Here is a 72089-nt window from a genome sequence, read left to right as displayed (position 1 = left end):
GCTCTGTAACATCACTTGTTCATCAAATTTTATGAGTGATATGGTGGTTTATGCCCATGACTGAATGCAACAAATTTCATAAAACCAACCACAAGAAAATGCCAAAAAGTCATTGTTGCTAGGGTTGCATAAGTGTGGTGTTGATGCCAAGGTTCCATTTTCCTTCCTTACCATCCCCGCTATGCCATTGTTTCCTATTCTCGCTACCCTAAAATACTACCAAACTCATACTCCTTATCCCCTCCACTATTTGGTCAATACAAAACCCAAACCCTACCTTGTCAAACTCCAAAACCCTACCCTATTAAATACCCAAACCCCCTACATATCCCTAAGAAAACTTCTCCCCATAACCCCTATTCCCATCACATTACTCCCCTCCTAATACTCCGTTTTGTTTCATTGTTCCCCTTGGTGGAAGATATCACAACAAAACCTAGCTTCACACCATCATCAAAGAGTAGCTTAAGTACAGTTCATAAACACCAGTCATGGCATTTGAGGGTTCATCAGAGTATGAGGTGGAAACTCACAGTGATACAGCTTCAGGAGAACAAGCTCCGAGGAGACATCACAAGAGTGGCAAACATGTTAGGGATGAGCCAAAAACCCTCACTAAATTGCAGGGCATTTCTTGGGAGGACTTCATCTCCCGTGACTTCTTCAGCACTCCACAGGTAGTATCAGAGGCAGAGCATGAGATAGGTGGTCCTTCTTATTAGTATGAGCGCCATGAGAGCGCTACTATGCCAGTATTCATCACCTATCAGAGAGGCAGTAGACATTTGTTTGCAGCGGCAAAGCGAGTGTTATCTCCACCCGGGGTGGAAGGGGCCTCGCTTCCCTCATCGACGACACAGGAACAAGACAGAGGTAAGGAGCCAATGCATGATGAGGGGCCTTCAGGTGAGCCATCGGGTGAACGAGAGACAGAATTCGTTCTCCTTCATGATGATGAGACAGATACTGAACTGACAAATGCAGAGATTAGAGAGATCATCCACGAGTAGCAATCAGAGATTAAGGCCTTATCCCTTGACTTGGAGAGGGCTAAGTGGAACATTAAATACCTGGAGTAGAGGAACAAATAGTTATAGCATCAGAGGGCGATTATGGAGCTAAAAAACATTCGTGAGCATCACCAAGCTGCACAAAGGAGAAGAGTTGAGCTCACATCATTGGAGCAAGAGATCAATGAGGATCGGGAGGCCAATCTCGAGAGAGTTAACATGCACTTGGAGAGGCTGTTGGACAAGGCCAACAAGGACCATGCCTTACTGAGACACATGGCCTTCCATTAATGGGCACGAAATATGAGTGCAAAGGCCCGATAAAGAGCTTGAAGGAAAAATTGAGCAAAGCAACAAAAGAGGCAAAAGAGGAAAAAGAGCAAGATCGGATTTGAATCTTGGCTGAAGCTTCCTTGGCACAACATAGCACTTCATAGAGGACCTCCAGCCCAAATTTCAAGAAATTTGTGGAAATTTTGGTCACATGACAAATTTTTGGGAAAAACACAGGTTTTTTCTCCCTGTGGCGCGGTGCTAAAAATTGGGAGCTCCAAATGAAGAATGGTTTTCATTTTTGGATTCAGCATGAAAAATCAAGACTACTGGTGCTTGGAAAAGAAATTTGGGCATGATTTGAGTCTCCAGGAGGTCAAGAACACCCAAAAAATGACCTCTCTGCCCCTATTTTGACACACAGGAAGCAGTGTTGGGAGAATGAAGATTTGGATGGGCAAATGAGCACCAAATTCAGAAATTCCACTTGGGTTAGAAAGTAGATAGGATAGGATTTCCAACAAGCACACTTGGGCACATTTTGGACTCCTGCAAGTGCCTAAAACCAGGCTCCAAAGTGGCGCAACGCACATAGAAAATGGCGCGGCACATACAGGAAAAAGCCAATTTTACCTCCGTTTCATGAAATTTCGATTTGTGGCTTCTCCAAGTGGGCCCGATCATCTACATTTCAGTTTTTTGGCACCTAAGGCGACATTTAAAGTATTTTCACTCCAGATTGGCTTCTATCCAAGTGGCAAAGGAAGGCAAACGGTCACCCAAGCCATTTGTCATGTTTGTAACGTTGCACCTGGAGCTAATGGTTGGCTTTCCACTTCCATTTTGTAATGATTCGAGTAACTCCCCAACCCCTGGGCGTTCTATCTCTTCATGGCACATTCTATATATTATATGAAAACTATTTGCAAAGGGTTGGTTGGCTTGTAACTTCTGGGAGACTGTGGGAAAGAAACTCTGTTTCTTCATTGTATATTTTTGACAGAGAATTAATGAAAGGTAGTGGCTCTGTTTCATGTGATTCATGTGGTTGTGAGTTTAGTAAATGTGTCTCTTATGTTTCATATGTATTTTGTAATGTTCATAGTTCAATTCATATTCATTTCCAGTGAAATTTTCTGAGTTAGATAAGGTAGAATTAAATTTTATTGCTCTGCCTGTGGGAAATTTCGTGTTCAGTGTTCTTCTTCTATTGAAAAGGATTCATGTACTTATTCCCTTTTCACTCTCCTAAGTAATCTCTCCATTCCATGTTATTTCGAACTAAATTGCTACACTTTCCGCCTGTCTTTCCTCACAGAGTAATCTGTGCCTTTGTATTAAATTCTCCATTCATTGCTGTCTGTTGGTCCCATAACATCCCAGAAGCTCAGTCATTCATAAAAATTGTTTTTTGTATCCATATTCACTTACTAGCCTAAGATCAATATTCCACTGTAAGTCATCTTATACCGTTTCTTTTATCTATTCACTGAGTGTGACTCGGAGAGAGCCCTCTCCTGTTCTGGTAGGGCTAGCTACCAGACTGAGCGTAGTTTGTGGTTACCCTGGATTTTTCCTTCCTTCAGCCTAAGGTAGATTTAGTTGCTAACATGCACCATAAGCATCAGCATCCAATTCTGTAACCTGCAATACCATTCTTTTGATAAAACAGCAAGATGCATCATTTAGCCACATAAGCATCATCACCAAAGACTTCTAACCATAATACCAAAAATGCATTATTTGAAGTATATGCTCCCCCTGAGCCTGTGTCAACCATCATATACCATGACCGAACCATTTCCTGAGTCTGTTCTGCTGCCTTTTTCTTCTGATCTCCATATATGTGACTCTGTAGCCTCTAGATCGCATATATACACGACTTATCTTCATTATATCAGCGTATGCAAGATGGAATACTGAAGGTCTACACTTTCAGTTTCCCCTGTGTCTGTTATGTCAGCTGACTGAGTTATGTCACACCTTTCTGTTTCTAATTCTGTCTTCTTTAATACCTAGAATTGTGATGATGTATAATCCTCTTGCTTTGGAGTTTGAATTTTTCTCCTACATTCCCTTTCTTTATGTCCAAACTTGTTACATGCATAACATATTACATGTTTTATGTTCCTTCTATTGCAATCAATTGCTTTGTGGCCAAACATATTGCAAGCAAAACAATATCCTTTGAAGTACCTGGAATGTGATGGTCTTGAACCATTCTACTTCCGCATCTGGCTGCAACATGTCCAAGATTATGACATACATAACATTCAACATTATTCAATGGAGGAAATAATCGTCTATCACTTCCATAGTTAGGAGTAAAGGATTTTATTTGAGGAATTTCTTTCGTTGGCTGTTGATGAGGTTGTCCTCTCATCTCCTTGTTGAGTATTTCAGAATTCTCATTAGAGTTCCTTGCCTCACCTTGTGAGCTAAATTCGCCTTCAACAGATTCATAAAAGCCAAGACCAATTTTGATAGTAGGGGATCTTTGACTACCGAGAATGTCATCCAAAATCTTAGTACTATCTTGAAATCATAACAGTTATCCTTTTCTTCTAATTTATTTTTTAAGATATTTACCTCAACCTGATGATGTTCTTCCTTTTCCAGATACTGCTTCCTTATGTTTTCTTCAGCTTTTCTTCCTTCTTCCACTTGTTGCCTTAATTCGATTACTTCATGTTCTTGTTCTTCAAGAGCTTCTTCATTCTGCTTCTTTGATTCTTTAAGATCTTCTTTTAGAGAGAGGATCTTCGATTCAAGTCTCTGAATTATTATGCTCTGATCTTTTACTATATCCTGTAATTGCTCCCTTACTTTGGTTACTGACTCCAACTATTCTTTTAATCTGGTAACTTCTTATGGTTCTACGTTCTTATTTTCATATGCCATGAGAAGTCTAATGTATTCATAACTATTGGATGTGGCATTACTTTTATCATGGATGTAATAACTTCTATCAGACATCTTTCCTTTGTTATGAGGGCATCTAGCAGCGTAGTGACCAACTCTACCACATGAAAAGCATTTGAAAGGTAGCTTACCTTTGAACCTTCCAGATCCCCGTTCAAGATTCTTGACAAAATTTACCTCATCTTCTCCTTCTGAAATGTATCCTGATTCATTTGCTAACACTTTGAATGTGGCTTCTCTCATATCTGATGGTCCTCCTTTTCTCATCTCAAAGGCAGTTAAGATTCTGTGAAGCTGCGTCATAGTGATTTTCTGCAGATCCTCCTTTTCTTCTATGGCAGAAACTTTGGAATCAAATTTAGCAGATAGGGATATTAAAACCTTTTCAACTAAGACAAATTCCTTAAATTCTTCACCTAGATTCCTCATACAATTGACAATCTCATCTACATGCAGGAAGTAATTAGCTATGCTTTCATTACTATGCATCTTAAGATTTTCATACCGTATTCTGAGAGTTTGAAACATTTCTTGTTTTACCTGTTCATCTCCTTTGTAGTTTAGAATGATTTTGTCCCATATTTCTTTGGATGATTTGAACTGCATGACCTTGACAAATTCTGATTTTGACAAACTTCCCAATAAGACAGTAACAACTTTGGCATTGAGTTCATATTGCTTTCTCTTTGCTGTATCTGTAGGAATTGCTGATGGATATGTGTATCCTCCTTCCACGATTACCCAAACATCTGCTCCAAGCGATTGTAGATATGATGTGGTTCTTCCAGTGGATAAAGTTGCTTCCATCAAAGATTGGTGGCCTGATGGATGCCTCTTTTTCTTGATTACCCATTCTGATGGATCTTTCCTTTAAGCGATCAAGCTTCTTCTAAAGGACCTACTCTGATACCAATTGTTGGAAATAATACTGAGGGGGGGGGGGGGGTGAATCAGTATTACCAAATCAATATAACTTTTTCATTTTCATACTCAGATTCATATACGCTACTTCAGTTAAGACAAACTGCGTGTATACGCAACTGTATGTAATGCAACAAGCGTATATCAAGTAAACTTATGATTCAGTTAGTTGATCCTTAATGAGTGCATCAGAACATTATTAACCATATGAACAGTAAACAGGACCAATATAATAGAACAGATCATCACACATAAGCAACACACATGAAAACCATGATATAAGGTGGAAACCTAATGTGGGTGAAAACCGCCTGTTGCAACTTGTCTCTTTCTTCCTTTAATAAGAAACATCTTTTTACAATATTTATGTACTGGTGCAATCTTATACCAGTACGCAGGCTTCTACTTACAGAGGGCTACAACCTTCTCTCGTTCTCCAGACTCTCCTGGAAGGGAGCTACAACCCCTTTAGCTCTTGTACTAGCTGAGGTACTAGTACGTAGGTGTTGACCTACCGAATGCTACAACCTTCTCTTCACTTCCAGGGACTGCGTTTCATAAATTTTCATACTAGATCCATAAATACAAAATAATCACCACTGCAATACAATCATCAACTTATACCTGCATCATCAATCTCTGAATCACCCAATACTGAGTCACTGAAACCCTGTCATCAAAATACAGTTACCTGAACATAGACCAGAGCCCAAAACTCCGCAACAACCACTAGAACCAATAGCAACATGAAACATCAAATCTCATAATGTATACACTACTTGACGGTGTCATAACCGCGTGTACACGCGCTTTCACGAGAGAGAACCGATGTACAAATCTAAAGATAATTACTTATACCTTCGCTGCCATTTCCAACTTGATTTAGATCAAGCCAAGCATCACAAACCCATAACCAGCATACTAGATCTTCACACTTCATCAGACATTCATTGCTTTCACATCCACACCTTGGCCTAATGATCTTCTCCTTATATAGGTTTAGGCTTCTCTCAATACCATGGTCCAAAACCACGTAGAAACAATACCTTGGACCCAATACCTGGGGTCAACACTTCGGACCAAATACCACTGGCCAATACCAAAATACCATGGACCAAAACTTAGTTTTCCAACATGTACATGCCTTTAGTTCTGTGAACTTGCGTGTGTACACATACGCACCTTTTGTTCTTCTCACCCACATGTATACGCACTTTCATCAAGGTTAACCTACGTATATCTCTCTCTTGACCTGCTGTACTAAGATTTGTCCTCTGATTGAGTTGCCATCACCTGTATCATACCTCTGAGTGAGTTGCCATCAAGGACAAGACTTGTATCATAATGCCAACAGTGGCAGTCGGCACTGGACACCGCCGATCAGCGAGTGCAGATGATCTGACCGATGGGTCGCAATTGGCAGTATCGGCGTAGACAATATGGAAGTTGCGACTGCGATCGACAATTAAACGTGGACCGTTGATCGCGCGCGTAGATTGACAACCCATGTTAGATTGCCGGATCGCTATCTGTGGAAACCATGGGGTTGGGCCTTTGCATATACATAAGGGCGACCCAATAGCTGAACCCGACGGCATTATATATGATGTTTTATAATATTTGAAGCCGTGGATTGACCATTTTTTATGTATTTTGTGTGTTTTCGTTATATAACGAAAATACAAAGGGAGCCTTGGGGTAGTGCGATTGCAATGAATCCTGGACCCGAAAGGCTCTGGGAAGTAAAATATATATTATTTAAAATCCGCCAAAGCCCATTTTTCAATGTATTTTTCTGTTTTCGGTGTTTAAACGAAATACAAAGGGAACCATAGGACAGCACAAGTTCAACTTGCGATGCCGACATGGACAGACCCGATGGGTTTCGAAATAGAAATGCATATATTTTCAAGTCCACCAAATCATTTTTCATGCATTTTTTAGTGTTTTTTGCATATTTCATAATACAAGGAAAATACACAGGAGCAGGATTTTTGCGACTTGTGATGGAAAGAAGGGCGGACTCGAGAGATTAATAAACTATTTTTGAGGACTTTTGAACTCTAAAATACACAGGGAAGGCGGGATTTATCAGCGATTGTAGCGTTTTCTGTGTAAATATATGAAATAGTCAAAGGAAACCTTTAAAGGGATTACAGAGGCTGAAGACCCATTCCACTACATGGTAGAGTCTAGGAGGCAGGCTGCCGGAGAACAGAGGCCAAAGATGGAATAAAAGGGGCCACAGAGTAACATAGCATGACACAGCCACAACAACAAACATTATGGGGCATATTTGGCATGAGAGAGCTCCTAGACAGCGCAACAAGCTACCCAAAATATCTAAATGCAGTTATTCTTCTGTCAGAAGAAGAAACCTCTGAGCCCATGCTTGCTTAGAGGGCATCAAAGTTGTTAACAAGACAGATCAGATAGATTGAGACCTCTCGAGCCTTAGAAGGCTTGAGAGCATTGTAAAAAGCTATAAATATTTGAAGGTAAGATGTAATATAGGTTCAACTTCTGGAGATTGTTCCTCCTATGTTCCTTCAAGCTTCTCATATTCATTCTAGAAATATAAGCTTCTTTTGCTATTATATGTTCAATGTCTATTCTCTTTGTTGTTCTGTGCTTGCACTTGAATAGTTTTTTCATGTTTTCTTTTGTGTGTAAGGCCAGATAACTGTTAGTTTATCTCTGCTCTGATGAATTAGATTTGCAAGCTTCTTTACTACCTGTAGCTAGCAATTCATATGTGGTCATATATGCATCTACCGATATAGTCGGTATTCTCTTTTGCTGCCTGTAGCTAGCCATTCATTTATGTTTATGTATGCAATCTGCTGGTACAGTTACTGTTCTCCATCTATCCATTGAATGTAGAAATTATTGAGCATTAGTGGCCTAAAACCTTGTATTGGCGAGAATGTTCATGCATGTCTTGAGTGAGAATAGTGCTGAAATGGTTATCTGACTTGATCCAAACCATCATCCATTCCAATAGTTCTGAGAACAATATTGAAGATTATATGTTACGAGGCATCTCCGAGATGGAACCTAAGAGAGTTTCTTGGAGTGATAACGTAATTGGCACTGTTGCCGGGTAGAGGAAACTGAAGCTCAGCTTCCCTGGGAAATGACAGAGATCCAACTTTGATGATAGACAAAGTCTGGGCACTTTTCTGGTTGTAATCATCTATCTGGCAACTCTACTGAAGGCCGAACCTCTTGGTGACTCCACTTCATAGTTCTGGCTCGGTTTGTGAGGCATACTCAAAGATATTCTTAGAAGCTACAAGCTGACCTAGTACCTGGCCCTGAAAAAATCAACAAAGAGAGAAAGGTATTGCATAAAGGAGCATTAGGTTCAGGTAAATCTAAACAATCTCCTATATCTCTTCGAGCAAGTCCTGTAATAGAACAAATACATGTTGAGAGTATAGCATCTAATACTAGCAGTGAAGAAAAACTCCTAAAGATTCATAAAGCTCCTTATTCTTTAGGTTCTCCTTTTGCTTTAAGCCGAAAGGAAACCTCACCTCCTATCCATCACAATCCTTTAGTCTTATCAGTCACTCCTTAGCCCTCTATCATTCAGATTGCTAGTACTCTTTTAGCCACCACAGCTATGGCAGGTCCACAAGCACCTACCAAAATGGAAAGAATCATAGTTGCTAGGTATGGACCTCTAATACTGCCCACTCCTTTGATTGCTATGCCTACTGGAGAATATCAGATGTATATGCCTAAGTTCACTAGAACTGAAGTTGTTTCAACTGAATAACATCTTGAGTCATTCTATAGCTATGACGATAACCTGGACATTAGTGAAGATGATGTTTGGATGAGAGTCCTTGTCCAAAGCCTAGATGGAGAGGCTAGAAAATGGTTCAAGGAACTAACCCCAGCATCTATAGCAGATACTAAGGCTTTAGATGATGCATTCCTAAAGCATTGGGGGGATAAAAAGGATCTCCTTTACTACCACACTAAGTTTGGGAACTTAAAGAGGGAAAATGGTGAGCTGCTATCTGATTTTAATAAGAGATTTAACTGCATGTATAACAAGATACCAGTTGAAGTGAAACCCACCACTACCTCTACTAGAATCATTTATGCCAACGCCTTTGATTATGACTTCCATTTACTGTTGAGGGAGAGGTGATGTGCTTCTTTGGCTGATATGCAAGATGGAGCCCTCGAAGTAGAATCAAACATCATGGCTATAGAAATGCTGATAGAAGGAGACAGAGGGGTGAGCCTTCATCATCTTCAGATCCCAATATCGATAAATTGGCCAAGATGATAGAGTCATTGGCCTCTGAGGTTTCCAAATTAAAGGTTGAGCAACATTCTGGGAAAGGAAGAGTTCCTGACACCTTTGCTCCTCCAAATCCAAATCCATATAGAAGGGAAAATGACCAGTTGTAGAATTTGCAAAGAAACAAAGATGTCAATGAAGACCAAAGGGTGAAGACCCCTTTTCAGAATGCAGTCATGGAAGAAGAGCAGTTTGAAGAAGAGGATGAGATCCATTGTATGGAAGACAAAGGTAGCACCACTTTTTTAACCAAAGCTGCCTATGAGAAGTCATTATTCAATGACCAGATCAGCTAAGAATGGGAAGGTGAAGCTGTTCTACAAACTGAAGATCAACAAAGATATAATCTTATGTCAAAGATGAATAATGTTAAGGAAAATCCAACTCATAAAGTTGTTGTCCCTGCAGAACAACAAGCTAATAAGTAGAAGCAACCAGCAGTTGATCCTGTCATCCTCAAAGCTCCAGCCTTAGAGTTAAGAGGCCTTGACAAGTCCCCTTCTTCTTTCAGTTTTCAATCAGAAATTCAGAAGCTACCTATGCCTTTGATTGAACTAGTGAAGAATGAGTCCTTCAAAGCATCCATCCTTGAGGATATTGAGCCTAAATCAATCCAAGCCTCCACTGACTATGTAAATCTGCAAGATGACCAACTAGTTGTTATTCTCAACCCAATGATTGAAAATTGTGAAGACAAATCACCATCATTCTTTTTTTCTCTATCTATTCATGATGAAATCCTTCAAAATTGCCTTTTGGATACTAAAGCTAGCCATAATCCAATGCCCAAGGCTGTCATGGATAAGCTCAGTCTTGACATTACCAAGCCTTATTAATTGGCCTTTACATAGCTTAAAAAATCAGTTTTCCAGATCACAAAGGAAGAAGGCCCACATATTTGGGACATGTTCTTTGATGGGGCTTGCTTTAAGGAAGCTGCAGGAATAGTTGAATTCCTTGTGTCCCCCACATAAGAATGCATTTATTCATCTTTTATATTAACTTTTCAGGTCACAAATGACATAGTAGAGTATGGAGCAGACCTTATCATTTAGCAGGTGTACAGAACCTTCCAAGCAAAACATCTAAGGCTGAAAGCATACAAATATGAGGTGAAATATAGACCATCTCTACCTGATGATGTCAAATGCAGGAAATTTTTTGAAGTAGAGGATCAAATCAATAGGCTTTCACAAGTCTCTGATGAATTAGCTGATATGCACATTGACCAAGAGACGGAAACCTTTCATAGAAAGGTAAAAAGGGTCAATTTTCAGTTTGGTGACTATTTTCTCAAAAGGAATGCATCAAAGGAAGGAGGAGATGTTTTTGACAGCCCATTCAATGGGCTGTTCTTCGAACTTTATTTTAGTTAAGGCTTTCAAGCCTTGGTATTGTAAATATGTTGTTTTCAAGTTTTCATTTCAAGCTAAATAGACTCCATGCCCAATGCAACACTAGGAGGAAGATTTGATCTTGTTTTTCACAGGAAAGGCATTGTTCTATAGTTCTTGAAACCTCACCGGAGGGTTTCATCCCCAGAAGGAGCCAATGTTAGCTTTGTTGGTGTTTGGCCCAAAAATGGATCCAAATCACTCCCAAAGTCTCCAAAGTTTGCTTAAAATCATGCAAATGGATCCAAATATGCTCCAAAGCGCTCTCTAAGTCTTCAAAAGTGCTTAAGATCATCTAAAGATCCAATCAAGCGAGGGAGGAGAGCCCTTGGAAGGACAAAAATGCACTATCGGGAGGCTAAAACACTTCAAAATCATGAAAAACCGTGTATTGGAGGCTTAAAACTCAAGAATGCACAACAACCGTTAGATCTGCCTGATCAACGACTCAGGTCTAACCGGAAAATCACAAATCAGTGGTCACAGGAAGTGGCAATCGGTGCTAGACACCGCCGATCAGCGATCGCCGATGATCGGATCAGCGGGTCGCAATTGGTGGAGACAAATCGGCAGTATCGGTGCAGACAATATGGAAGTTGCGACTGTGATCAGTGATTAAATGTGGACCGTCGATCGCGCGCGCAGATTGATGACCCACATTACATCATCGGATCGCTCTTGGCGGAAACCTTGGGGCAGGGCCTTTGCATATACATATGGGTGACCCGATAGCCAGACCCGACGACATTATATATGATGTTTTATAATATTTGAAGTCCGCGGATTGGCCATTTTTAATGGATTTCGCGTATTTTCGTTATATAACGAAAATACGAAGGGAGCCTTGGGGGAGTGTGATTGCGATGAAGCCTGGGCCCGAGAGGGTCTGGGAAGTAAAATATATATTATTTAAAATCTGCCAAAGCCCATTTTTCAATGTATTTTTTTGTTTTTGTTGTTTAAACGAAATACAAAGGGAACCATAGGACAGGATGAGTGCAACCTTGTGATGGCGACATGGATGGACCTGATGGGTTTCAAAATAGAAATGCATATATTTTCAAGTTTGCTAAAGCATTTTTCATGCATTTTTTAGTGTTTTTCGTGTATTTCATAATACAAGGAAAATACAAAGGAGCAGTATTTTTGCGACTTGCGATGGTGATAAGGGCAGACCCGAGAGATTAATAAACTATTTTTTAGGACTTTTGAAGTCCAAAATACACAGAGAAGGTGAGATTTATAAGTGATTGTAGTGTTTTCTGTGTAAATACAAGAAACAGTCAAAGGAAACCTTTAAAGGGATTATAGAGGCTGAAGACCCATTCCACTACATGGCAGAGTTTGGGAGGCGGGCTATTAGAAAACAGAGACTGGAAAGGGAATAAAAGGGGCCACAAAGCAACACAACATGACACAGCCACAACAACAAACATTGTGGGGTATCTCTGGCACGAGATAGCTCCCAAACAACGCAACAAGCTACCCAAAATATTTGAATGCAGTTATTCTTCTGTCAGAATAAGAAACCTCCGAGCCCATGCTTGCTTAGAGGGCATCAAATTTGTTAACAAGACAGATCAGATAGATTGAGACCTCTCAAGCCTCAGAAGGCTTGAGAGAATTGTAAAAAGCTATAAATATATGAAAGTAAGATGTAATACAGGTTCAACTTCTGGAGATTGTTCCTCGTCTATTCCTTCAAGCTTCTCATCTTCATTCTAGCAATATAAGCTTCTTTTGCTATTATATGTTCAATTTCCATTCTCTTTGTTGTTCTACTCTTGCACTTGAACCGTGTTTTCATGTTTTCTTTTGTGTCTAAGGCCAGATAACTGTCATCTTATCTCTACTTTGATGAATTAGATTTGCAAGCTTCTTTACTGATTGTATCTAGCCATTCATATGTGGTCATATATGCATCTGCCGGTACAGTCAGTATTCTCTTTTGCTGCCTGTAGCTAGCAATTCATTTATGTTTATGTATGTAATCTGCTGGTACAGTCAGTATTCTCCATCTATTGATTGAATCTATAAATTATTGAGCATTAGTGGTCTAAAGACTTGTATTGGTGAGAGTGTTCATGCATGTCTTGAGTGAGAATAGAGCTAAAATGGTTATCTGACTTGATCCAAACCATCATCCATTCCAATAGTAATGAGAACAATATTGAAGATTATATGTTACCAGGCATCTCCGAGATGGAACCTAGGAGAGTTTCTTGGAGTGATAAGAGTTACAAAACACAGAGACTCTCTCTTCCTCTCCCTCTCTCCATCATTGTGTCCCCCCCCTCTCTCTTACCCTTCTCTCCCACTCTCTCTTTCTATATTTAAAAAATTTTAAAATACTTTGACAATTAAAATATTATGTTTAAATATATATATATATATATATATATATATATATATATATATATATATATATATATATATAATATTTTGAAGTCGTACAAAAATTTGATTTTTTAATACAATACATATTTAAAATGCAAAATTTCAAATGTGTGTTGTACATTCAACTGGAGAGAAAATGATAATTTTCCACGGAAATATTATCTAAAAATTTCAAAAATATTAATGTTCTAGCTATCTCCATCAGAGATACATAGAGTGCTTCATGTCTTCCAGTTGAAATTGTTTAGGTTTTATTTCTTTAAAGGTAGATTTAGGTTATGATTACTTCAAGATTTTAAAAATATTATATATTTTATTATGTTAGATTAATAAAAAAATTAGGCTAATTAGAATGAGTCAGCGTGTATGACTCTTTTTGTGTTAATGACTCTTTTGTTGGTCACCCCTATGGCACATATCAACCACATTTATTAATGTGGTTGTGCTAGTATATATTATAATATAAGAAATTTCATATTTTATTCAAGTTAATAATATTATATTAGTCCAAAATCAATCAATTTAATATTAACATTAAAATATATTAATAATAATTTTTTTTTTATATTATTATCATTTCATCATTTAATTTAATAATAATAATAATATTCTTTTAATATTAATATTAATTTTAATAAGGTTTTTACATGACATTATAAAAAGAAAAATTCTTATAAAATTTGGAATTTTAAAATGAGGTAAGAGTGTAATTTTAGATCATTCAAACTTCTTTTTATAGAGGCTTGCCCTTGTTAACCACCTATATGGCTCGATCAGGGGTTTACAAAACCCTCAATCGAGTTATTTAAATTTGAAATTTACCTACTCGACTAAGCCTCTTAAGTACTAAAATAAACATTTTCAACATCCCTTCTATAAAAAATTTTGTAACTCCATTTTGTACCCTAGCAGACTTAGGGCTAAATTTGTCCTTAGGTGATGAAGTTGATCACGTTGGATTCATGAAGGAATCCTTTATCCAATGGCATATGAGTTTGACATTTTCGAATTCATGTCATATCTTTCATCTAATTTCTTTTAAACATAATTCTTGAATTTTTTTTGAACTGTTTTAAAGAGGTTGAATAAAAAATCAATATCATAAAATATACATAACAAATAAATTTTTAAAAATACCACTATCTTCATTTATGATTCCTCTTCAAAAGGGTACTTTTGGTTTTTCAATTTATTTAAATAGTTGAAAAAAAACTTACATGAACACGTGTCTGTAAAATGCAATTAAAATATTACCTCGTCAACTACGAAAAATAATAAAAAATATATTTTTGCATAAAAAAAAGAAAATATCTTTTAATATGAAAAAGTTAGCTCGCTCTCTGTAGCTCATACTCATATATATATATATATATATATATATATATATATATATATATATATATATATATATATATATATATATATATAGTTTAGACTAAGTTATTCTATGTGAACACACACATACCTCTTAAGATGTGTGAAAATTTGTAAGGACAAGAATTTCATTTAATGGAAATTGACATATTATATGACTCTAAATATTTTTACAAAAAATATCATTAGGACAACAACATAATTCTAGACAATTTGTCTTTTTACACTGAATTTTGAGGGCCTCAATTCGATCAAAGAGGAAAAACTTGAAATTTCATTGCCGCATGTGGCCCAAATGTGTAACCCATCTTCATACTTTCACCCTTAGGTTGAATCTAGATCTTTCTCAACTGAATCCATTTGGGTTCACTAGACCCAAAGTGTGTGACCTCCAATGCTATAATGGGGAATTACTCTTCTTGATTGATTAATGCCTTTCCTCTAGATCTGCGAATTCCTCCTCCAAAAACAACATATTGTTAATGGAAGCTAGGGTTTGGCTCCTACAATGATGGTGTAGTTCATTCACTAAATGGTAACAATGACAAATACACACAATGATGAAAACTTAGTCGAAATCTTTGTCAAGACTCTGCATTATCCTTTAGAATGTTACAAAAGTCAGGTGGTGCATGTATCTAACACACGAATCTAATGTTTATTCCAATGAAGTAACAAAGAAGGTGGAATGCTCCATTAGTTCATTGGAATAAACATCAAATTGATGTGTTACACACATGCACACATACTTTGATATAAAAGACATATATATGTGATTTCCCCTACTATATTTTAATACAATGTCACAGAGTCTTTAAAATGATTCCACGTCTAAAGTAATAATGGCCCAATCTAGTTTTTCTCCCTACAAATCTTGGGTAGTGTAGTGTGACCATAATCTCAGTGCAATGATCACTTTCACTCTAAATCTAAGTTATAATACCAAATAAAAATAGACAAGAACACTAAAAAAATGAGCATGAGAGATCTTACTATCTATTTGATATGTATCCAAACACACAATATAATACCATATTTATAGTAATGGAATAAGTACGATAGATAACCATAACAACCTATTACAACTAGTATCCAAACACACAATAGATTACCATATTTATAGTAATGGAATAAGTACGATAGATAACGATAACAACCTATTACAACTCGGACCCAAACACACAATAGATTACCATATTTATAGTAATGAAATAAGTAGGATAGATAACCATACCAACCTATTACAACTCGATGAGAAAACTTAAGTGATTTTATAACTCACAATTATTTGTGTGACTCTTCAAAAGAATGCATTGGGACAATACATTTCTCTAATTAACTCTAATATCCACTTCTTCACTGCTATGAGCACTGCTATGAGCACTATCTAATACAGTAAGTGCCAAATAGAATATATCAAATCATGAAAAAATGGTTAATTTAAATTAATACTCATAAACATAATCATAAATTAATAATTTAATTTATACAATTAATCTAAAAAATAATATATAATATATTATATTACGAAAACAAAATCTTCAATAATTAATATTATTTAATAAAATTAAATATCTATCTATAATATAATTAAAATTTTAATTTATTAAATATATCATTTTTCATCAATAATTTTAAATTATATTAATAAATATAATTTTTTATAAAATATATAATACGAATCAATTTCACAATTATATTATCTATCAAATTTGCAAAATAAATTTCCACCCCCAAAAGAAAAAATAAAACTAAAAACACTTTATTGCAACCCAAGAGGCAACCACCAAAAATAGGGTATCATGAAGTCGGAAGATATTGAAAAAAAAAAATCCCAAACACATTTAATTAAAAAACATATTAAAATATGTTTCCAGATTCCAACCAAAGGGATGTCACGAAGGCCGAACGTCAAAAAGAAAACTGCCAATCTCATTTATTAAAACGCTTTCTACTTTCCAACGAAAAAGCCACGCCCAAAAACCCTAGGTAACAAAGTGAAAAAAAAATAAAATTCAATTAGACTTTTAAGTATAATATAAGTTCGAGTTTATTACCTTTATTTTTTATTTTTTTTTGAAGGTGACAAAACCTATCAATTCAGGTGTCAAACCAACAATGAGGACAGTCCGCGAGTGTCTTGACTCATCATTGTTAAATAGGAAAACCACGCCACCTAGAATAATCCGTTGGTGGTCCGTAAGGGAGCAGGCTTCACCTCTGGGTCTTGGGCCGTTAACGTGTTTCCTTAAGTCCGAGGAAGACAAGCTCTTAGCCAAGAAGAAACAGTTTTATGACATACTCCATATTTTAAAATCTTGTTTATTTTTTATTATTTCTTTTATTTTAAGAATATAAACCTATAATTTTATTTTTATTAGGTCTAGTAAAAAGAAAAGAAACATTATGGCCAATAATTTATATATTAAGGGTTTTGCTCTAATCACTTGGAACATAAGGATGACTCGTATAATGTGTATAGATGTTAGCTGTGGTATATTTTAAGGATATTTACAATGGTTATATTGAAAATTTATATTTATCAATTAGTTTAGGGTTGGAAGGTGGTTGATAAGCTTGGTGTTCATCATTGAGTAAAGGATGTACCCAAAATTATTTAGGAATTTATTACTTTTAGTGAAATAGTGGTTCATGGAAGCCTAAAATGAGACCAAACACACTAAAAATGTTAAAATAACCATCTTAAATGATAAATCAATAGTTACAAATGTTTAGTAATGACATGGGTAGTGCATATGTTTAGCAATAATGGGTATTTCACAATTTCATATCCTTGTTGAATTTAGATTTTTAATAGTATTGTTGTTGAATTTGGGTGTTTTATTGTTTAGCAATGGCATAATGTACATGTTTAGCAATAATGGGTAGTGCACAATTTTATATTATTGTTGAACTTGGGTTTTTAAGAGTATTGTTGCTGAATTTCGCATAGGTAGCGTACATGTTTAGCAATAATTTGTAGTGCACAATTTGATACTGTTGTTGAATTTGGGTTTTAGGAGTATTTGATATTGTTGTTAACTTTCGGTTTTTAAAAGTATTTTAGAGGCAATCTCTCTAGCTTTGTACCTCTGTTTTCCTCCATCTTCTTCCTTCAGCGTGTAAACCCATTTATTCTTCAATGTAGTTTTTCTTGCAGGCAACCTGACTAAGTCCCAAGTCTGGTTATGCATTAAAGAGTCTATCTCTTCTTCCATGGCTGCCTCCCACTTCTTCCTGCTTTCAACCTGCATTGCTTCTTCATAACATTCGGGTTCACCAAAATCAGTCAACAATAAATAATATAATGAAGGAGAGTATCGTTCAGGGGGTCTACTTATCCTGGTAGATATTCTAACACCACTTTCACGTGTTTGGGGTGCCTGTTGCTGTTGTGGTGGTTGCTGTTGTTGATTATTATTATTTTCAGGCACCTTTACTTTTTTAGTGATTTCGTCAAGAACTGCATATTCCTTATTTTCTTTTTCTTGCTTCTTTTCCTGCAACTGATTCTTATACAAGACTTTTTCATTGAATATTACATCTCTGCTCCTAATGATTTTGTGATTTTCGTAATCATATAAGAGATAACCAAAATCATTAACACCATATCCAATAAAGGTACATTTATTTGACTTTGCCTCAAGCTTTGTTCTATTTTCTTTATCAATATATGCATCAACAGTTGGATGCTTAATGTATGCAATGGTCTACACAAGGCTTGATATTGCACATGCAGTGGGAGTTGTAAGCACGTACATGAACAATCCAGGAAAGGAACATTGGATGGCAGTGAAATGGATTCTCAGATATTTGAAAGGTACCAAAAATAAAACATTATGCTTTGGTGGTGCAAACATTTCTCTACAGGGATATGTTGATGCAAATATGGCAGGTGACAGAGATAACAGAAGGAGAACTACATGATATGTATTTACTGTTGGTGGAACAATTGTTAGTTGGGTTTCAAAAATCCAAAGTGTTGTTGCACTTTCAACAACAGAAGCAGAGTATGTTGCTGCTACAGAGGCTAGTAAAGAAATGATTTGGTTACAAAGGTTTATGGGTGAATTGGGTAAGGAGCATGATATGGGCACGTTATAGAATGATAGCCAAAGTGCCATTCATCTTGCAAAGAACTCAACATCTCATTCTAGGACTAAACACATATATCTCAAGTACCATTTCATACGACCAGTGTTGGAAGATGGAGAGTTGAAGCTGGAAAAGATACACACTAGCCAGAATCCTACAGATATGCTAACAAAAGTTGTAACCAGGGAGAAACTGAGAATATGCTCAGTTTCAATTGGTCTTCAAGGATGACGATGAAGATGAGAAACAACTAGGTCCAAAGAGGAGTCATTGTCCAGCAAATGAAGCAGTGGTGGAGTTGCTACAATCATTCTCCAAGTGGGAGATTGTTGCGTGTGGAGCATGATTGTTCAGAGGTCTTTGTTTCAGCCGGATGTATACCCCAGGAAGTTTGTACACCCCTCCATGCGGGGGGACTTGTCCCCCCCCGCGGGGGTCTGGGGGGGCCGATCCCCCCTGGCTAGGGGGTCCAGGGGGGCCGATCCCCCTCAGCTGGGGGGTCTGGGGGCCAGCGGTCCCCCGGCGGGGGCTGCCCCCGAAACTAAAAATAGATGTAAAATTGGCTTGTTAAAGTATAGTAATTTCTAGTCAATCTGGGTTGTTCATTAGGCGGATGATCTGACGGTAGAACTTATGTTTAGTTTAGGGTTTTTTTCCCTAGAAGGCAACCCCTCTCTTTGTATGAGGGTATTGTACTTGAGGCTATGTAATAGATGTGTATTCTGTGAGCGAGAAACAAAGAGGTGAGACTGTGAGAGAAAATAGAGGATATTACAGTGGATTTGCTGTAGGTTGTGTCTCTTCATTTTGATGGATAATAGAAAGGAAGGACTGGCTGTTCTGTGTTTATATTTCTGCAATATTTTATGTGTTCCATTGCTTCGTAATATATAATTTTATAACATTGAAGAGAGATATTTTCTCTATCTTTCTGCATGTCCTCCACTATGTTATATTCTATGGTATCAATAACTACCTAGGTTTTAGACGAAAATGGAGGATTAGATGAGGATGGAGTTGGTTGAGGAGATTTAGGAGAAAACTTGTTACTAGCTATTTTATCTTCGGTAGCAGAAGTTGAGGGCTTTTGATTTTGAGTTGGTTGTGTTGAATTAGGAGGGTCCTTACTGCTAGTGCTAATAGGTATATCTTCTTGCTCCTCCTCATCATCAGAAGCAGGGAGGATAAAATCCCACATTCCATGTACTTCAACCAATTCTTCATCTTTAGTCTCATCCTCATATAATGCATTTTCTTCTTCATCTTTATCTAAATCATATTCAACATTGGATATTTTGTTCGGAGGTTGAGGATTAGATGTCTGATTTCTCTTGAAGGATCTAAAAGGTTTCTTAGAAGAGGGTTCAACTACCTGTTTCTTAATCTCTACCATGTCATTTGACATGGTTTTGAGGACTTTTTGCAAGCATTCAAGATCAAAAGGATCCTTAGGGGCTTTCTTCTTTGATTCATTCTTAAATTTAACCTTCTTCATTTTCCTATCTTCCTGGGTTGTCTTCTTTGTCAGTGCAACTATTCTCTTTTCTACACATAGGGTTTCTTTCATGTTTTCTACCAATGTAGCATTATTATCTCTATCTACAAAAATTGTTATATTGGAAGGAAGAGAAGAAATATACCACTCAATCTAGACATCAACACCAAAGCTTGATGTAGCTCGGATTTTGCTTAGTAATTTATTGAATCTGGAAATGAAATCTTTGATTTTTTCACCTCACTTAGCTTTCAATTTAGAAAGATCGTTAATAAGGGATGCAATTGTGCAGTCATCACCAAATTTGGCTAAAAATTGCTCTTCAAACATGTCCCAATTAGTAATAAACCGTGGTGGTAATGAGAAATACCATGAACTTGTTGATCCTTGGAGAGTGTATGGAAATAAACTTACTACACAGTCTTCTTCAACTACTCCATTCAGATTAATGGGTAACATATAATTATGGACATGCTCTTTAGCAGGTAATCCATCATCAGGATTAAATTTTGGTAGCCATCTTTCTTGAATTCTTAGGTAGATCATGAATAGGTGTTGCCATTTGCACAACTCCAAGATTGGCGCATGGTCTGAGTCATGGTGGTTGTTTTGGTTATTGCTATTGTCTTCCTACCATTATTTGGTTTTGGGAGGAAGTGTATATTGAGGGTGTTTGTGTGGAAGAAGAGGCAAGTTGTGTACTTGGGCTAGATGAACTAGCACTAGTATGTTGAGAAGAATGGGTATTAACAAGAATGAATGGAAGGAATGAAGGTGTTTGTGGAGGGGAATTTGATAAAACCACATTAGTTTATGTCTGCAACTCAGATTTCTTATTCTCGTTTCGGAAAGAAGGAAGAGGAAATTCAAATGGAGGAACTCCCAGATTTTTTCTTTAAGAACAAGTTAAAATCCGAGTATGTTGTAACACAGAAGTGATACTTCCTTTAGATGCTTCAGATGGCATAGGCCTTTCTACTGAAATAGATATTTCTTCTATATTATTTATTAAAGTCTTGACCTCAGGCGATTCATGATTATAATTTGAAGAAGGTGCTTTAGGAAATGTATTAGGAGATTTTGGAGGTGATTTCTCAACTTCTGATCTAACATAGGAGTTTTAGATGAGGATCTAGAATTTGGAGGTGATCTTAAGAGGGAGTGACTCTTAGAATGGCTTGTTAATTTATATTGAGTTCTCTTTGACATTCATAGTCTTGGCCCTCCTTCTAGCACCAAAATGTTGAAGCCTCGAAAATCGCTACAACAACATGGTGTAAAACCACCTAGACGGGGATTTGAATACCATCCCTTATCCGTTTGGATTAATGGCTCCAACTAGATATAATGGGACCAATTTCCAAAGAAAAGTGTGATAGGATGGATAGGGTGTTGATTACTAAAAGCTAAGTGATAGGTGGGGTGGTTTTCAACTGAAATACATGTATATTTAACCTATCTATTTATTACTTGGGATTTTACTTATACTTATTTGATCTACAATGATTATCTTTAGTGTATGAAAATGAAGATTAATCAAACACTAACAAAAATTAAAAGCATTTGAAATAACTATTTTGATTAAATAGTTAATCAAAATAATTGATAAACATATATCACATCAAATAGCGTTCAAACATTTTCTCATCTATGTATTAAGGATAAGAGTCCTAGTATGTTCAAAAGTCAATGAATACAAAACTGCATTAAAGGAGATACATATAACAAACAATACAAAGAGAAAATGGCTATCAATTCATAAACAAATAAATATAAAATCATAGAAGTACCCGATGCATATAACTATGCTAATGAAGTAAATAGTGTAGAGCTATAAAAAGGGTCTCTTTCACCTCTAATTAACTCACATTAATATGTCAATCCGGGAGCGTTTTGTTATTTCAAAGAGTGTCTCAGTCTGAGGCTATCATTTGTCAGAGTAATGCTAGTAGTACAACGTTCAGAAATACAAGAGTAAACGGATGCTTGTCTACAACTAAGTTACTTCAAAAGAGTAAATCACACATTCAGAAAACTAGGCAACTTATCAGTCAAGGGTTCGGCAACGATAACCCATCCCTTTGGAAACTGATGGGAAGGAAATTAGAGAACAGACCACGGGTCTGGGAACCAGACAGTAAATGCCGAGGCTCACTACAGCCTTAGATTGTCTCCCACACCAAAACAAAAAATGCTAGTAAATGGAATGGCAGATACGAAAATGGAACGGCAAATAAGAAATCGAATAGCAAATCTGGAATGGAGCAACAATTCTGAAATGGAACAACAATTCTTAAAACGAACAGCAGCTAAACAACTAAGTCTCGCAAGCAGTAATCAAACTTAATCTACTAACTCAAATGCATTAATCGTAATCAAACAACAATCTTTCACTCTTGAGGCGGATCAAACAGCTCACACTAATAGAACAACGCTGATTACTGATAAGTTAAGGAATGGAAACCATATATGCACACAACACGCTTGAATAGTAATATGATCTAAGCATCAATCTCAATTAGAAGGAATACAACTGCATTTCAAAAGGGAACAACATTACTTCTGAATCCAAAAATCGTAAAGAACACAACTTTCAAGATGAGTCCTGTAACATGAATGTACAACACAAAAGCTCTGTAATAAATTAGCAACAATATTCAGTTAAGACTAATAATATTCAATCAACTCTGAAAGGAACAATAATATGATGCAGAGTCAATACAACATTTTTGTCTGTAGAAAGTTCCATGGAAAATTTTAGGGGCTAATGTTCGCCCAGTGGGCTAATTTTCCATGATTTTTCCACAAAAATGATTCGCCAATTTCCAATTTTATAAAAGACGATTCGCCCAAATTTTAGAATATAAAATTATTTTACCTTAAAAATCGCCAACATTATAGAGAGACTATATATAAAATAACTATAAATTTCATTAATTTTACAAATATATCAATAAACATTTATAATTTGCATATTAGGGATTAGTGAGATTCGCCAATGTTTTAAACTTCCAGAAAATTTTCCATCCTTAAAATTTTCCTTGGTAGAAACCTTAATGAATTAATCTTAATAGAGCATGTGATGTAAACTTATAAAGCATATCAGATTACCAAAGAACGACGATAAGCAAACCACGCAGAAATCAAATCGTAATAATACAGAAGCAAGTGTCCTCCGGGGCCAGGCCGTTAGCCTCCAAGGGTACACCGCTTTAGGTTAATCCAGATGCAGAGATGAAATAATCACCAAGTTTGTATTAATGCGTGAAACAAAAGTACAATTAACCAATTCTTATCGAGACTCGATGATCAAAGTTTTGATCTTAACAAAAATTACATAAAAGCATAATCATGTCGAACTCTCCAAAGCTAACAATGTTGTCCCTTTATATAAGGGTGACAGTGGAGATGTCTAAGTAACAAGATAGATAAAGCAGCGATCCCTCAGGATCAAGGATCCCGAGGGATTTGCTGAACCGTTAATCCTTAATCATCTCTTTTCCTTCCTGTGCCGAGCTGGTGTCTTGTCCTCCTTTTCAGGGCCGATTTGCTTTGATCTGCTTATCCTTGTTTGCATTTGGTCTCCCGTCAAAGGGACAATGGTTACCTCGTCCTTCTCTTTTCCTTTGGAACAACAACTCCTCATTTTCACCCCTTTCTGCACGAGGGAATGAAAATTATTAGCGGTTAAGTCTTGCATATTAATCTCACATGTTTTGTTATAATTCTTTATCATTTTCCAAGTTCATGATGCAAAAAGGTTTACAAGTTCTACTGAAAAGCCACTGAAATGATCATCAAAAACATACCTTTTTAGTACTCCACACACCCCCCTGCTTACCCTGTTTCATGCCCTCATGAAAACGTTGTAGTTGACATGCAAGGCAGTGAGAGAATAGGCTGGAGAAGGAATCTCATGCGGAAGCCTACAACCATGATGAGTAACTAGGTAGTAAAAGAAATGGCATGTTTGACCCTCAGGTATCTCATACAGGGCTTGGTATCTGGGTGCAGGGTGCCAAATATTTGGACTACAGAACTTATATCCTAACCAGGATGGCCCTGCTCTCAAAATTCTTTCGCCATAAAGGTGCAAACGATTGGCCACTAATTTAAAATTCTCATACTTAAACAGTTCCTTGAGCTGGATATTCGGATTAGAGATTTGATACCGAAATTTAGCTGCATCAATGGCAAGGTCTTTGATGGAAAGAAAATATTCTAATCCTTGTCGAATGAGTGCCTCATGCATGGGTCCTAATGTTTCAATGACACCCGGAGTCTTCATGAGGTTTCTATGTTCTTTCCACAACTGTACTGGGTTCCTAGGCTCAGCCCTTACCCACAAATCTAGGCCATTTTCTTGCCTCTGGAAAGTATTATAGGCTTTGAGCAATTTAATCTGATTAACCCCGAATGAGATGAATGCTTGCAATTGGATGTCTCCAACAAAAGGGCCAGGGTTCAGCTCAGTCTCCTAGTCTAGTACAAGGTTATGCAAATAGAATTCGCACAGCAGTATCTGGACCTTCACCCCGTAGTGTTTACAACAGCCTATAAAGTCATTGACAATGTTAATTTGTATGGGAGCACCTGCTTTAACAACTTTTATTTTTACTTGTAAATACCGTTCCAGTAAAAACAGGGCATAATTTTTGGCAGGGGCCCTACATGCTAAGACGTCATTGTATAAAGAACACAAGGTATCCAACTGCTTGATAACAATATCTAGCCTACGAGTTAACTTTGCAACTTTCTCTTGTTCCTTCCACCAACCTTCAAAGGCCTGGCTTTCGGATTGATTGACGTTCCTAAGTTGCTGCTGTAGCTCTTCATAATTTTCGCGAGGGACCGTTTGCTCTCTAAGCTTTTCTTCTTCTTGCTGAGCTTGTTTCAACCCCTTGTGCAAGGTTACTATTTTTGAATCTCTTCTCCATGAAGCAGTGGAGGCCGGGAGTTTTACCTGAACTTTCTTATTCCGTTGCTTTGAGTTCAGAACCCTTATCACCCCTAAGGGTGGTGCCTCCATCTGAATTTTCTTGTCACAGGTCATCATATCATCCATTTCTATTTTAACATGAATATCAGTTTGCTGCTTTTCCTTTTCAAATGGAACAACAGTCTGTTCTTCAGCATCATTTGGAACAACAGCTGGATTTTCAATAGGGTTTTGAACAACAGGACGAATTTTGATCCTCCACCTTTTTGCCTTGCAGAGTTTTACTGGAGTGGTCACCTTTTTCCTCCCTGCAGTCTTTCTTACCCTCTGCCTTGCTTTCAGGATCCTGATCTGCTGGTGGAGCTAGGCTATTATGCTCAATAGCCTTTGTTGTTCCTTTCGCAATTCTTTAATTTCCAAAATTTCATTAGAAGGAACAACAGGCTGTCTGCTGTGGCCTGGGCCGTGACTAGTCCCTGGATCTTCCTCCTGTGGTGTTTCTTCAGTGTTCTTCTCCGGCTGTTCTGGGGTAGGGACCCTAACTGGTTCTGTCCAATTCTTGGGCAACTTCTTTTTCTGCCCCTACTTCCTCCGGAATTTCTTCTGGTGCCTTAGGAACGGATTGTTCATGTTCAGTATCTCTTATTTCTTCTTCATCATGAATAGGAAGATTTCCTCCTTCTACCTCTTTTGCATGTGGTTTTTCAGATGCATTTTCCTCTTGGGGTTTGTCATGGAGGTCTGATGGACTGGAAGGTTGGCCATATTCACCCATATTGGCCAAGACTGCGGCCAATTCGTCTTCTCCCACTGGGTCCTGTGGTGGGCTACCTTCCTGCTATCCCATTTCCCCCTCTTGCTTGGATTGTTCAGCCTCTGCCTCAGAATGCTCAGCTTCTGTTTCAGAATGCTCAGCTTCTTCCTCATTTTCTTCTTTGGATTGCTCAGCCTCCTCTTCAAATTGCTCGACCTCTTCTTTCTCTTCTCGTTCAGATTGCTCTGCTTCTTCTTCTGGCCATGAGGATTTCTCATCTTCAATTTCTACTGGCTGGCTGGTGTTTTCCTGGAGCTTTTCCATCCTTCCTCGTATCCGAGCTAACCGGACCGATTTCCTGCATTTCTCTAGCTTTTTGGGTGTACCAGTGGCATGCTTATGCTTTGCCGATTCCTGGCGTGTTTCTGGACATTCGGATGTACTAGTGACATGTTTTTGTTTTGCTAATTCTCTGTGTTTTTCTCGACGTTCTGGTGTGCTGGTAGCCTGCTTATGTTTTGGGGATGGCGCTGTCAACCCCCCCTCAGTCATTGCAATTAGCTCTTCCCAGCTGCTCTGTTTCTGGGTGAGGCTATGACTAACAATTAATCGAATTAACCCATGGTGACTGACAACTGACTCTACATGATGTGCCTTTTTTAAGCTTCGTGCAACATCATAAAGTTATGAATTCAAAAGTGCAGGCAGATTTACAGAGCATTTCTAATTTAAAACAACTAAGAGTTTAAGATGCCGTGGTCTTACCACGTCTTTTCTACCCTCGCAGGTGATGTAGCTTTGAATGGTCCTTGCCAATTCTACCCAGGGCTCTCCTAGCGTTGCTGGTAGAACTCCCTTCCCTTTAATTGTCAAGCTCTGGCCTTCGTCCTGGAAGATTTCTATAATCTTCTGTAGTCTCTCCTTTTTTAACGTCCATAAAGGTCCGGTGGCTGGTAGTCTCGAGACTTCTGCGATTATATCATCGGTGACTGCTATCTGTCTCCCCCTTACTGTGGAGTAATCCTCCTGCAGATTCTACAAGAATTCAATTGCCATTGTCTCGTTAGACTCCTGCAAACGGTTGAGATAAGTCAGCCACCCTGCTCTTGCTAGGATTTCCCGGGCAGCAGGGGAGACTGTCAACACTTGTGGTTCCCTTCAGATCGCTCTTCCTACCATGGTTTCACTGTGAATTCTCAATGGAACAGCATCTTTTCGTGCCGTTGAAACACAGAGAGGGTAATAGACGCAAGACTTGCTTGAAAAAAGAAAAAACATAGAGTATGCAACAAAAATGGCTTATGAACAACAACTTGTGTAACAAAAATAGAAATAGCATGCTGTTAAGTCGTGCCATACCCTAGTACACAACTTTCCCAAATAGTGAGCTGACACGTAATCCAGGGAATAATGAGGTTAACCTCCCCCCCGCAATGTGATAGGTTGTCCCAGCCGTCAAATAAAGGAGCAGCACCCAATCTGCAACAGAGTCATAAAGGAACAACGTATGAAAATATGCCATGTTTAGAAAAACAACAAATTACCGAAATTGAGGCGTAAAGTTGGATCGCGTATTACGTAAGAGGCTGTTGTGATATGATGCGAGGCTGGGGGGATAGGACGTCTGTCGTACTTGCCAAATCTCATGTGGTCATTGTCACTTACTCTTCCATGATTGGTGGTAATAAATTTTCATGCGATATATAAGTCGGGAAATTATATATGATTAGTTCCTAGGATATAAGAAACAAAAGAGTATTAGTATCTTACCTATTGGTGTAACCAATGTGACTTCAATATCATTAACAGTGCTTTGCTGCCGACAGATGTCCATAACCTTGGCAGAGTTGTTTATTTCACCCCTGGAACCATGATCCTTTGTGTATATGTTAGGGAGTGTAATGTCAAAATGTAGGCCATTATGCTGGCTTGGTAACCAGTTAACCATAATGCCATTCACGAGGACGGAGCGAAAAGTGGGCAAGCTGGCTCATGATGAGACCTCCTGTTCCAAGGTTTGTTTATTTGATATACCTTTTGGACCATATCCCTGGTGTGGTGGCCATAGTGGGAATGCCACTTCACTTCCATCCTCATGATCATGGTAGGCTGGCTCTTGATGAGACCCCCTATCCTGCATTTGACAACTTATAATTCATGTTTACTTTTTTCTTTTTCATAAAGTACTTTTCCTTATACACAAAGGGTGGTTCAACACTCCTTAAGAGTAGGAATGGTGGAAGAAGTCTTATCATCTCAATAGGAAGATATAAACCCTTTGCTCTTATTCCTAAATAATAATCAAAGAGGATTAAAGGGATCGTCATGATAAAGATAACCAATCACAGCAAAATTAGTAGAACAATGAGAGAAAAAGATGATAAGTAAGTGTGTCCTTCCTTTTGTCCTCTTACTAATGCAAAGCCTTATAAAGATAGCGATTTATGATTTGCGGATTTCAGTATGTTGTGATTTTGTATTCATTGCATAAGTGCATAGCTGTATCTTAAAGACTTGAAAGAACAGGAGCAAGAAGCATCCTCAATTTAGATCAGCAAAAGGAATAAGCTGTTTCACAAGGAGAGCAAAAGCATGCTAGTGGTGTTCCTTTTGGAAAAAGGAACAACAAAAGACCCTAGATAGCAAAAATGCAAATGTTGTTCCTTTGAAAAAGGAACAGCAGAACACACCAATGTCGTTCCTTTGAAAAAGGAACAACAAAAATAAAAAAAAATATGTTATTCCCTTGGAAAAGGGCAGCAAAAGACTCGAAATGTCGTTCCTTTGAAAAAGGAACAGCAGCAACCAAAAATGTTGTTCCTTTGAAAAAGGAACAGAAAAAGACGCAAAAATGCCGTTCCTTTGGAAAAGGAACAACATAAATAAAAAATATGTTGTTCCTTTGGAAAAGGGACAACAAACACACATCAATGCCGTTTCTTTTGAAAAAGGAACATCAAAAATCGAAATGTTGTTCCTTTAGAAAAGGAACAGCAGAACAAGCAAATGTCGTTACTTTGAAAAAGGAAGAACACAAAATCAAAGATGTTGTTCCTTTGGAAAAGGAACAATAGAAAATCAAAGATGTTGTTCCTTTAGAAAAGGAACAACAGAAAATCAAGAATGTTGTTCTTTTAGAAAAGGAACAGCAGAAAATCAAGAATGTTGTTCCTTTAGAAAATGGACAGTAGAAACACACAAACGCCATCCTTTTGGAAATTGAACGGCAAAAATCGAAATGTTGTTCTTTTGAAAAAAAAGGAACATCAAGAATGACAGGAAAACAAATGTACAAAAAACGACTCAAAGAGAAGAACTTATGTACAAATTGTAAAAAGAAATGAATTCCTTAATGAATTACAGGTGAGGAAGACTTATCTTCCTCTCCCAAAATCTCCATATCAGTGTCTCGGCGTAGCTGCTGGCAGAAGGACTCCCTAGTGAGTGGTTTTCGATAGAGACGAACTCGGTGGCCATTTAATTTGAAGGCATATTCAGAACCGTCAATAGTGATTAGAGTAAGGGTTCCATTGTCATGTACCTTTTGGATTTCGTATGGTCCCAACCAACGAGTTTGGAGTTTCCCAGGGAAGTCCTGAAACCTGGAGTCGTACAACAGAGCCCAGTCTCCCTCGTGGAAGACTTTGTTTTTAATGAGAGCATCATGCCATTTAGCTCGCTGATGTTGAATCAGGGTTGTATTTTGAAGTGCAGAGAGCCTAATTTCATCCAACTCATTGATCTGCTGTAGTCGATTAATCTATGCCTCGCTTAGATCTAAGCCAACTTCCTGTGTTGTTCGTAATGTTTGGATTTTGAATTCTATTGGGAAAATGGGTTGTTTTCCAAACACTAATTGATAAGGTGAGTAACCAGTGGTGCTTCTCCATGTTGTTCTATAGGCCTAGAGTGCTTCAGGTAGTCTGGCAGCCCAATCACGCCTGTGTGACGTAATGGTTTTCGTTAGGATTGATTCTATTACCTTATTGCTGCTTTCTACCTGTCCATTTGCCTGTGGGTGGTATGGAGTAGTGATTTTATGTTGGACGTGATAATTGTTGAGTGTTGCAGCTAATCTATTCCCAGCAAATTGTGGTTCACCGTCTGTAATTATTTCTCTTGGAAGACCATAACGTACAAATAGATGGAACAAGAACTGTATGATAGAGTCCTTTGTAGCTCTAGGCAATGCTTCTGCTTCAACCCATTTGGTGTCATATTCTGTTGCCACCAAAATATATGTTTTCTGATTTGATGATGGGTTGATAGGTCCAACAAAATCAAGAGCCCATTGCTCGAATGGTTCAATGACTAACTTTGGTTTCAGAGGCATATCGTCAGATTGACCAGGACGTCCTGCTCGCTAGCAGCTGTCACAGGCTTGGACAAATTTCTTGGCATCTCTGAAAATCGTGGGCCAATAATACCTTGTCTGCAGCACTTTATGTCCAGTTCTGTGCTTAGCGAAATGTCCACCACATGGTCCATCATGAAAGGCTTTTAGGATGTCAAAGATTTCATCTTCTCGAACACATCTCCTGATATGCATGTCTGCCCATGTGTGAAACAAATAGCCCCCAATCCACGAGAATCGAGCACTCTTCTAAACAATCTGTTTGCACACATTAGGGGTTAGGTGTTTTGGTAGTTTACCTACTGCGAGGTAATTGGCAACATCAACATACCAGGGTGTTTGAACAACAACAACAAACAGATGCTCGTCCGAAAATTGATCTTCAACTACTGCTGCATCAATTGGCTTTGACATTCTTGAGAGAAAATCAGCTACATGGTTTTCTTTGCTAGGTCGATCCTTGATTGTGATATCAAATTCCTGCAATAAAATCAACCATCTAGTTATTCTGGCATTTGTGACAGGCTTATTTGCTAAATATTTTATGGCAGAATGATCTGTATACAAGATAACATGATATCCCATAATATAATGTCTAAACTTATTGACAGAATGTATTACAGATAGGAATTCTTTTTCAGTAACAGTGTAATTTAATTCAGCAGGGGATAAGCTTTTGCTGATGTAATAAATAGCATATGGTTTTTTATCCTCTTCCTGCCCAAGGACTGCGCCAATGGCTGTATCTGAGGCATCAGATGATATCTGGAATCGCAAATCCCAGTTTGGTCCTTGAAGGACTAGGGCTGTGGATACGAGCTTCTTTAAATCATTGAAATCACGCTCACATTTTTCTGTCCAAAGAAAATCAACGTTACCAGTTAGTGCATATAAAGGTGCAGCAATGTGGGAATAATGTTCTATAAATCGTCTATAATAACCAAAAAATCCAAGAAAGCTGTGTACCTTTGTTTTAGTAGTAGGAGTGGGAATAAGTAAAAGTATTTGGATTTTGGCCGGGTCTACCTGAATGCTAGCTACTGAAACATAGTGTCCTAAGATAAGCCCTTCAGTCATCATCATATAACATTTTTCGTGGCTTAAGCAAAGCCTGGTAGTGATGCAGCGTTGTAGGACTTTTTCTAGGGTGTCTAATGCTGGATCAAAATCATCTCCATATGGTGTAAAGTCATCCATGTATACTTCAAGTCCATCATTTATTAAATCTACAAAAATACTAAGGATAGCCCTTTGGAATGTGGCAGGAGCATTACATAAGCCAAAAGGTAGAACTCGGTAGGCAAATGTTCCCCAAGGACAAGTAAAACTAGTTTTGTCCTGGTCTTCAGGGGCAATCTGAATTTGATTGTATCCACTGAAGCCATCCAGGAAAGAAAATAATTTCTTTCCTGCTAAAGTATCTAATACTTGGTCTATGAATGGGAGAGGAAAGTGGTCTTTTTGTGTTTCTTTATTTAGCTCCCTATAATCCACACAAATTCTCCATTTTCCATTCTTTTTTGGTACCACCACAAGCGGAGAGACCCATTTACTATCAGAGATAGGACAGATAAAATTGACATCTAAAAGTTTCTGAAGTTTAGCTTTTACCACATCTTTTAAATTAGGATTAAGTCTCCTTTGTGGTTGACGAACAGGTCTAGCATTCTTTTCTATAGAAATGTGGTGTGTACATAATTGGGGGTCAATTCATTTCATATTAGGGTAATCCCATGCGAATGCTTCTTGATATTTTCTTAACAAATGGATGAGCTTTGTTTCTTGTTCAGGTGTGAGGTTGGCATTAATGTTTAAGGTTTTCCCCAGTTCAATTTCCACAATTTTACTATTTGAAACAGAAGTAACGGGTATTGTTTCATCATGTGAATATTTTAGAGGATCTTCTTCTAATTCATTATCAAATGCTGCTTCTATCATGTGACACTGTGTCCAGGATCCGGATTCAGTTTGACTAATGAAGTTATTAATGGCATCATCTTCTATTTGGTCTTTAAAATCAAGTGCCTCTTGTATAGTTAATGGAGATCTAATGTTATCAGTAAGGTATGATACAGGATGCTTATTAGTTTTAATTATTGTGACACTTGGCTGCACTGGAGGATATAGAACTAAATTCTTGATATTTGGTCCTTTGGTTATGGTCATATTTCCTTGCCGGCAGCCAATGTAAGCATCGGCAGTGGCAAGCCAAGGTGTACCTAAAATCAGCGGGTGTCCATCAAGTCAGGTTTTTGGATTAATTATCAGGAAATCGGTTGGATATTCCCAGGAATCTACAGAGACCATGACATCGTGTAGAGTACCCTCTGACCTAACCACAGATCGGTCAGCCAATTCTAGCAAAGTAGAGGTGGGTTCTACAGATGTAATGCTGATCTTTTGGAAAGTAGTGGTTGTTAAAATATTAATTGCAGCTCCTAGATCAACTAAGGCATTAGACAGGGTCTGACCATAAATTTGAACAGTTACAACCGGATTCCCTGGGTCTTCATATTTAATGGGTGTTTCTTTCCCTGATAGTAAATCAGATAAAGTGTCGACTATTTGGACTCTTGGATTATTTGTTATATTCCTCCTTGGTTTCTTTATGCATAATTCTTTGATAATTTTTGCGTATATGGGAATGTCTTGAATGGCTTGGAGGAATGGAATTTTTATGTACAGTTTTTGTAATTCTCCCAGAATGTCAAAATCAGGATATTGTAAAGGTCGAGGTATGACTAATCGTTTTGGGAACAGAGGAGAGGATGTGGTTGCTTGATTATGAGTCTACTGCTTATTCACAACCTCTTGTTGCAACAGATGTTCTCTTGGTAACTGGTCTTCAATGTGAACTGTTTTATCTCCCTCAGTTTCAACAATACATCCAGATCTTAACTGAAGATCACTACACTCCCTTAGATGGGGTCCTATCTCTGGTGATTGTATAATTTGGAGAGATTGGACCGGTCTGTTATTTGGATTGGGGTTGGGTTGGGCTGGGAGTTGTGGACTCAGATTAGACTGGGGATTTTGTTGTAAGGCTGGCAGTGTAGGTTGAGGGAGCGAAATAGTTCCTACTGGCTGATGCATCGGTCTCTGCCAGTTTGCCTGCCAGGCTGAAATTTGTGAAGTACGGGGAGTCCATTGTGGAGGATATGGGCTACTTTTCCAATATGGTGGAGTGTAAGGGAAATTCGGCCAACCAGATTGGCTTGCCTGATTCAGCCACAGGTTTGAAGAAGGAAACTACTGTGATGACTAGTTTGAAAATGGGGGTTGGGACTAACTTTGCCACATACTATATTGTTGAGCATTATATTGTGGAGGCTGAAAAGAAGAAGTTGGGTCTGGAATCATACCGGATTGTCTCGGCTGCCACTGAAGACGCTGGTTGATCAAGTACACCGATTCTGGTTCTTCTTCCGTTTCCTTATATACCGCTTTCAATCCAGGAAGTGAGGGGCAGCTATTCGTAAGGTGATCTTTTTTACAGATGGTGCATGTTTGGACTGTATCCAGTGGAAATTCCTTGTGACTATGCTTTTTCCTGCATCGGGGACAGTAGATCGCCAAATTCTGTTCTGCCTCCATTTTCTTATGTTTAGCTTGCATAATATCAAGTTGTGTAGTTAATGTCCCCAGGATATCAGTTTTAAAATTTTGCAACAAATTTCCAATTTCTACACGTGTTACTCCTTCTGTTGAAATTTTGTTATCTCTTACAAACTGATCATGTTCTGCCGATTTTACTCTTGTGCTACCTCTCAAACTCATGATACATAAATCAATAATGTTAGAAAAATTCTCTTGATAAATATCCCATTTTCCCATGATGTTTAATGTTTCAATCCATTGTTCCTTCATGCCCCTTATCAATGTAGTTTTTAAGACATTATCAGGTAAAGGTAGTGATGCATAAGGAGATCTTTGTAGATTGTACTGAAAACATTCCACATACTCCTCTAATGTTTCATTCAGTTTCACTGCCATTTGGAATATTTCGTCCTTTAATTCTCTAGACCTGCAATAATTCTAATATTCTTTTAAGAAAGATTCTTTCATTTGATCCCAGTTGTTTATGACCCCACCACCTAATCCCATAAACCATCTTAAAGAAGCCCCTTTTAATGTAGAGGGAAATAATTTCAGTTTCTAGGGGTCGGTGGTGTAATCATATCCCCTGCACAACACATCAAGTTCAAATAAAAATGCATCCAGGTCTTCCGATGTGAGACCATGAAATGTAGGGATATGTTGAAGATGGATTTTTTTCATAGGCACATTTGCTACATAATCCACTATAGGGTATTGTAATGTAGAGGTTTGAGTGTTTGGCTGATTCTGAGCCACAGGGTCGAATATATGCCAATAACCTTCTGGGATATCTAGGAGGGTATTCCTAGGTTGAGAGGGAATGTCTTTGACAGGGATAGTTTTAATAGTAATTCCTCTATCTGGGATAATGAGAATGCCTGATGTCTGAGGAGATTGGGTTCCTTCAACAATGATTTTTGCAGCACTCCCCTTATTTGGGCTATTTAATGGCTGATTTATTCCAATAGGAGATCTTGGTTCCTCGGTTTCCCCTGTTTCTCCTTCTCCTTTACAAAGATTGCTGAAATTCCCTTCCTGCAATAGTTATGGAGTAGAATTTTCAATTTCTTGAAAGTCCTGCTCTTCAGTTTGACTATGCACCTCAGCAAAGGCTATAGATGGTGATCCTGTGGCCTGAAGGGAACTAGTAGGCTGTTTAGAAATGATTTTCCTGGGTCCTACTGATGGCTGAGATTTTGTTTTCTTATAGATTTCGTCTATGAAGGTCGTTCAGCCAAGGGTCACCGACCCCTTAGCTTTTTCAGGCTTGGGTGGAGGTTTTATTTTTTGTTCTGGTTTTTTCTTCTTAGTCTTGCACTCAAATGAACTACTAAATTCTATTCAAACAAAGAAACAACAAATCTGTTAGGAAAGCGGACAAAGGAGCAGGGCTTTTACATGCTCCGTATGCAGGTTCTTACCTTTCGTTTTTAAAATCCAACTCTTCCATAGCAGGTTTGTACACTACTCTGAAAAGAGGAAAAATGGCTACACTCTTTCCTCGGAAACGACGCCAAAATGTAGAGCTATAAAAAGGGTCTCTTTCACCTCTAATTACCTCACATTAATACGTCAATCCGGGAGCGTTTTATTATTTCAAAGAGTGTCTCAGTATGAGGCTATCATTTGTAAGAGTAATGCTCGTAGTACATCGTTCAAAAATACAAGAGTAAACGGATGCTTCTCTACAACTAAGTTACTTCAAAAGAGTAAATCACACATTCAGAAAACTAGGCAACTTATCAGTCAAGGGTTCGGCAGTGATAACCCATCCCTTTGGAAACTAATGGGAAGGAAATTAGAGAACAGACCATGGGTCTGGGAACTAGACAGTAAATTTCGAGGCTCACTACAGCCTTAGATTGTCTCCCACACCAAAACAACAAATCCTAGTAAATGGAACGGCAGATACGAAAATGGAACGACAAATAATAAATCGAATAGGAAATCTGGAATGGAACAAAAATTCTGAAATGCAACAGCAATTATTAAAAGGAACATCAGCTAAACAACTAAGTCTCGCAAGCAGTAATCAAACTTAATCTACTAACTCAAATGCATTAATCGTAATCAAACAACAATCTTTCACTCTTAAGGCGGATCAAACAGCTCACACGAATAGAACATCGTTGATTACTGATAAGTTAAGGAGCAACGCTTGGAAACCATATACGCACACAACACGCTTGAATAGTAATCTGATCTAAGCATCAATCTCAATTAGAAGGAATATGACTACATTTCAAAAGGGAACAAAATTACTTCTGAATCCAACAATCGGAAAGAACACAACTTTCAAGATGAGTCCTGTAACATGAATGTACAACACAAAAGCTCTGTAATAAAATAGCAACAATATTCAGTTAAGACTAATAATATTCAATCAACTCTGAAAGGAATAGCAATATGATGCAGAGTCAATACAACAGTTTTGTTTGTAGAAATCTTAATGAATTAATCTTAACAAAGCATGTGATGTAAACTTATAAAGCATATCAGATTACCAAATAATGACGATAAGCAAACCACGCAGAAATCAAATCGTAATAATACAGAAGCAAGTGTCCTTCGAGGCCGGGCCCTTAGCCTCCAAGGGTACACCGCTTTAGGTTAATCCAGACACAGAGATGAAATAATCACCAATTTTGTATTAATGCATGAAACAAAAGTACAATGAAATAGTTCTTATCGAGACTCGATGATCAAAGTTTTGATCTTAACAGAAATTACATAAAAGCATAATCATGTCGAACTCTCCAAAGCTAACAATGTTGTCCCTTTATATAAGGGTGACGACGGAGATGTCTAAGTAACAAGATAGATAAAGCAGCGATCCCTCAGGATCAAGGATCTTGAGGGATTTGCCAAACCGTTAATCCTTAATCATCTCTTTTCCCTCCTGTGCCGAGCTGGTGTCTTCTCCTCCTTTTCAGGGCCGATTTTCTTTGATCTGCTTAGCCTTGTTTGCATTCGGTCTCCCGTCATAGGGACAGTGGTTACCTCGTCCTTGTATTTTCCTTTGGAACAACAACTCCTCGTTTTCACGCCTACCTGCACGAGGGAATGACAATTGTTAGCGGTTAAGTCTTGCATATTAATATCACATGTTTTGTTATAATTCTTTATCATTTTCCAAGTTCACGATGCAAAAAGGTTTACAAGTTCTACTGAAAAGCCACTGAAATGATCATCAAAAACATACCTTTTTAGTACTCCACAAATAGCTCCAGTCTATTCGTTTTCATTAAGACAGTTTCAAAAGTACACAAGTGCAAGCTTCCAAAAGACTTTTTCACAAAACTTTAGGACTCTAATCGAGTCATTCTACTAAGATAAACTTCAAAAGTATAGAAGTGCAGGCTTCCAAAAGCCTTCTTCACAAAACTTCAAGACTCTGATCCGGTCATTATACTAAGATAAACTTTAAAAGTATAGATGTGCAAGATTTTAAAGTGTTTCTTTGTCAAATTGATGACCGTTTCTTCCAAGAAATGAAAGGGTTTATATAAATCACTAAATAAGATATTACATGAATGTTCTGAGGAGGTTCAAACAACTCTCCTTAAAATAAGTAATAGAAATACGGAAATAGAAATTGTTGCAATGATGAGCTCTAGTATGTAATGGTGTCTACTCTTTAATTCGTTGTCTGAGCTCATAGATATCGATCACTGGCTTGACTTCAGGAGGTTGACCCGTCCTAATGGGTAGTTGTCCTGTAAGTATTGCATCTGAAAGAGTAGGAAGCATGTGCATGGATGAGTCAGCGAGGTATCATTGCATTAGCCACTGACTTTGTGGATTCACTAGATATCTCCAACATACATCCCAGTGTAGTTTTGTCAATTGTTTAATTGCCTCTTCCCTTGCTTTTGAGGTTTCTTGCCATTTTGTTTCTAGGACTTTGATATTAGGAAGACTCCCAGGTGGGAATTCCTGTATCAAATTAGCATTGTGAAAATTATCATTGATGGTTTCAATGATATTATTTGCAGCATCAGTTGCTTTGGAAACTACACTTTCTTCCTGCTTAAGTTGAATGTCCCAAACGGTAAAGAGGATTTCTTTATGAGATTCATTTATCCTAGGAAGCTTTGATTTTCTGCCCTTTGGAGTGTCCTGCCATGTTATATGTCACGAGATCTTATCATCAATCTCATTAAAAGCCACCCTTAGATAAGATGCTTGATTCATCAGTGAATCACTTATCTTGCACATTGGTTTGATGATAGAAAACTTTTGACAAAATGTTTCTTATTGCTTCGATAATAAAGAGTTCACCTCTAATGCTTCCTTTATGAAATCCTCAACCTTAGGATTATCCTTCAACTAGTCCAGTGAAAACTGTAGCTATTGTATTTGGATATCCTTAGCACTTGTTTTTGCTTGAGATTGAAGCTTTAATTGGTTAAAGCTCTACTGTAATTGGGACATTTGACTCTTCATTTGATGATCAACATTTTGTCTTCTTCTGCCAAATGTTACTCTAGTTGCTAGATTTTCTCCTCTTTCTCTCTTCCTAGTTGTCTCACTTCAGCTGCCTTGTCAATAGTAGTAGATGCATAAGCACCTGCAAACTGTGATAGTTTTGTCAAATTTTCTTAAGGATCCTTGGGGGTATCCTTCCATACTACATCCATAGGTTCATTATTAGGAATTATTGATGATGATTGTTATGTTCTCCTCCTTTCACTCTATCTTTTTACTACCACCTGATGCTTGGGATTATAAAATACATCGAGAGGAGGGATTTCTTCTAGCCTAAGAATGCTTTTTGATGAAGGGAAGGTTGGGACGATCTCAACTTCCTCTGTTGTGATAGATTTATCAGTGGCCCTTTCAGTAAGCGTGCCATTTCCAGTGTTTTGGGGAGTGTTGAATGTTCTTTTCATTTCATAATATTTTTACCCTTGTTGTCCTCTAAGTTTCTGGTCAAATTGTTTCCACACCTCATCCAACTAGTTCTTGAAAGGAGATTCATCTATATGTAATTCAGTGGATAAATCTTCCACTTCTTTCTCCTTGGAGTTTTTTCCTACTTCCTTCTCAGTTTCCTTTTATGGACTCTTTTCAGGACTATTCTCTGGAATGTGCTATGAGTTGCGCTTTGAGCACTATTCTAAATCATGCTCTGAACTATGTTCTGAGCCTTTTGTTATTTCTGCCCTGAAGTTTGCTTGAAACCTTGTTCCAATTTCTTCTCTAAATTATGCTCGGAACTATGTTCTGATACATTTTCTGAATCTTGATATGAACCCTGCTCCTCTTGAACAATTGGCTGAGGGATCTTTAATAGATCTAAAGGAACTTTTTGTAGCCTTTTCCTCATATAGTGGTGGAATTAGGCTAGATTTTGTGGATCTAATCTCAGAGTAGCCAAATGTTGCACTTGTGAAAATATCTTAGCAGAATCAAACAATTCATCAAAATCATCATCGTCATGTCTGAACTGTCTAATTTTCACTTGGGTAGTGAAATTCTATGCAACTTGGTAAGGGTCAAAGTGTCTTCCAGGAACGGTGGCAAGTTTTAAACATGTAATGTGAACTATTTCAAGCGCATCATGCTTCAAATAGTGTAATTCATAAAAACCACATTGGAGGGGAAAGGAAGGCCTAAGAGACTTCGTAGATTCTTTTAGGGTCTTGGTTAACCAATCCCCTACAGTTTGGTAAGAAATTTCTCTAGCAAACAATTTATTTGGTAAATACATGGGAGAACATGGGGAAGTGCTAGGCTTCCATGGACTCGGACATAAGTAAAAATTTCTTCCCTAAACCACCTACCTATTGGTAAAAAGTCAATTTTGGCCTCATCGGACAATCTTGAGGCCCTTCTGTCAAAAGCAGCTTGGTGGATGGGTAGCATTACTCCTCAAAATGTTTTATGGAAATGGGTGTGGAAATTGGATTCCCACAGGATTTTATGGTATATATGGATGGGAGTGGGATATTGAATAGTCCATTTCCATCCCATGGTTGGGAAATTGGTAGTGAAATAGACAACATCCATAATGTAGGCACTCATGAAAAATGGAGGGATTGTTCTAGTGGTGACATACTAGTGTTTTCTAAACTCTAGGATTTGGGAATCAATATTATTAGACAGGATAGTGCCCCAATCCATTATAAATGAATTTACAATAGCATCAATTACAGGAACCCACTCAACAGAGAACTTAGTTCTATCGGCATAACCAAACAATCTACACATCATAGCTGCAATATATGAGTATGGAGCAGTGAAAGACGATATAGAATACTTACCTGATTTATCATGCTTGTGCTTGTTCGAATTTTACCTTCATTTTTTAATTTGTTCTGATGGCACATCATTTTCGCCACCGAATTTCTCAACAAAGCCTTTATATATACCTTCTGTGGGTCTGGTACATGATCCATTCTCTTCACATCTTCTACTGTGAAAGACCCTATAACCGTTTTCCTTGAAGTCTGAAATGTCCGATCGGTAATGTTAACGTTTTCAATTATCCATTTTACCATATCAGTGTAAGGCAAAATTTTGGGCCTAGCATCAATTCTATGGAGAAAGGAGCTGGAAACTTCAAAGTGGGAGGCTTCCGAAGAGGTAGTAGCTTTGGTTTTCACTACTCTTTGAATTATTTTAGGATCCTCGCTCTCCAGCAAATAGTACATGGTTTCCCATGAGGAAGTACCACTGTCGATTGTGCATGTCGTATGTGAGAACAGTGGGGGAATTTCCATTACATCTGAAGTAGAAGATCGTGAAGCCTCCAGAGTTTTGTTTCCCTTCTTTGACTTAGTCATATTGTTACAGGGTTTTTTCTCGGGCTAAACCTGCAAATTTAGAACACATCAAAATGAACAGAAATAGCTTTGAAATGTGGAAACATACAAACACACAAGGCTTTTAAATGAAAGAAAGGAGAGTTTATATGTGAATCAATCTATACAGGCCATCAAATCATCTTGGGCTTTGAAATCATAAATACTGTTAGAATTTTTTAAATAATTGTAATCATGGCTTCATGTGGTTATTTATTATCCATTAATATATTGGATCACAAAAAACCTTTTCAAAGGGTAAATAAAAATCATTTTCAAGAACTATGCTAATATTCGATAGTGATATCACTACATCAGTTCATTAAGTATGAGAGATGTACGATTGCGATAGTCGCAATATCACAATCGGAGGTCTTGGGAGTAGTGGAGAATGGATATGGCCAAGTGATTTGTGCGATTGTGAAATCGCGAGACATGACATGGTGCTACAACGGGCCAAACGGATTATTGATAAGTGCAGCTTATATTTTTTAGTTATTCATTCTTATGATTTTTTTTAAGCATACCTTTTAAGTAATAGCTTTATCGCAATCGGGAAGAATCAGGAGTGGATTAAGCTGGGAGATTTGTTGGAAATAATACTGAGAGGGGGGGTGAATCAGTATTATCAGATCAATAAAACCTTTTCAATTTCATACTCAGAAACATATACGCGACTTCAGTTAAGTGAATCCGCGTGTACACGCGACTGTGTCTAAAGCAACTAGCGTATATGCAGATATCTTATGATTCAGTTAATCTTATCTTCAGTAAATGCATCAGAACATTATTAAGCAATTTAACAGTAAACAGGTGCAGTATAACAGAACAGAACATCACACAAGAGCCACACACATGAACACCATGATATAAGGTGGAAACCCAATGTGGGTGAAAACCACCTGCTGCAATTCGTCTCTTTCTTCTTTAATGAGAAACTTCTTTTACAATATACTGGTGCAGTCCTTTACCAGTATGCAGGCTACAACCTACAGAGGGCTACAACCCTCTCTTTCGTTTTCCAACTACTTCTGGAAGGGAGCTACAACCCCCTCAGCTCTTGTACTAGCTGATCCATTTACTAGTACGTAGGTGCTGACCCTACAACCTTTAGGGACCACGTTTCATCAATTTTCAGACTGGATCCAAGAGTACAAAGCAAACATTACCGCAATACAATCATCAACTTATACTTGCATCATAATTCATTAAACAACCCAATACCGAATCACTGAAACCCTGTCATCAAGAACACAGAACCCAAACCAGAATCTAGAACTCTGCAACAACCACCAGAATCAGCAACAACCTGAAATATCAACCTTTATCATGCATACGCTACTTCACTGTACCAAAACCGCGTGTATACGCGCTTTCTCCAAAGGCAACCCGCGTGCAGATCTAGAAATGATTACTTCTGCCTTTGCTGTCAGATCCGACCCTTGTCAAGCGTCCCGAACAGATAACCAGCAATACCAGATCCTCTCACTGCGTCAGACACCCACACACATACTCTTTGCCTAGTGATCTTCTCCTTATATAGCCTTAGGCCTTGTTCAATACCAAGAGCCAAAACCATAGAAACACAATACCATCAACTTCAAAACTAGGGATCGACACGCCCGTCGAGACACAATGGTCCGAAACCATAGGCACAACTTCCAAGGACTAACCGCCATGGACCAAAGGTACTTTTCCACATACACGCACTTTTTCTGAAGCCAACCTGCGTGTACACGCGACTTGGGCTTAACAAACCTGCGTGTATGAACTTCCTTGGCAAGCTGTACTAGGATCTGTCTTCTGAGTAAGTTGCCATCACCTGTACCAACTTCTGAGCATCTGTACCAACCTCTGAGTGAGTTGCCATCAAGGACAACACTTGAATCATAATGCCAACAATCTCCCCCTTTGGACTTGATGGCAACCACCACACCAAGTCACTCTCCCCCTTTGACATCAAGGGCAAAGGGCGTACCAAGGTATGCTCTTCTTTGGTATACCTTCTACTGTCCATACTGCTGTCCATACTCCTCCTGAGTACATGCTGAAGTTTCTGAATTGGCTCCCCCTTTGTATATGCCAAAGTGTACCAATCTATCCACGCATCCCCTGAGCAGATGCAAGTTCTAAGACCAGCCATTCAGATCTGTATCATAAGCATCAGCCTGCAATACCATTCTTTTGATCAAACAACAAGATGTATCATCAACTTCTAACCATAGTGCCAACAATGAATTATTTGAAGAATATTCTCCCCCTGAGGGTGAGCCACCCATGTCTGAACCATTTCCTGAGTCTGTTCTGCTCCTCCTGAGCCTGAGCCAACCATGACTGAACCTGGGTCTGTTCTGCTGCCCTTTCTCCATATACGCGACTTTGCAGCCTGTAACTCGCGTATATACGCGACTTGTCTTCACTATATCAGCGTATGCAGGATGGAATACTGAATTTCATCACTTTCAGATTCCCCTGTGTCTGTTATGTCAGTTGACTGAGTTATCCCACACCTTTCTGTCTCTGTCTTCTTCAATTCCTGCAACTGTGATGATGTATGGTCCCCTTGTCTTGAATTTTGAAATCTGCTCCTGCATTCCCTTGCTTTATGCCCATAGTTGTTGCATGTATAACACCTTATATTTTTCATGTTCCTTCTATCACAATCAATTGCTTTGTGTCCATATGCATTGCAGGCAAAGCAATACCCTCTGAAATGCCTGGAATGCGATGATCTTTCTTGAACCATTCTACTTCTGCATCTGGCTGCAACATGTCCAAGATTATGACATACATAACATTCAACATTATTCAGCGGAGGAAATAATCGTCTATCACGTCCATAGTTAGGAGTAAAGGATCTTCCTTGAGGAATTTCTTTCCTTGGTTGTTCCTTGAGCATTTCAGATTTCTCATTAGAGTTTCTTGCCTCACCTTGTGAACTAGATTCACCTTCACCATATTCATGAAAACCAAGACCAGTCTTGATAGCAGGAGATCTTTGACTATTAAGAATATCATCCAAGACTTTAGAACTCTCTTGAAATCGTAAGAGCTTATCCTTTTCTTCTAGTTTACCTTTCAAGATATTTACCTCAACCTGATGTTGTTCTTCCTTTTTCAGATACTGCTTCCTTAGGTCTTCTTCAACTTTTCTCCCTTCTTCCACTTGTCGCTTTAGTTTGATCACTTCATGTTCTTGATCTTCAAGATCTTCTTTTAGAGAGAGGATCTTTGATTCAAGTCTCTGAATAGTTGTGCTCTGATCTTTTGCTATATCCTGCAATCTCTCCCTTACCCTGGTTTCTGTTTCCAATAGTTCTTTTAATTTGGCAGCTTCTTCAGTTTCTGCATTCTTCTCTTCATGTGCTATGAGACTTTTAATATCCTCGCTATTATTGGATGAAGCATTCTTCTTCTTGTGCGCCATGAGACTTCTAATATCTTCACTATCATTTAATGAACTTTTAATATGGGAATAATAGCTTCTACCATCTTCTTCATATATCCTTTCTTTGTTATGAGGACATCTAGCAGCATAGTGACCAACTCTACCACATAGAAAACATTTGAAAGGTAGCTTATCTTTGAACCGTCCAGTTCCCCGTTCAAGATTCTTGACAAAATTTACCTCATCTTCTTCCTCTGATACTTCGAATGCGGCCTCTGGTGGTACCTCTTGTCGCATTTCAAAAGCAGTTAAGATCCCGTGAAGCTGTGACATGGTAATTTTCCGCACATTCTCCTTTTCTTCTATGGCAGATACTTTAGAATCAAATTTAGTAGACAGAGATCTCAAAACCTTTTGAACTAAGACAACTTCCTCAAATTCTTCACCCAGATCCCTCATACAATTCACAATCTCATCCATACGCAGGAAATAATTAGCTACGCTTTCATTACTTCGCATCTTAAGAGTTTCATACCGGATTCTGAGAGTTTGAAGCTTCGCTATTTTTACCAGATCATCTCCTTCGTAGCTTGTAACGATTTTGTCCCATATTTCCTTAGCTGATTTGAGATGCATGATCTTCATAAATTCTGATTGAGTCAAAGTACTCAATAGGACATTAACTACTTTGGCATTGAGCTCATATTGCTTTTTCTCTGCTGGATCTGTAGGAGTTGCTGATGGGAATTTGTATCCTCCTTCTACGAGTCCCCAAACTTCTGCTCCAAGAGACTGTAGATATGCAGTGGTTCTTATCTTCCAGTGAGTAAAATTGTTCCCGTCAAAGACTGGTGGCCTGATGTGTGCCTCTCTTTCTGGATTAGCCATTTTGATGGATCTTTTCCTTCAAGCGATCAAGCTTCCTCTGAAGAACTTGGCTCTGATACCAATTGTTGGAAATAATACTGAGAGGGGGGGTGAATCAGTATTATCAGATCAATAAAACCTTTTCAATTTCATACTCAGAAACATATACGCGACTTCAGTTAAGTGAATCCGCGTGTACACGCGACTGTGTCTAAAGCAACTAGCGTATATGCAGATATCTTATGATTCAGTTAATCTTATCTTCAGTAAATGCATCAGAACATTATTAAGCAATTTAACAGTAAACAGGTGCAGTATAACAGAACAGAACATCACACAAGAGCCACACACATGAACACCATGATATAAGGTGGAAACCCAATGTGGGTGAAAACCACCTGCTGCAATTCGTCTCTTTCTTCTTTAATGAGAAACTTCTTTTACAATATACTGGTGCAGTCCTTTACCAGTATGCAGGCTACAACCTGCAGAGGGCTACAACCCTCTCTTTCGTTTTCCAACTACTTCTGGAAGGGAGCTACAACCCCCTCAGCTCTTGTACTAGCTGATCCATTTACTAGTACGTAGGTGCTGACCCTACAACCTTCAGGGACCACGTTTCATCAATTTTCAGACTGGATCCAAGAGTACAAAGCAAACATTACCGCAATACAATCATCAACTTATACTTGCATCATAATTCATTAAACAACCCAATACCGAATCACTGAAACCCTGTCATCAAGAACACAGAACCCAAACCAGAATCTAGAACTCTGCAACAACCACCAGAATCAGCAACAACCTGAAATATCAACCTTTATCATGCATACGCTACTTCACTGTACCAAAACCGCGTGTATACGCGCTTTCTCCAAAGGCAACCCGCGTGCAGATCTAGAAATGATTACTTCTGCCTTTGCTGTCAGATCTGACCCTTGTCAAGCGTCCCGAACAGATAACCAGCAATACCAGATCCTCTCACTGCGTCAGACACCCACACACATACTCTTTGCCTAGTGATCTTCTCCTTATATAGCCTTAGGCCTTATTCAATACCAAGAGCCAAAACCATAGAAACACAATACCATCAACTTCAAAACTAGGGATCGACACGCCCGTCGAGACACAATGGTCCGAAACCATAGGCACAACTTCCAAGGACTAACCGCCATGGACCAAAGGTACTTTTCCACATACACGCGCTTTTTCTGAAGCCAACCTGCGTGTACACGCGACTTGGGCTTAACAAACCTGCGTGTATGAACTTCCTTGGCAAGCTGTACTAGGATCTGTCTTCTGAGTAAGTTGCCATCACCTGTACCAACTTCTGAGCATCTGTACCAACCTCTGAGTGAGTTGCCATCAAGGACAACACTTGAATCATAATGCCAACAAGATTTTCTTATAGTATGTGATTTAACTGGATGAAAACATTTGTTATAATACATTTATTGTTTTATAGGGTTTGGTTTGCTTATCGCATTTCACAATAGGAGTGTTCCTTTTCTTTATAGTATATCATTTTCGTTATAATTTTGTGATGCGAACAAGTTCTGTTGTGAAGTAATTTTGTTAACACTTAAGCCTTTTAAGGAATAAATATGCTTGGTTCTTGGGATTATCCTTTATAGCATCGCAAGTTTCGAAAGGGTAAAAACAAAGTGTTGTTTCTTTAAGACTTTGGGATGTGCAATATCGTCGGGATTTTCCTTAAGGAGGGCTTTATTCAAGTTGTCTCGGGCCGATTGGATATGTTTTATTCAAAAATCAATTTTTTCTTTCAAAAACTTAAACTATTCTATTTTCTTATGTTTTTTTAATTTTTAAGGGTCCACATTTATTTATACAATAATTTCATAATAGATTTATATATAAGTAAATGGGGGGGTTGTTGCATAGCACAACAGGTACTCATCACATCTAGCAGTGTACCTTTTAGCATCTTGATGTAGAGTAAGTCATAGCTAGCTTGTAGAACTTTGAAGGTTTTCATCCTAGCATCAAAATGGCCTCCATAAGACCCATCATAGCATGCTGATAGGATGTCAAAGACCTCCTCCTCTCTCACACATCTTCGCCAAATATGATATGGCCCCAATTTTAAGATATTCCCCCAATCTAGGTGAAAGGGGCACTTTTTTTAACAAATTTTCTCTTCTTCTTGGAGGATAGATTAGGAGGGAACCTCCCAACAACCAAGTAATTTGCTATATCATCAAACCAAAGAGATAGCACTGAGATAGAAAAATGAGCTCATCTGGAAGTTGATTATCTACCACCTCCTCATTTCCTATAGGCAATGTTAGTTTAAACAGAAAATCCTCAACCACATTTTCTTTACCTAGCTTGTCAACGATGGTTAGATCAAATTGTTTCAATAATAATAACCATATATTGACACTAACATCGACATCAAGTTTGTTCACTAAATATTTAATGGTTGCATGAACAATATGAAAAAAGAATTAGTACCCAGTGATATAATTCCTAAACTTCTTCAAATATTTCATCACAACTAAAAATTCTTTTTGAGTAACTGTATAACTAATTTGAGCTTTGGAGAGGTTCTTACTAATGAAATATATGGCATAGGGATTTTTTTCTTCCATCTATCCCAAAGTTTCTCCTACAAATTTATTTGATGCATCTGTGTGGACGGAAAGGAAAATCCCAATTTTGTCCTCGAAGAATTGGTGGAGTGGTCAACTTCTTTTTAAGTTCTTAAAATGCCTCTTAACATTGATCTTTCCAAGAAAAGTGTGAACCTTTAGCCAACAATCCAAATAGAGGTGAAGCCAACTTGATAAAGTTCTTAATGAATCTTTTGTAATACCCATCTAGCCCAAGAAATATCATGACATCCCTTTTATTTTGATGGATAGGGACCCTTTTGATAATGGAAACCTTATTAGGGTCAACTTGGATCCCTTCCTTAGAAAGGAAGTGACCAAGGAAAATCCTTGCATTCATCAAGAATTCACACTTTTTGGGACTCAGTGAAAGATTAATTTCAGTGCACTTGTTTAAGACCTTACATAGATCGGAAATATATACCTAGAAATCATTTCCATAAGGTGTGAAGTCATCCATGTAGATTTCAATAGTGTCAGGCATGAGGTTAGCAAAAAATACTCAATACTTCCCTCTAGAAGGTAGAAGGGGCATTGCACAAACAAAATGGAAGGACTCTATAGCAAAAACCCCCCCATGGTCATGTAAAGGTGGTCTTATCTTGATCCTCAGGGATGACATGGATTTGATTGTATCCACTAAATCCATACAAGAATGAAAAAGAATTCTTCCTTGCAAGGCCATTTACGACTTAATAAATGAAAGGAAAAGGGAAATGGTCCTTCTTTGTAGCTTTATTGAGTTCCATATAGTCAACACAAATCCTCCACTTCCCATTTTTCTTGGGTACTATGACAAGAGGGGACACTCATTCACTATCTGAAATGGGGTAAATGAACCTTGCATTCAATAGCTTTTGTAATTCCTCTTTTACAATATCCTTAAGGGAAATATTAATCCTCCTTTGGGTTCAACACACAGATTTGCATCCCTCCTTGATGTACATATGATGGGTACAAACTGAGGGATGCACCCCTTTTATTTCCTTATAGTCCCAAGCGAAGACATCAAGATGTTGCCTCGGTAGAGTGCATAGCTTCTCTTCTTGCTTAGTTGAGAGGGAAGCCTTTATTTTTAGAGTTTTGGATGGGCTTATTTCCACAATCTCGGCATGAATTAGGTCCGAGTCAGCAAAGAAAAATTCGTCCCATGGAATGTCACTACAACAATAAAGGTCATTGGTGAGGGTCATGCCTATGACCTACCTTTAAGGTTTGTCACCAATGTTACATATGGTGATGGTCCTTAAAAAAGCGTTGTTGTAAGTGCAAATAGTGATGGTCCGTTAAGGTTTGTCACCAAAGCCATTTTCAATGACACTTTTGGTGACGTTTGTTAAAGGCCCATCACTAATTCTCTCTTTGGTGACATTTCTAGTGAAGATCTTTTATTGGTAATCACCAGTGCTCTTTTTGGTTACCTATGGTGGCAGTAAAAAAATTATCATCATTGTTGATCATTCCAATGATTTTTTGATGAAGCCAAGTGATTGTTGCTATATTTTTTGTAAAAATATAGCTATTTAAGACCATTTGTATGGAGCATTTTTCATTAGGTGTTCAAGTCCATAGTGGTGAGATTCAATCAATTTGTTAAAAAGTAATTAGTGTATATAACTTCCCTCATGTAACGAGAATATATTTTTCCTATGAGTCAACAAATGATTCATCTCTGTTGGGTTTACTATCTAGAAAATTACCTTTAGATTAAGTTCCAATAGTTTATGTATGAACCATATTACATAATCAAGCTCAGTCAATTCTATTAACAAGAAATACTTAGCACTCCTAAACACTCTTGGAACACCTTAACATGCTTTGGCACACACTATCATTCCTTAGCAGCTCGCATGTCTTGGAACACCTTTGTACCTAGAACCTCTTTCCATGACTAGGATTTCCAAGCACAACATAACACTCCCCTAGCATGTGTTGGCATGCCCTATTTTTTCGTTATGTATTTTTGAGGTTGAGGGAGTAAACACATAGTACAACATCAAAACCACTTTGGAAGTTGGGATCTAGCCTTGCCAGCTTCAGAGTGGGATCTATCTAATTTAGCTTTGTTTTATGTGAATTCTAGGCTAGTTATGACTGTACTTGTTTGTGTTTATTTGATTGGTTTGGTTGATTTAAGTGTTATAATTCCATTGGGCCATGGATTTTGTAAATTAAACTGGATTTTGCATCAATTTTTTGAGAAGTTCTCATAGGGCAAGCTAGGTTGCACTATTTGGATCTTTTCAGAAATTAAATTGATGGTGAAATAGCAGAAGTGTAAGGTTCAGTATAAATCAAGGAGAAATTAAGAATTCCTTGATTTTACTTCAGTGGAAAACATTAAAATTACCAACACCAAAATAGGGTGTTCTAAGTAAACAAATTCTATTTATCATAGTTTTTGTTAAGTAATTCAGATATTCAAAATGATAGAGAAAGAAAAAAAATGTTTAACAGATAAACAGAAGAGACACATCACCATTTGGTACACCACATGAATCCTATGAAAGGTACTTGTATTATTGATTCTCCGGTACTTTGAAAATTAGAATATGCAGAAGAAATTACATTCAAAAATCAACCCTCAATACTTCAAACAATGAAGTATTTATAGTGATAATTACAAAATCATTGTCAAATTGACAGTGTATTATTAGCCTAATTACAAACAATACGATTCATTCCTGGTAGAAAACTAGGCCACATAGACATTTGGAAGGCAAGATGGCTCCCTTTTGATGGATTCAGTTGCTAAGTCAACCTGAAACTATGATGTGTTGGCATACTAACTATTGTACTGGCTGATGTGTTGGATGTTGTCTTACTACTCCCAAATTTCTTTTTTAATCCACTAAATTGATCAGTTCTTCCCATTTCTTTTCATTTGGTATGGTCAATTTAATCACCCTCCAGTAAACTTCATCTACCTCCGTGTATTTGTAAAAACTCTGTTTCATTGTAAAAATGTGTTCTACCTCATTCTGTACATAGAAATCATTTTACATAGTTTCCAAAAATGCCCTGGATGTGATACTGCCCTTAATCCCGCTAAACTTGATACTGCTCTTGCCCGTTTTTTTCATCTTTAGGACATAGTCTTCCTGAGTGATCAATTCATCATTTATTACATAAAATGTTGGCAGTCCTTTCTGGATCAATGCTTCAATTCTGTTAGTAAACCTATTTACTTGCAGCGCCAATGTTTCACATCTTCCTTCCAACCGATCAATAAGGTTCCTCTTAGTCAAAAATTTCTTCACTTATTAAATAGTGGCAGTTTTGTCACTGATTCCTAAATCTTCAAGCTCATATTTTAACTTATAATTCAGGAATCTGATAATGTTGGAGGCTTTTGTGGGCATCTCTCCAATCTTCTTCGTTCCTTGCACAATGGTTTGTGTAGCTTTTTCTATCAGTTCCTTCTGTTCAAAGATGATTTGGATAGAAGGCCAAATCTCATTCATAGAATCTAGAATATTCATCTAAATGGTTTCCTTGGCTTGGGCCAAGGTCTGACCAATTGAGGTATCCCTTTATAGCTTCTGCAACTTCTCCAACAATCTCTGTGATTTCTGCATTTCAGTAATATGAGAGGCTTCAGCTTTGTTCTTTTGTACCTCTAAAGATTTTAGCTGATCCTACAAAGTCTTGATCTCTTTTGACTAGAGTGACATGTTCTCCAATGTCTTGGTTACCTGTTCAACACTTGCAGTATGAGTGGAAGAAGTGGTTGCAGTGGCTGTTCTAGTTGCTGGAAGCTGAGAAATGGGTATGGCATCCAGGGGGACAATGGCCATCTTCTGAATTTCTTCTTTCTCCTTTATCATCCCCTCCATCTCTGCTTCCATCTTGTTGGCATTATGATATAGGTGTTGTCCTTGATGGAAACTCACTCACATGCCAGTTCAGATTTGATAAAGGGAAACTCACATTGTAATAGGTAAATTCAAAGGTAATAGGGCATTGGTACAGAGGAACATAAATATGGATCAAAGGTCTACTGATTAGAATCAAGAAGTTGAAGGAAAAGGATGTTGTAAGGTAGTTTAAGCTTTATACATAGGTTCACCTTGTCAAAGTAGCATATACATGTTGTTTCACAAAACAAAAAGAGCATATACATATGCACACACTTTCACAAGAGGAAAAGTGTGTATGGCTTGGAAAATAAAGTAAATACAAGATTAAAGAATACCAAGAGTCAATACCTTGGTATTAGCCCACAATATTAAGTGGATTGATGACTATTTGATCCCATCCAAGAATACCACAGGTTCTAAGTGTTTCTTTGGTCTGAGGTATTGAGAAAGGAAAAAAACTATATAAGGAGGATAATATCAAAGGGCCAAGTGTGCAAGTGAAAGGGTTTCTTATGAGTACTTCTATCTAAAGTATATTTTATATTATAGGGGCTATGATTATGATATAATCTGAAATATTTTGTACACCTTGAATTCAATGTTGGATCATGATCATGAGACCTGAAATTACTTATCATTGAAAGATCAAATATTGGATGGGCTAGATCTGATTGCTCACACATGTTTTATTCTTTACATATCATGATCTGGGTATGTGTGAAGTCTGGAATATTATCAAAGTTGTAAGCTTTTATTTATAGATCTATATGCTGGTTCGGCTTGCTGAAGGTGTGTATACACACTGGTTCAAAGCCTCCAAGTAGTGTATGCAAAATAAAAAGCTTGTTATTTTGAAATGACTGATCTATCTGATCAGCGTTGCTGGATTACTTCTGTCTATCAATGATGTATTCTTAGATATGAAATTAGAACTAAATTCATAAGGAGATTGAGTCTAATTGATTGATTGATTAAGTGAGAAGGGTGATCGTTTCTACTGACTGTCTAGATCTTGGAAATTTGGCAGTAGATGTTCAGAATATTACTGGTTGGTACAGATTTGATTTAGAAATTTTTATGATTCAGTAGTTTTGGAGGTATACATAGCTTTGGTTAAAGGAAGTAATAATGTATACACATAGGTTGGGTTCATTAAAGTAGCGTATGCATTCTGATGTATGATTTTTAAGGTTGTAGTTGGTTCTAAATTATGATGCATTTTTCTAGGTTCAGCACAGTGTTATGGTGACAGTAATCTGACTGTTCCGAATGACTGATTATTGGTTGATGCAGTTACTATTATAGAGTTTGAGCTTCAAAGTTTCGAATGGGTCTAGTGTGAAAATTTTATGAAACGAGGCCTTCATATTGTGTTTTTGTGTACCAGGAGCATCCATTTTGAAAATTTATGAAACGTGGTCCCCGGAGGAAGAGTGAAGGTCGTAGCCTTATGTAGGCCAACGCCTACGTACTGGTAAACATATTGGCTAGTACAAGAGCTAGAGGGTTGTATCTCCCTTCCAGTAGAAGTTGGAGAACAAGAGAAGGTTGTAGCCTTCTACAGGTGGGTTCCTGCTTATTGGTATGAGTCTACACTAGTGCACGATTGTAAACATGTTTTCTTTAAAATAAAAAGAAAACATAGATGACAATAGTAGGTGTTTTTTCTCCTGCATTGGGATTCCACCTTAAATATTGGTGTTCATGTGTGTTGATTATGTGTGATGGTTCATTATGTTATTATTGCACATAGTTACTATTTAATAAATTACTGATGCACTAATTAAAGATCAACACATGATGAAATAACTGAATCAAAAGTTCTCTAGGTATACGCTCGTTTCCTTAATAACAGTTGCATGCACACGTGAGTTCACTTCAATGAAGTAGCGTATATAAATATGATTGTGAAGTTGAAAAGCTATTTAATTGTAAATACTTATTCACCCCCCACTCATTATTATTGCCAACAATTGGTATCAGAGGGTGTCCTTTAGAAGAATCGTGATCGCTTAAAGGGATATTTTTCAAGATGAACAATGATGAAGGCATGGGATCTATCAGACCACCAGTCATCAATGGGAACAACTTAGTTTATTGGAAAATAAGAACCAGAGCCTATCTTAAGTCGCTTGGAGCTGATGTTCAGGAAATTTTGGAAGGAGGATACCAATTTCTAGCTGCAATACCTACAGATATAGTAGGGAATAAGTTATATGAAACCAATGCCAAAGAAGTCAATACTTTATTTGGAAGTCTGTCAGAATCATAATTCGCCAAATTCATGCAGCTCAAGACAGCCAAAGAAATATGGGATAAAATCATTCAGAGCCACAAAGAGGACTCTTAGGTAAAACATGATAAGCTCCAAACTCTTAGAATTCAATATGAAACTCTCAAGGTGCATAGTGATGAAAGTATTTCTAGTTACTTTTTACAAGTAGATGAGATTGTCAATCGTATGAAGAATCTGGGTGAAGAAATGAAATAAGTTACTTTAGTAGAGAATATTTTAAGATCTTTTTCTTCTAAATTTGAGTCAAAAGTATTTTCCATAGAAGAAAAGTAGGATCTTCAATCTATTACTGTTGTTCAACTTCATGGAATTTTAACTGCCTTTGAAATGAGGAAAGGAGGTCCATCAGATATTAGAGAAGTAAGTTTCAAAGCTTCAGCAAAGGGGAAAGAAAAAGAAGATCTTAATGTATCATAATGTATTCCAGAAGAAGATGAGGTAAAACTTTTCAATAAGATTCAACAGGGTTCTTGAAGATTCAGAGGTAAGATTCCATTCAAATCCTTTCCTTGTGCTAGAGTTGGACATTATGTTGCAAAATGTCCTCACAAAGAAACTCATGAAAAAGGAAAGGAGTCTACAAAAAGTAACAGAAAACAGTTTGTTAATAGAAGAAGTTACTATTCTTATGAAGATAGTGATGGATTGTCTAATAGTGATGAAGATGAAAATGAACAAGATTTTAAACTATTCATGGCTTATGACAATGATGACTTCATGGATGCCTTAGAAGAGGAATATTTTCTTGAAGAAATCACTAAACTCAAAATCTATTTGGAAGAAAAGAATATGATCATCGACACTTTGACACATCAACTCACTGAAAGAGAAAAACACAATGAAAAGTTAGAATGTGAACTAGTGGGTCTAAGAAAAGAACTTGAGAAGACAAAATCTCTTAATCTTAGATTTGCTAAAGGATCAGAAACTTTAGATGAAATAATCAAGGTTCAACATTCTCCTCTTATAAATCCCGGTCTTGGATATACTGAATAATCACCTCAATCACAAAAGCTGTTAGCCAGCACCAGAAGCTATCTTGATGCAGTAAAGACCAATGAACAGTATGTCAATCGTCAGCAAAAGCCTAAAAGTACTCATCGGGTAGATCATGCTCAATTTACTCCAAGGATGAACATCAATAGAAGCATCAACCAAAAGGTAAACAATACCGAAAGATTCTATGATCATAGAAACTTATTTAATGGACATTGCTTTTCATGCCATAACTTTGGGCATAAGGTTGCTCAATGTGTTGCTTACAAACCTATCATGACTAGAGAAGCATGAAATCAAAGAAGCATAATAGGAATCAAGAAAATTTCTTATAATAACTTTTCTCCTCTTGAATATGAAATTGAATGTTCGTTTCACAATAAGTTTGTTCATGAATAATCTGAATGCAGGAGCAAATTTTGACCAACAATTCGAAAGGAGAAAACAAGGTATGGAGAAAGAAGGAATATCAATAAGAAAGATGTGGCATAGCTCTTTTTGTAGAAGGACAAGAAAATCAGTGGTACATTGACAGCGGATGCTCTAAACACATGACAGGTGATAAAGATAAATTTCATTCATATAATGCTTTAGAAAAGGAAAAGAACGTCTCCTTTGGAAATGACGCACCAGCTACCATTAAAGGTAAAGGTTATATCTATTTGAAAGAAAAGGTTAAAGCTGGAAATGTCATGTATGTTGATGGTTTAAAACATAACTTGTTGAGTGTTAGTAAATGTGTGATCAAGTAAATGAAGTTTTGTTTCGATCAAATAGATGTGTGTTTCATGAGCTTGATACAGGAAAGAATGTAATCAAAGTTACAAGAAATCCAAGCAATATATATATATATATATATATATATATATATATATATATATATATATATATATATATATATATATATATATATATATATATATATATATATATATATATATATGAGAACAAAAACAATGCTATATAACGAAAACAAATGAAAATTGGTTATGGCATAGATGGTTGGGGCATCTAAGATTTTCTCAAATAAGAAAAGCATGCAGGCTAAAAACGGTTCGTGATCTTCTAGATATTAACATCGCAGAAAATACCATTTGCAAGCCATGTCAAGTCAGTAAGTAAACTAGAGTTCATTTCAATGAGAAAGAAGGATCATCAAGTAAGCCTCTTGAACTCATCCATACTGATTTGTGTGGGCCAACAAGGAAAAAGTCACCCCGCGGAGCAGAATACTTCATTTTATTCATTGATGATTTTTCTAGAATGTGTTGGATTGGTTTACTAAAGCATAAAGATGAAGAATTTTAAAATTTTAAAGCCTTCAAAGATTTAGTTGAAAATGAATCAGATCGAAAAATCAAGTGTCTTAGATCTAATGAAGGGGGAGAATTCATATCAGATGAATTTCTTGATTTTTGTGAACAACATAGAATAAAAGGCAGTTATCTGTTGCCAGAACTCCTCAATAAAATGGCATAGTGGAAGGAATGAACAGAACAATCCAACGAATGGTTAGAGCTATCCTTTATGAATCTGGAACTCCTGCCACCTTTTGTGGTGAAGCTACATTTACTGCTATAAATATTCTCAAGTAAGCTAATGTTTGGGTAAACAGTGATCAAACTCCATATGAACTTTGGTATTGCAATCATCCTATTGTAAAGCACTTTAGAGTGTTTGGAAGCAAATGTTTCATCAGAAAGACTGATGAAAGACCTGGTAAGTTTGAACACAGAGTAGATGAAAGAACTTTTCTTGGTTACTCATATAGAACTAAAGGATACAAATATTATAATAAGATACTTCGAAAAATTGTTGATTGCATTGATGTAGTAGTTGATGAAGCATGCAGAAATTCGGAACATATGAAATCAACAAAGGAAGATGACAATGAGGAAGACGGTGAATGCTTTCCCGTATCAAATCAAAATGATATAGACGAAGAAACCAATGAAGCATTAGGGGCATATACAACTAATAGGGAAACAACTCCATCCAGGTATGTTCAAAAGAATCATACTGTTGGAAATAATACTGAGAGGGGGGGGGGGGGGTGAATCAGTATTATCAGATCATTAAAACTTTTTCAATGCTAAAAAACATATACGCTACCTCAGTTAAGTGAACCCGCGTGTACACGCTGCTGTGCCTAAAGAAACTAGCGTATATTCATAAATCTTATGATTCAGTTAGCTTATCTTCAGTAAATGCATCAGACAGAGATCATCTGGCACAGGCTCAGGGGAGCAGATAATCTTCCAATGATGCATTGTTGGCATTATCTTAAAGCTTTTGGTTCTAGTCCACATTTGTTGTTGGTTTCAGATGGAACAAAGGCGAAAGGAGAATAGAAGGATCTCTTGGTTGTTGATCTGAATGGTGATTATCAGATGCTGCTGGTGACTTTCATAAGTCTTGGTCTAGTTCTTTCATCTCTATGTCATATATCTCTTTTTTGTGGTATCTCTTTCATGGTGTCAAGGTCATGTAACGACCTATTTTGGTTTCCCCACTATGCCTAGGATGATTGATGCAATGTGATTGGTTGTCATATGTAAACTTTTGATGTATTCCCACTTGGTTGGGTGGATGAGTCAATTTTTGTATATCCTCACTTAGTTGAGAGATGGATGTATGTATGATTCTTTGGTGATAGGAAGGTCTTTTATGATGTATAGAGTCATGTTCTTCTTGAAGAACATCTTTTGCAGATCTTGCCTACAGTCAGGAAGAGCATGAACAACACACTTCAGAAGGACAGAGATTCAGCATGTACTCAGAGGGAGCATGGTCAGATTGGTACACCTTGGCATATACAAAGGGGGAGATTATTCAGAGATTTCAGCAGGCACTCAGGGGGAGTATGGACAGTGGAATGATTCAGCAAAGGAAGAGAATATCTTGTTCCACCCTTTACCCTTGATGTCAAAGGGGGAGAGTGATTTGGTGTTGTTGCCATCAAGTCCTACACATGCATCATAATGCCAACACATACTGAATCTCAAATTCTAGGAGAAAAAGGGTTTGGAGTACAGATAAAAAGAACTCTTGGAGGAACTTCCAATTGTCTAGCGTTACTATCCTCCATAGAGCCATAGAATGTTAATGAAGCTAGCAAAGATGAATGTTGGGTTAAGGCAATGGATGAAGAACTTGACCAAATTGAAAAGAATGATACTTGGGAACTAGTTCCTAGACCTCATGATAAAAATGTTGTAGGAACAAAATGGATATTTATGAATAAGTTGAAAGAAAATGGAGAGGTTATTAGAAACAAAGCAAGACTTGTTTGTAAAGGGTATGCTCTACAAGAAGTTATAGAATTTGAAGAAACTTTTGCACATGTTTCCAGACTTGAAGCCATAAGAATGTTTCTTGCTCTTTCAAGTTTTCAAAAATTCAAAGTATATCAAATGGATGTAAAATCAGCTTTTCTTAATGGATATTTAGAAGAAGAATTTTATATTAAGCAACTAGAAGGATTCATTCTAGGAAATGATGAAAAACTTGTATGCAAGCTCAAAAAGGCCCTATATGGTCTGAAAGAAGCTCCAAGGGCCTGGTATTATTGTCTTGACAAACATCTACAACAACATGGTTTCACAAAAGGATCTGAATACAACAACTTATACACAAATACTGAGAATGATAAACTACTAATTATTGTTGTTTATGTTGATCATATCATCTTTGGTAGCAATGAATAATCTAGGAGTCAAAACTTTGCTTTGGTTATGCAGCAAGAATTTGAAATGTCCTTACTTGGCGAACTTACTTATTTTCTTGGTCTACAAGTACAACAAACAAAATATGGTATTTTTCTTTCACAAAATAAATATCTCAAGAAGATTATGAAGAAATATAGAATGGAAGATTCTAAACCAGTATGTACTCCAATGGTAACAGGACGCAATGTCAGTTCTAATGATGAATCACCTACATTGAATCAGCCAGCATACGGATCTATGATTGAAAGTCTACTTTATCTAACATGTACTAGACCTGATATCATGCATGCAGTAGGAATTGTTGGAAGGTTCCAAGAAAATCCAAAGGAATCACATCTTCAGGCTATAAAAAGAATATTCAAATATCTTCAAGGAACTCAAGACTTTGTTCTATGGTATCCTAGAGATACACATCTTACTCTTCATGCATATACAGATGCAGATTGGGCAGGAAATATTGATGATCAAAAAATCACTGGTGGAGGTGCATTCTATATGGGATCATGGTTAGTATCTTGGCTCAACAAGATACAAGGCTCGATTGCGGAATATGTGGTTGTTGCATCTTGTTGCACACAAATACTCTGGATTATGCAAACATTGCAAGACATTCAAATTGCTTGTTCTCCACCCATCTCCATTCTATGTGATAATACAAATGCCATCAGTATTTCGAAAAATCCAGTCATGCACTCCAAGACCAAGCACATATCCATTAAGTGTGATTTTCTACGAGAACAAGTGCTTGAACAAAGGTTAAATTAGAGTATGTTCCCTCCAAAGAATAGGTTTCTCATATATTTACCAAACTGCTTCCCAGAGAAACATTTGAATATCTTAGACAAAAGCTGGGAGTAGTTTCTACATCATCTTGTTGTTAATTTCATTTTTTAGAGGAAGGTTCCTATACGCAGGTTTCATGAAGGATAGTCGCGTATATACATGAGTTTCTATGGTTGCAGGGACGTATATGTTTTTCTGATAGAAAAATAATAGGTGAGACTGTCACATGGGTGCTCCATTTGATATTGATGATTATAGTCCGCTAATATGATTTCTTCATTGATTTTTAACTGACTAGTGAATATGCCTTGATGAATGATTTTTTAACAATGCACATGTGGCACAGGCTAGAGGGAGCATTAGGCTTCACAAACATTCTGCATTGTTGGCATTATGGTTGCTGATTTTAGCTATGGTTTCAGATATTCATTGTTGCATAGGTCATGTAAAGATCTAGGGTGTAATATGTCTCCTTCTCTCATAGTCTATAATTGAATGAGTCCTATTGGACATATGTTGTAATTTGTATCCCCACTATGCATGGTAAGGATGATGTAGTAATTGATATATTTTAGTCATATATAAATAATTGGTATATCCCCACTTGGTTGGGTGGATGAGTCAAATCTGGTGTATCCCCACTTGGTTGGGTGGATGAGTCAAATCTGGTGTATCCCCACTTGGTTGGCTGATTGATGTATGTATGAGTCATTGATGATAGGAAGGTCATATTCACATAGTTGAATTATAGAGTCATGTTATTCTTTTAAAAAAATATCTCTGCAGACTCTGCATGTGGTCAGGTGGAGCATGGAAAACATAGTGTATCACAAAGGGGGAGAATATCTTGGTCTGCCCTTTTCCCTCGATGTTAAAAGGGGATAGTATTTTGTTGTTGCTTGATATCTCAAATAGGTTCTACAGCTTGTAATAATCAACACCAATACGCATTCCATCGAGTCCAAAGGGGGAGATTGTTGGCATTATGATATAGGTGTTGTCCTTGATGGCAACTCACCCATAGGCTAGTTCATATTTGATAAAGGAAAACTCACATTGTAATAGGTCAATTCAGAGGTAAAGGGCATTGGTACAAAAGAACAGAAAGATGGATCAAAGGTCTACTGATCATAATCAAGAAGTTGAAGGAAAAGGATGTTGTAAGGTAGTTTAAACTATATACAAAGGTTCACCTTGTCAAAGCAGCATATACATGCAGTTTCATAGAACCAGAAGAGCATATACGTATGCACACACTTTCACAAGAGGAAAAGTGCGTATGGGTTGGAAAATCAAGGAAATACAAGATTAAAGAATACCAAGGGTGTATACCATGGTATTAGCCCACAATATTGAGCGGAGTAACGACTATTTGATCCCCTCCAAGAATACCACAGGTTCCAAGTGTTGTTTTGGTTTGAGGTATTGAGAAAGGCCAAAAACTATATAAGGAGGATAAGATCAAAGGGCCAAGTGTGCAAGTGAAAAGGTTTCTCAGGAATACTTCTATCTGAGGTATATTTTATGTTGTAGGGGCTATGATTATGATATAATCTAAAATATTTTGTGCACCTTGAATTCAATGTTGGATCAAGATCATGAGACCTGAAATGACTTATCATTGAAAGATCTAATATTCTGAGTAATAGAAACATTTTTTGAAGAAATCACATTAGAAAAATTTGGTCGACGTGTTTCAAACCAACCAGTGTGGTTCATCATCAAGACAAGATGAAGAATTAGATCATAGCTGTAAGTTAAAAAGGGAGATGAGCCTTCTAACGGCTAAAAGGAAACGACTATAAAACGGCTATATTTGACTAGGTTAGGAATACAAAGAAAAACATTACATTAAGAAGCCATTTATATTTAAAAAATATTTAAATTAGTCTCATTTGAATTAGTTTGATTTTTTTTTATTATTTTAATTTTATTATATATATATATATATATATATATATATATATATATATATATATATATATATATATATATATATATATATAAAAGAGTATAAATAAACTAAATAAATATTAGATTCAAACTAATGGTGAAAGGGAAAAATAATTAATTGTTATATTGTCAATCTAATAACTAACTAACTTGTCAAATGAACATTTTTTATTATTTATATTCTATTGTTATTTAAAAGGGGAGGAATGGAGATTAAAAAAAAGGAATAAATAAATATATATTTAATGAATAATGAAATAAATATACCTAACTAAAACAATATAAAATAATGAATTTAAATATATATTAAGAGACCATAAGAACATGAAGGGAATGAAAATATAGAAAAAAGGATAACAAAGGATCCATGAGGGAAACTGACAAGGGAAAAGAAAAAGAAATTAGGAAGACAGGGTAGGAACCCAACAACTATTAATCTTCCAACCATCATCCCTATTAAGATTGCTAATCCTCTTCTCAATTTCTATGGCTTCCCTAAATTTACGACGATGGAAATGGGAAACTTTCACAATGACCTTAGCCTCCTCAATACAAATATAATATAACTATTAATTATTTTTCCCTTTGACCTGTAGTTTGAATCTAATATTTAGTTAGGTTATTTATATTCTTTTATATATATATATATATGTGTGTGTGTGTGTGTGTGTGTGTGTGTGTGTGTACACACACACACACACACACACACACACACACACACACACACATATATATCTATCTATCTATATATATATATTAATAAATAAATAAAAATCAAATAAAATCAATCTAATTCAAATCAGACTAATTTAAATATTTTTAATTAAAAATGGCTTCTCAATGTAATATTTTTCTCTGTATTCCTAACCTAGTCAAATATAGTTGTTTTATAGCCATTTATAGTCATTTCATTTTAGCCGTTAGAAGGCCCATCTCCCTATTTAACTTTCAGCTATGATTTGATTCTTCATCTTGTCCTGGTGATGAACCACACTGGTTGGTTCGAAACGTGTTGATCAAAATTTTCTAATGTGATTTCTTCCGAAAATGTTTCTATTACTTAGAATATGGATCATAGAAGCTTAAATTCAAAGATCTAATATTGGTTTGGCTATATATGATTTCTTACACATACTTTATTCTTTATACATCATGATCTGGGTATGTGTGAAGTTTGGAATAACAACGAAGTTGTAAATTTTTATTTACATATCTATACGCTGGTTCTCCTTGGTGAAGCCGCATATACACATTGGTTCGAAGCTTCCAAGTAGAGTATGCAAAAGAAAAATCATGTTATTCTGAAATGGCTGATCTATCTAATCAATGCTGCTAGTTTTCTATTGTATTTCAATAATGTCTTCTTAGATCTGAAAGTAGAAATGAATGCATAAGGGGATTGAGTCTGATTAATTGATTGATTAAGTGAGAAGGGTGATCGTTGTTGTTGATTGTCTAGATCTTTGTAATTTGACATTAAACGTTCATAATACTACTGGTTGGTACAGATTTGATTTAGTAGTTTTGGAGGTATACGCAGGTTTGGTTAAAGGAAGTAGCATATACATGCAGGTTGGGTTTATTAAAGTAGCATATGCATTCTGATGGATGATTTTTAAGGTTGGTGCTAGTTCTGGATGATGATGCATTTTTCTGGGTTCAGAACAGTGTTCTGGTGACAATGATCTAATAGTTCATATTGACTGATTATTGGTTGATGCGGTTATTATTATAGAGTTTGAGCTTCAAAGTTTCTGATGGGTCCAGTGTGAAAATTTTATGAAGCAAGACCTTCATATTATGTTGTTGTGTACCAGGAGCATCCATTCTGAAAATTTATGAAACGTGGTCCCTGGAGGAAGAGTGAAGGTCATAGCCTTCTGTAGGCGAGCACATACTTACTGGTAAATATATCAGCTAGTACAAGAACTAGGGGGTTGTAGCTCCCTTCTAGTAGAAGTTGGAGAATGAGAGAAGGTTGTAGACTTTTGTAGGTGGGCACTTGTGTACTGGTATGAGTCTGCACCAACACATTATTGTAAACAGATTTTATTTATACTAAAAATAAGACAGAGGCGATAGAAATAGGTGGTTTTTCTCCTGCATTGGGTTTCCACCTTAATTCTTAGTGTTCATGTGTGTTGCTTATGTGTGATGGTTTATTTTGTTATTACTACACATAGTTAATATTTAATAAAATACTGATGCACTGATTAAATATCAACACATGATGAAATAACAAAATCAAAAGTTCTCTGGGTATACGTTGGTTTCCTTAATAACATTTGCATGCACACGCGAGTTCACTTCACTGAAGTAGCATATATAAATCTAATTATGAAGTTGAAAATTTATTGAACTGTAAATAATGACTCAACCCCCCTCTTAGTATTATTTCCAACACATCTATCTAATATGTATGTTTTGCTCTATGATTAGCTTCACCATGTCATCCTTATGTGCCTCATTTTCTTCAATGTCCTTGGTCAATGGATCCTCTGTGGCTGGCAGCTTAAGCTTCTTTCTCAAGGCTACAGTGTCCAAATTCTTCTTTTTGCTTATCTCCTCTACAACATTGACATATTTGGGATCATATCCTATCTTAATCACTAATTCTTCCAAAGACTTGATCCTATTATCTTTGGCTAAGGAGGACACCTTCTCCATTTTCAACTTTGACTGAACATTGGCCAATGAAACCTGAAACTTGGACAATGACATAGCAGTGTTAGTTAAAGTAGAAGATATCATTTCACTAATTTTTTTATGCATCTCCATTTCATCAATGGGATGAGCTTTGGTCCTGAACTCAAATGTAGTGCTCTTATAGTCTTCTGCTATTTCTAACTGTGAAGTTTGGGCCTCAAGGAAGTCCATCTGCGTCTTTCCATGCTCTATGTCAAACACTGATAATAATCTACTCTGTGAGTGTTGTAGTGCCATTTACCACTCTTGGTAGATCAGATGCTTTGGTTATGGCCTAGGGCAACCCTTCCTTTCCAGACTTGGTCTCAAAATCTAAAAAAAGTGTTTTATTTCCTATACGCTACTTTTCCCCATGTTAAAAGCGTGTACAGGTAGGCCAGTATATACCCAACTCACGTATATGTGTTAAACACTTAAAAATAATAAATCTCCTTAATTTCAGGTGAAGTTTATGGGTTTTACCTGTTACTCACCTACTATAGCCCATGGCCTAACTGTTTGCTAACTGAAAAAACTAATTTGGAGAAGCATAAATAAACATCCATGGGAAGTCCTAAAAAGGGAGAAGGGATGAGATATTGATTTTATAGTTGATTGATCCTTGATCGAGTCTAAAGAAATCCCTGTGCCTCCTGCACTCCCCAAGCTTTAGGAAACCCTTGTTTCCTCTTTTCATTATCCTTCACCCCTCTTATGATATCCTTGTGTATGTTGATGGAGGAAGTTTGTTGAGGCTGGGATAGGATGGATCCGGAGGACGGTTCCACTTGGAGCTGGAGGAAGACTCAAGTTGTAGTTTTCCACCTTTCAGTTAGCTTACATCAATAAAGAAATGATGTTTTTTTCCTGATATTTATCATGTTTATGCAGTGATCCATTTTGTGATTTGTTTATAAATATTATATTAATGTGTAATAGTTCATTTTCTTATATGATCTAATGTATATATCATGAATGTGCTTTATGTTATTGTTATTGTATATCATTATAGGTTTTAAAGGCATTGGAAGAATAAGAGGATTTGAACCCTGCGGGATCTACCCAAACGTAGGACCTTTGGGTAAGGTCACTTCTTCCCAGTTCAGTAGTATAAGCATTTAAATTGTTTATATGTGCATTTCTTGTTGTTTTTGGCCCTCCGCTCTATTGGGGTTTTCAACCCAAGACCCTAGGGTGTTCCCACCCACAACAGTGACTTGGAGGTCTACTTCCAAAACTAATTATAAGTATTATTTTTGAGAATCTCATTTCTGAGCTTAATCTCTCTGTACTTATCAAAAACTATCTTCTCTTTCCCTCCTTGAACATTTTGGGATTCTAGGTATATTTCCTTGTGACCTTGTGATGATGATGGTCTAGTAGGAGATGTTGTAAATTTGCTAGTTCTAGGTGGTGAATTTTTTATTATGATGGCAGCCTACTCTTCTATCTCTTTGTCCACATTTGTTCTAGTAGTCAATTTTGTCCTTTTCCTATAGCTGATTCTAAACTCTTTGGATTCACTTCCTCTTGTCGATGTTGATCCTTCCTCCCTTTGTATTTTTCTTGATTTTTCCTCTGGAGTGGGAGTCTATAAACTGGAAGTAGAAAAGAGATGTTCTTCAGCTTTCGGCAAGGTGTTTTTTGTCCATTCCAACTGATTTTCATATTGTTCTATTTCAGTCCTTGAAGTATGGATGTAACGATTACTTTTATTCTCTACCCTAAGCTTTGAAATAATGTCATAAGGGTCATAAGACCATGTAAAACTAAAACTAAACTTCATTTCTTTAAGCATATTGTCTCCTTCTTCACCCGCTATCCTGGTATTACATACAAATCAGCCCACCTGTGTCTTTATTTGGAACTATGATTTCTTCTTGGCCACTACAAAATGGATGTCATTAGAATTTAGCATCTGTCTAATATACTCCAGTTAAAAAATCCTCATAGGGAAGTATTTACGGATTTTGTAGGGTGCCAATTCGCAACCATAAACCTTGATCTCGATGTAATTTTGGTATAAATACCAATCTCCGACCTTTGCCTAATCTGTTAGGTGGAAAACTCTCTTGATTTCTTCACTGATTCTAGGTTGTATTGCACTGTTAAGGATGTTCATTGTGGGTTGAACTAAATTCTTAATAAATTTCTTGTAAGAGAACTCATGTTGCTCTTTCATGATCAATTATGTCCAAAAGATAACTAGATGTTGATTTCCTGAATCATCAAGTTTCTACATTGCAAAACTGAACTTATCTGCTTGATAGTAAAGGAGAATATAGATCAAAATGGAGGTGTAATTAAACACTTGTTATGTAGGAAAATTTATAAATTGTTCATGAATGTTGTTAGCCAAGAATTGACTGAAATTGAACACAATGGAAGGCTTACTGTCTATGGAAAATATGGAGAGTAAACCTAAAATGGGCTCATCTACCCACTGTTCATAATAATAACCCAAAATATAAGAAATCATGGATATGATTTGTTTGGCTTGATCACAGAAGATGGAGGAAGGATATGGAGGATTCTTTTTATGTAATTGGGCATTCTCAGGCAAGAATATCTCAAAGATTTTGGCTCTGGTAGCGAAATCCAGCTTTTGATAAAGTTGGGTGAGGGCTTCTAGGGAGAAAGGAGCACTATTTTCCATAGTGGGAGCCAACATTATTTGGTCTATGGATTGGGTCGTTATAGTGAAGAGGATGTCACTTGATGGGGCCATGATAGCTCTCTGAGTAGGGACATAACATGCCTGACACTTTCTAGTAAACTCAGGGGCTTGGAACGTTAAAGGGAAGATGTAATGGGGAATATTAGACTCCCAGAGCCCGATTTCATCAGTTTTATCCGCATGTTTGTCTTCTAACCAACATAATAACTATAGAAAGTAACAATCACATTGGGTTTCACTAATCCAATAATCCCTATCGGCCAAAGCAATATGATATAAATCTACAGAGAGATGGATTAATGGATTAACATGCTTATCTTGGGTTTTTCTTTTGGGAGGCATCATTGTATCGGTGAAAGCAATAGTAAGAGAAATTGACAAAGGGCTTACCGAAAAAACTATTTGGGTAACGAATTATCAGGTGAAGGAGATAAATGACTGTTAATTTCTGTATTAGTCTGGTCGTGCAAATACTGTTAAGATAGTCATTGTGCAAAGGCTGTCAATTGCAGCAAATAAGCCAGTAAAAATGAATGAGAGCAATAAGATGAGCAGTAAAAGGAGGGAGAATGATGGCTTCAGAAGTTTTTTAAACTTTCTGATAGTCTCGTTGAAAAGGGCGTGGGACCGTTAATTTTGAATGGTTACCCGAGAGGTATGAAATTTAATGTAAACGGTTGTTTTGATGGGAGTGCATTCAATTGGCTAATGGCTAGGTGACGTGGTGGGAGTTGAGAGGCGGAGGAGTAGTGGTGGTGATGCGGTAAAGCAGGAGAGGGGACAGTGGTTTCAGAGGGGATAACAAACGATAAGTGGGATTTCCATGGGGTGGTACAAAATTAGGAGAGGCTACCACGTTATGATGGGGCCCATCAAGAGAAACCACCTTTTTGGAATGCCCCCCTCACCCCTAACGATAAAGGCATAATGGAGAGGGGGCACCGAAGGAGGATGAGCGTCGTGGATGATGATCAGGAGTGGATCACGATGTTTTGACCATACTATTGATTAACCATAAACGACAAACTGAATTTGTCCATACGTGCTTTTGCATTTGCCTTTTTTGACTTAGGATAAAGATATAGTACGAAATATAGTGGAAACACTTTATCCTTAAGTGCATGTTTGCCTTTTTACCATGACATTTAAACTTAGGATAAAAATGACATAGGCCTATATTTTCAAAACCATCTAATTTACCTACACATAACTAAACTATCATTTTATTTTTCAAAAAGGTGCACTTAGACTAGCAAGCCCACATTATTTTCTTTTATACAGCATAAAAAACTATCCAAATTCTATCGCTTATTTCTCTTATTGATTTAGATTAAACAATTGAATCAATGTCATTTTCTACTTAACTAGTGATTTACCTAGATTAAACTTTTGGGAAAATCTTTATTCTCTAACCTAATTTATAGAAATTTAAACAAGTTTAACCATTATTACATTGTATGATAAAACCAAAAGCTAGTGATTGTGGCATTTTAAACAAGATGGACACAACCTTTATTTAACAATGATGAAGAAAACTATCTATCAGTAGTGCCATTTTGACTTGCAACACTTTCAATATTATTTCCTTTTTATTTTTCTTTCTTTTGGTGGGGTTCAATCTTTTCTTCATTTTCAATATTCTTTGTTTTTTTCTCTTTTTTTCTTATTTATACCCTCTTTTCATTTTTTGTTCTTTTTTTTTTTATTTGGAAATCATTGGTAGATTGACAAGTATTCATAATATAAGATTCTTGAGATACAATACTCAATTAAGTTGAGATCCTATAAATTATAGGACCCGAACACCCTATAGTCCCTATCATGCCCTAGAACACCTTGGCATGCATTGACATACATTAGCACTTGGCACACATTGGCACTTATCATGTATTGGAACCTATTGTTAGTGTTCCTAGCATGCCCCTTTTGAAAAAGATAATGTCTTGATTTATTAACCCTCTTATGTGTTCATTTCCTTGCATTTTAGCCTTGTTTTTCCTTTTGTTTCCTTGACACACCTTGGCACACCTTGGCACCCTACACATCTTGGCAGGCCTTAACATTTGGCATGTATTGGCATGCCTCGACACTATTTGTCACATGTTAGCACAACCCGTAACTCCTCAGCACACTTTGGCACTTTTTGACATACCTTGATATTCCCGAGCATGCCTTACCACTACATAACATTTGGTAATTTAATTGATAGTTAAATTAAATCATTAAATTACCAACCAATGTTCGTGTACTTATGAAGTGCATGTGCACAATATATGCTAGAAGTTCTATTTTTTATTAAAATTAAAATGTAATTCCTAATCTATTAAAGAAAATTGTAAATATGAGTCAAACAATATTAACTCATATCAATTATACACACATTTTCTTTCCATAAAACTTTCTCTTGTAAAAGAAAACTAGTCTTCAAGGGGAAATCAAATGAAAGTTCTATGCTACTGAGTTGAATTGAAAAGCATTATTCTACTTAACAAGAATTGCCCCTAAATATATTTTTCATGGCTTTTTTTTGAAAAACCCCCAAGAAAATAAGGAAAATTGAACTTGGTTGGGGGGAGGTTAAGTGGGGATTAGATGACTTCCCTTAAATATAATTTTCATGGTGATTTTTAAACCTCCCCGCCTCACAAAAGTCATAAAAATTGGACATTATTTTGTGGCGAGGTGTTTCTAACAACCACCTCTAATAGTGTTTCCTCATAACTTTTGTGGGGAGGGCGGTTAAATAACCACCCCAAAATACATTTCTCCTTGTTGTTTTTTACAAGCCCCCTAAAATTTATGAGAATTTAACTTTTGCAGCCGGTTTTAGAATTAAACTTTTAGAGGTGGTTGTTAAATGATTGTTGTCAAATGTTCAATTCTCATGGATTTGGGGGAGGGGGCTCTTTTCATGTATTCAATGAAGCAAGGGGACATAAGGGTAGCATTGATGGGTAGAAGTGATAGGTTCGAGCATGGTTTACTGCTATCTATAATCGTAGCATTAGAGGATGACAAAGGGGCCTTAAGACCTCATGACATAGGGGCTAGGGGGATTAGAGGGAAAGAAACAAGAGAAATTGATAGGGGAACCCCAATAGTTGTGATAAGTAGATTAGGGGCCCCATTATCACAACCCATAACCACTAAATTCCATATCCCCTTAACCCCTATGCTCATAACCCATTAACCCATTGATCTCTTAAACCCTAAGCCACTAACCCCTTTACCCCTAACCCATAACTTAGAATCCTTGAACCCCCTAGGCCCTAATCCATTATCCTCTTAAGCCCTGACCCTTAACCCCTAACCCCTTAACCCAATGACACCTAAATCTCATAACCCTTAAGCACTTAACCCCTAAATCCCCTAACCCCTAAGCCCTTTGTTCTTAACCCTTAACCCCTAAAGCCCTTAATCACTTAGCCATTAAATTATATCCCATAAACCCCATCTACCTCAACTCCCTGTCCCTTAACCCTGTAGCCATCAACCCCCTAACCACTAAACCTCCTCATCCCTAACCCTTTACCCTTTACCCTTAGCCCCTACCTCCTAAAACCCTTAATGCCTAGAACTCATAAGCATTTCCCACAAACCATAGGTGCTCCAACATTAATATTCTTAGTCATATTAGGCTTTTGTTCACTAACCCATCCAAATACAACCTCTAATCACTAATAGGGTCCAAGTAAAAGGGCCACAAGGCCCCAAAATTTGATATACATTTTATGGATAGTCACATTTCCCCAAAATATCCTCTGCGTATTTGTTTTGAATGGGAAACAATATGGTCTTCTAATGTCCACAATGCATCTAAGTTCATAGGAATAAAGTAAGGTTCGTCTCCATGCATGAACGAAATGAAATTCATGTCCACTCAAAGGGAGAAAAATGCTATAAGGATGTCTCTTTAATTGTCATCATCCTTTAACACTAGTCCACTCTCTTACCAAATGCATGGGTAACATTCCCATACAACTCTAGTACAATATTACTCAAAGTTTTTGTCCACAACATGCTCAAAAAAACATTGAAATTCCCTTAGTTTTCTCTAAGTCGATTCGAAACTAACACAAGTAGTCCTGAACTACATGAATGGTGCAATATCCATGCTATCCATATTTAGGTTCATCCCCTTTTGACCCCATCTTTTGTGCCTTCAATACAAATTTGACCAAGGTCACTTTACAATTGTATCTCCCTTTTGCATTATGTGAGAATATTGCCTCCTCCTTTAGCAATGGCTTGCTTCTAAAAAGAATTACACTAATACTATCAACATATGTGGAGCTATAAGATACATTAAGAGCAGAAAACATAGCTCAAATTCAACCTTATTGTCAAACATAGGTTAAACATATATAAAATATTAAATACTCTACATATGAAATTCTTACATTGTTGGATAGTTTTGGATTAACTCCACCATTTTATTCCCCCACCTCCATGGTAGCTCTTCATTGCATTAATTCTTTAACAAATACTTTCAATTTCCCAAGTTCCTTGTCTTTTTCTCTCAATTTCTCTTCTATATCATGTAATTGAGGTTGATTGGGGAAACCCCAATTGTTGTGTAAGGGTATTAGCGGCTCCCTTATCACAACCCATAAACCCTAATGCATTTAATCCCTTAACCAAGGCGGGCAAAGGGTGTAGTTGTAGGGGCACTGGTACCAAACTTGGGGGTTCATAACTGTTGTAACTCCAAGAGACAACATTGGATTGCTTACAAGACCAGTGGCCGGGCACATCCAAATTGGTGTGTCTCAAATGATTTATAGGAAATTAGAGACATCACTTATGTTTTATAAACACACACACACAGGCTAGTTCATTTATCCAAAGAAATCAAACATGAATTTCTGGTACTTCCTCACGAGTTCAGATCTCATAAATATGCACGAAAATAGTAGAGGCCAAGTAATTCAAGGGTTTACAGCTTAGTAACCTTTTGTAGAGAATATGAGAGAGGACAAAGAGAAGGAGCAACTAATCACATAGAGCATAAGGCCTCAAGAGTTCTGCACTTAACACATAGAGCTTGAGGCATTAAGGATTTCTATACTTGTTTGAGTTACAAGTAGAACTAATGGATGAAGAAGGAGCTAAATGCTATGTTTCATGTGCTGCGGATTTAAAGATATGATTTCAATGGTCCACACAGGTATATGCATTAATAGTATTGCAACAAGTGAATCTGTGATATAATTATAGGCACTTGCATTCACATATCAATACAAATAAATCTATGAGGAAGCTTGAAACATTTCTAGAAGCTATAATTTGCATGAATACAGAGAGGAAAGATGATCATAAAATGAGATTTAATAGAAGGAACACATATTGTAATACTTGAAGGGGGAACCGTCACCATATTCTTGATATTCTGAAAAATATCTGAGTTACAAAGAAAAATAGTATGAAAATGGCATTTAGTCTTTTCTATTGAATTTCTGAACCCTTGTTAAGTCTTTCTTTCCCATATTTATCTCGAGAGGGGAGAAAGAACATTCATTACAACAAAATATATCTATTCTAGACTCAGTTGTTTGGTCGACTAGATGTCTC

Source organism: Pinus tabuliformis, chromosome 5_1, assembly GCF_031772625.1.
Source record: "Pinus tabuliformis cultivar Carrire ecotype Pingquan chromosome 5_1, CPIR1, whole genome shotgun sequence".
Taxonomy (NCBI): domain Eukaryota; kingdom Viridiplantae; phylum Streptophyta; class Pinopsida; order Pinales; family Pinaceae; genus Pinus; species Pinus tabuliformis.
The sequence above is the reverse complement of the archived record's forward strand: the minus strand, read 5'-3'. Positions refer to the sequence as shown.